At 43.5% G+C, this 72,089-nt stretch overlaps 1 protein-coding gene across 1 annotated transcript; it reads left to right on the top strand.

The window, feature by feature from the left end:
• Positions 1–11,977: 11,977 nt before the first annotated feature.
• On the top strand, positions 11,978–57,012 carry LOC116967619 (NXPE family member 3-like). The gene is made up of 4 exons (XM_033014225.1): positions 11,978–12,761; positions 47,153–47,226; positions 51,459–51,668; positions 56,439–57,012. Exons 1-4 carry the CDS (start codon positions 12,064–12,066, stop codon positions 56,990–56,992), a joined length of 1,536 nt encoding a protein of 511 aa, XP_032870116.1. The 5' UTR covers positions 11,978–12,063; the 3' UTR covers positions 56,993–57,012.
• Positions 57,013–72,089: the final 15,077 nt, after the last annotated feature.

Consider the following 72,089-nt stretch of genomic DNA (forward strand, 5'->3'; position numbering starts at 1 on the left):
TATTCTTACCCGAGTCCTGTGCACAGAAATTGCTCGAATGATTGATCCCTTTCACCGGATTCCCTCTTGTTTCCAGAGTCTCGTGTCCGAATATCACTCGCTCAAACCGCTGACGGCAAGCAAGGAGATCAGAGACTGCTGAAATCAGCAGGGTGCACCTTCCCTTCCTTTCATGTCTCCGTCAAGCGGCCGGAGTGGCGATCCCGGACGAGCCCCCAACTTGTGAGATATATTGTTTGTGCTCACAATCACTGCTCAGAGACTAAATCGTGGAAACAAGAAATGCTTTATTTGCGAGTCTGCAGAATCGGGTGCCTCTCCAAGTTGAGACACACCGAGCAAAGGAAAAACTTATTTTATACAATTCAGTATACAGTCTTTATTGATCGGACGCCTCCCCTTCTGACCCCTTCCAATCAGGGTACCGAGGTTCACAATCTTCCAACCCTCCCCTCCGTGCGTCATCAATCATTCCCTCTCCTCCCACATCATACGTCGCATGTACATTTAAATTAGGTTCTTTGTCATGAGGGGCGTACAGTTAATATTCATTTAACTTATTAAGCATGCGCATTATCTGTTGGCCTAACCTACTTAATTGCCTTTGACCTAAAGAATAGCTTCTGTGTTGTCAGCTACATTCCTTACCTCATCTTGTTATTCTACAATGTTATCAACAGCTCTGAAGGTCTGACTGTTTGTTCGAATCACAAGGTCGGTGACTTCAATTACTCGGCCCCTCACAATGATGGTGGATTAATCATCTTATCCCTCACAGGTGCATGAGAAGTTTTACCCAAGGATTCTCTCGAATTTCTACAGATGCGCCATAGAAAGTATATTGATGGGATACACCTCTTCCTGGAATGGCAACTGCTCTGCTGTTGACTACCTGAAACTGCAGAGAGTGGTGAACGCAGCCCAGTCCACCACAGGTTCATCATTCCTTCCATCCAGTTCATATACAGTGTGTTGCACCAGGAAGGCTGGAAGTATCCTCAAGGATGCCTACCATCCTAGCAGACTGCCACTCCCCAGACCAAGAATACCTCACACTGAAATGCCATTCCTACTACCTGCCATAGAAATGTATGTTGACTATCCTGTTCGTAGTCTACATTCCACCCCCTGCTGATGCTAAGCTTGCACTTGAGGAACTGCACACCATCGCCATTAGTCTTGAAGCAAAGTGCCCTGAGGCCTTGTTCATAATAGCTGAGGAATTCAATCTGGCCAAACTCAAGAGCTTGACTTCAAAATGATATCAGCACATCTCCTGTCCAACCAGAGATCTAAACGCCTTCAACCACTGCTGCAGAACCAGCAAAGACTCCACCCCCCAACCACAAATCTGACTTTGAAGTTGAAGGACCAAGTACAGGAAATCATGCAATGCCGGTCTGAGGAAACATAGAAACATAGAAAATAGGTGCAGGAGTAGGCCATTCGGCCCTTCGAGCCTGCACTGCCATTCAATATGATCATGGCTGATCATCCAACTCAGTATCCTGTACCTGCCTTCTCTCCATACCCCCTGATCCCTTTAGCTACAAGGGCCACATCTAACTCCCTCTTAAATATAGCCAATGAACTGGCCTCAACTACCTTCTGTGGCAGGGAGTTCCACAGATTCACCACTCTCTGTGTGAAAAATGTTTTTCTCATCTCCGTCCTAAAGGATTTCCCCTTTATCCTTAAACTGTGACCTCTTGTCCTGGACTTCCCCATCATCGGGAACAATCTTCCTGCATCTAGCCTGTCCAACCTCTTAAGAATTTTGTAAGTTTCTATAAGATCCCCCCTCAATCTTCTAAATTTTTAGCGAGTACAAGCCGAGTCTATCCTGTCTTTCTTCATATGAAAGTCCTGACATCCCAGGAATCAGTCTGGTGAACCTTCTCTGTACTCCCTCTATGGCAAACAAGTGAGATCCTAGGCGACTGCTTTGAGTTGATGGACTAATCCTTATTCAAGGAGTTTGTCGCTAACCAAAATGAGTGTGTGCCACACCTGTCACAGACTTTTGTCTGTGCCCCAACCGGAAACCATGGATGAACCGCGAGGAAAACGTTGAAATCCAATTCTGAAGTCAAATGGGTCAAACTATCCCAAAAGGTACAAGAAATCTATCCAACAGTTTTGCAAAGACATTAAGGATGCCAAAAGGGAATTCCAGACCATGCTGGATCCCTGGGCAATAACACACGTAGATTGTGGCGAGGCTTACATGTTATAAAAGGCTACAAAGTGAAGTCAGATTGCATCGCTGGTAAATATGGGCCCCTCCCCAATGAGCTCAATTCTAGGCCCGCTTTGATCAGAAGGTCGGTAGAAGAATGTCACCCACCCCATCAGTCTCGGGTGTGGCTGAACCAATAGTTACTGTGGCTGACGTAAGATCGGCCTGAGAGTGATTCAGCTGAAAGCCACTGGCCTGGATGGAGTCTCCAGTCACGTTGTTAGGGCCTCCCCATGGACCAGCTTCCACTACTTTCACTACTCCATTTTGAAATCCCCACCTGCTTTTACAAGAGATACAAAGAATTTATTAGCCAAGTATGGAAGAACATACAAGGAATTTGATTTGTCAGTCAGTCATACCAAAAAAGTAGCAAGACACACAACTACATAAAATTCACTGATGGAAGCCAATAACATATTATCTTCTTCCCTCCTTTTTTCCCGCGGTCGGGGGAGTCGAACCATCCGCAGTCGGGTCGATTGAAGCTCCTGCAGCCAGCGTTAGAAGCTCCCACGTCGGAGCGATCAAAGCTTTTAGAAGACCACTATCATCGTGGGGCCAAAGCAAAGCAAGGTAGTGTGCCTCAATAACTATCATCCAGTGGCTTTGACATCCACCATCATGAAGTGCTCAGAGATGTTGGTGGTAACACACATTAACACCAGCCACCAGCCTTGATTCACTGCAGTTTGTTTACACAGCAGCACAGTAGACACCATCTCCCTGTCTCACAACTCATCTCCAGAACACCTGGACAACATACACACCTATGCCAAACTCTCATTTATCACCTATAGATCCGCCTTCACCACCATAATCCCACCTAAACTGGTTACTGTGGCAGTTGTAAGATCGGCCTTCCTGAGAGTGATTCGGCAGAATGCCACTGGCCCGTGTCCTCATCTCCAAAATCTCGACCAAAGACTCAGCATACTTCCCTGCTCCTGGATCCTCGACCTTCTGATCCATAGACCACAATAAGTGAGGATAGTCAACACATACTCCACAATAATCATCAACACTGGTGCCCCTCAAGGATGTCATCTCAGTCCCTTACTGTACTCTCCATACACTCACGACTACCGTGGGGAAAATCTACTCTAATTCCAACTGCAAGTTTGCAGATGACACCACTGTGGTGGGTTGTATCATGCACAATGAAGAGACAGAATATGGAAAGGAGATAGAGAGCTTAGTTAGAGGATGGAGGACAATATCCATCCCCTCAATGTCAGCGAGACAAAGAAAATATTTATCAACCGTACAAGGCGCGGTGAAGTAGATGCCCCAACCAGCATCAATGATGCCAAAGTGGAAATGGTTGTGAGCTTCAAATTCCTTAATGTAAATATTATCAAAAAGCTGTCGTGGACCAACCTCATTGAAGCGACAACCGAGTAGCCACATTAATACCTCTGCTTCCTCAATAGACTGAGACAATTCAGCATTCTCCAATGGCTCTTACAAACTTCCACAGATGCACCAATGAAACTGTCGGAGGGTTGCATCACAGCTTGGTTTGGAACAGCTCTGCCCAAGACCACAAAAAATTGCAAAGTGTTGTGGAAGAAGCTCAGACTATCACACAGACCAGTCTCCCCACCATTGACAGTTCACTATACCTCAGGAAAGTAGTCAACATAATCAAGGACCCTTGCCCCGCTCCCTGTTTGCTTGAAAGCGCGCACCATCAGACTCACAAATAGCCTCTTCCCCACTGTTATTAGGCTTCTGAATGGTCCATTCATTAGCTAGATTACAGTTCCAATTCTTCAACCTACGCCAATCTGGAGAATACAATTTTCTCTGGAACATGTGTTAGATGAGATTGGAGAAGCCAATTTCTCTTTGCCCTACTTATTGTACTTGAGTTTAGCTCGATTGTACTGATGAGTGTATTTTCTGATTTGATTGAATAGCATCCAAATAAAGCTTGTCACTGTACCTCTGTCCAAGTGACAATCATTATCCTGAAATATTTGTGTTTCTTTACTGCATTCTGGGACAAGAGACAGGAGCTTGAAAGCCTATCGTGCAGACTGAAAAACAGCTTCATCCCCTGAACCAACCATCTATTTCACACTCCCTTCCAGGGGTGCTGACATTTTTACCCTTAACACTACCTGATACAGTTATTCCACGATTGCACTTTGATTGTCTTTGCTCTACTTCAAAGAATACAACAATGTTTTCCCCAATCTGCTGCTTTGCATTTGGTGTTGTATTTATAGGTGTATCTATCATTGCCATATACTGCTTGCTGTGTAAACTTCATCTGAACAAGGAAATGAATTGCAACCTATATAAATATATAACCATAAACTAATCTGAATTTGACTCATTTATTTTTTTCACATAAAATGGCATAACCTCTGTACTCTCTTACACAACTAGATATATTGTAACTTTTAACTGTATCATTCAGTCTGGCGCTGATCCCAAGTCACTTGAAAGAGTTTGTGGCCATCTTTAAGGGTGAACAATCCATTGTGCAGCCCCTTTCAAGATGTTCTTTGGGAAAGAAACTTTCATAATTGGTTTCTACTTTTTTTCATTCCAATGAAGAGTCCTTGACCTGAAAAGTCAATTTTGTTTCACTCCCTGATCACCTTAAACTTTCTTTGGTTTAAAGAGATTCAGCATAATATATTGAGAAAGCACCTCGACTGATGGTGTGGCAATTCCAACACCGGAGGTTGCAGAGGGTGTTGACCTCATCCCGGTTAATCAGGGGAACAACACATCTCTCCACAGAAAGCATCTATATGAATCACCTCAAGTATATGCCATCTATCATCGTCCATGCCCACTCCTTACTGCTTCTGCCAGGCTGAAGACTCACACAATCAGCTTCAGACCAGCTGCTTTCCTACAACTTTCAGGTGTTTGAAGCAACCCGCATAACCCTAATCCTATAACCATATAACAATTACAGCACGGAAACAGGCCATCTCGAGCCTTCTAGTCCGTGCCGAACACTTATTTTCTTCTTGTCCCATCTACCTGCACTCAGACCATAACCCTCCATTCCTTTCCCATCCATATACCTATCCAATTTATCTTAAATGATAAAATTGAACCTGCCTCCACCACTTCCACTGGACGCTCATTCCACACTGCTACCACTCTCCGAGTAAAGAATTTCCCCCTCATGTTACCCCTAATCTTCTGTCCCTTAATTCTCAAATCATGTCCTCTTGTTTGAATCTTCCCTACTCTCAATGGGAAAAGCTTGTCCACGTCAACTCTGTCTATCCCTCTCATCTCTATTTTGTTGACATCCTTCCTATAATTGGGCGACCAAAATTGTACACCATACTCCAGAATTGGTCTCACCAATGCCTTGTACAATTTTAACATTACATCCCAAATTTTATACTCAATGCTCTGAGTTATAAAGGCTAGCATACCAAAAGCTTTCTTTACCACCCTACCTAATCCTGACTTGGCTGCGGAACATTTCGGACCACTTCTTGCAATAACATGAATTAGTTTTGCTCATTGTGAACACTGATGTCGTGCTTTTTATATATTTTATTATTGATCTTGCCTTTCACCTCTTGAGGGGGAAGTCAGAAATTTTATCATAGAAGTTCAAGACACAGTTTTATTCCGTGCTGTTCATGATGTCAATGGCCAAACAAAATAACTTTTACTGAATACATTCATTTCTATAAAAATGAGTGTAAAGTTTATTTCGTCTGAAGAAGGGTCTGATTACTAGTTGCGCACGGAACAGGAGTGCGTGTCGAATTGTAATGGGTGTGCCATTATACAAGGACAAATGTACAGAAGGACAGCAAAACTGGGAGGAGTCGACTTTTCAATCAATGTTTGAAGCATTCATTCTTGCCAAATGTGACCAGGTAATACCAACAGCAATCTGTCTCCTGCAGATAATTTGAAAGCTTCTCGACATCAATGAAAAGAAAATAATTGCAAATCGCAGGTAATTCAACGCCGTCGCGAACTCGTTTATGTTATTATGTTTTAGAATCAAATAAACTGTTCGTGCCTGAGAAAACACCCTCGCGATAAAAGCTGATACAAGGGACCGCAGATGCTGGTTGACAAAGAAAAAGACACGAAGTGCTGGAGTAGCTCAGCGGGTCATGCAGCATCTCTAGAGAACATGGATAGGCGATGATTCTGGTCGGGACCCTTCTTTTGACTGATTGTGGCGTGGAGGGCTTTTTTTGAGGGGTAGATATTGGTGCCCCTAGAAACAGTATCAAACCAACCACCACCACAACCTCTCCAACCACCACAATCAGTCTGAAGAAGGGACTCGACGACAAACTCCGTCTTATCGATGTTCTCCAGAGATGCCGCCAGATAAAAGCTGCAGCTTTGAATTCTCGGAAGTAAACTGGTTGACGGAGTGCTGATTCATAGAACTATTATTTCATGTGTCTTCGACGGGGCAGATCATAGATTGACTTTCACGATGAATGGCGTAACGCTCAATCAATATCACAGGTTGATCAATAAATCCGATGACGGGCGGAAAATTGCGGATGATGCGTGCGGATGTTTTACCCGGGGTCTTCATGGGTTCAGGGACCAGACTATTAGATTATATTGACATTGGAACCAAGTGCTAAAGTTGACAGCTTCAGCAGAACTCATGTAACGCGACGGCCGGGTGCCCATTTTCTAACAGAACACTGTACTTAACGTAGTGAAGAGACAATTGCATACGAAACGTAACTAACTTCATACCAAAGAAATTCCTCCAGTCCTTTGCCACTGTTTTACTCCCATTGTCGTTTTGTAAAGTAAACGTGTGAAGCCACGGGCGGAAACTATCGAGCTCTTAATTGTTTTCTAGTTGTAGATGTACACGGGATTGCGGGGGCCTCCAACATGGACAAACAAACTACAAAAAAAACCACTCGTGTCGGACGATTCCTGATTGTGGCGTTGCTGGCACTGGCATTGGTGTTTCTAAACTTGCGGCATATAAAGGTGCGTAGAAAAATAAAACTAACGCTCATGCCACCACGCATTAAAGCATTAAATTGATAACTGTGTGAAATAGAAAGATTAAACGAGAACTTACTGTTTGAAGTTTGATTTTGAAGTGCCAGATGGGCATCAGCTTGGGGTGGGATGTACACGGCGTGAATTCTCTCAGTGGTAGAAGGGACGGCACTTCACCGCCAGATGTTTGAGGTGTGGAGAGCAGGAGTTGGATAGGACTGCCACGTCTGAGCACCACTCAGAGTTGACGATGAGGCAGATACCCCCTCCTCTCCCGTTCCCTGATGCCATACGGTCCATATGGTGGATGGAGAACCCTTCAGGCTGGACCGCTGAGTCTGGGGAGCTGGGGGTGAGCCATGTCTGTGTGAAACAGAACACAGAGCATTCCCTCAGCTCCCTTTGGTAAAGCAGCCTTGCCCTTAATGCCTCCACTTTATTTTCATGGGACTGTACATTTGTCAGTAGGATAGTAGGGAGAGGGGGCCGAAGTCCCCTGCGCTTCAGTCTGACCTGAAATCATGCCCGTCCGCCACGTTTCCGGACACAATTTAGCAATGTTACAAAATGTTGAGATTTAAAAAATCAAGTCTGCAATGTATCCCATCAGATAAAGCATAAAAAGAAGTTTAATTTGACACCTAACTCACTTTCATATCTTCAGTATTAAAAAGGTTATGGCCATGTTCATACTTGGAAATTAGCATCTTGTTCCCTATTGCTTTTGCATTGACTTAACACAAAAGCTGTGATCGAGGACAGTCAAAAGCCCATAACTTTCTTAAAAATTAAGAGAACTGAATGAAATGTTCAGTTATTATAGATTGAAGCATTCTGAAACAAATATAAAACATCTTACTTGGATGACCTGAAATTAAAGCATATAATTAATTAATTACCTAATTGTAGCTAATTACAAAATTGATCATTGTGACGGAAATAGTAATAAACACCCAGAATGTGATATTCTCAAGATTAGAACTTTAATATTAATGTATTATATGCTGTATGTCTGTAACAGATAGGTAAATAAATTACATTTCTAGCAATTGACCAAGTCTTTATGGAGAAGATCAGTTGCTAGCTGGTACATTGGCATATCATAATCAGTAGCATCATCATAGTCCTCAGACTGTAACTCTGTACACTTTGTTTTTCCTCAACTTTTCAATTTTGGCATTGTAAGCTACAAGTTTTTGCTCTTCAAACCACGCATGACATGCCTTTCTGCCCACTACTTTCCCATTAAGAATGTCCTGTAGATTCCATTTCTTAAGAAAAGGATATATTTTTTAAATAGCCTAAGTATACAAATAACAAACTAATCCCATTCACACAAGAATTCATAATATAACATGATTTTTAAATCTCACTGTCATGAATTTATATGCCAGATGGAAGGAATTTGACGTTTAATTCCCATAAATTAATGTAGAAACATCCACTCAATATAATCAACATTTTTTTGCACAATACACGTGACTAAAACTGATATTTAGTATTAAAATATTGACTATGGGTAGACGATAACACAAAATATAGACGATTTAGATGCTCTTATGACATGATTGTCCAAAAATAAAGAGCATTTAAATCATCTTGCGAGTGGGTTTTTCTGGAACGCGATCGATTGGAACGTTGCATTTGCGGTGAATTTGAACCCCATATCGGCAAGAAAAACACTGCCAGTTCATATGGGGCCCAAATCACATTTTTGCAACTTAAAATTTGATTAATACCATCCCAGGAAGCAAGATAATATGTAAAATAGATGACTTACCTGGAGTTTTGTCCCGTTCATGCGATCCGTCACGTTGTAGGTGCTGGGGCGTTAGAAGTCGCCTTTTATTTTAATCAAATCATTAAATTCTCGCGATTAACAAAAAAAAAAAACGGGAACGCAAGTCTGATCGAATTTTCTTCATCAGCTAGCAGCCCGAGAAAGTCCGCCTCCGACAGGCAGGAGAAAACTGCATTTTAATCCCGCCCCCCACCCCCTCCCCCCTTCAAAGGCGGCAAAGTCGCACACACGGCCAGTGGCAGAACTGCAGCCCCGTTGAAGGTAAGTTTTGTAACATCGCTACACAATGGAAGCCTCTCCGTTGTGTCCAGGTACTGTGCTTACTGTACCTGGTGTTTCTGTGAAACTGCGCTGGAACGGGGATTCCCTTCCAGACAGCAGCTCCAGCTCCGTTGCGATCAGGGATTTCCTCACAGTTGGCAGCTCCAGCTCGGTTGTTCCTGGGTGTTCCTGCCCGTCGGCTCCGGAGGTCTTCCCGCTGTTTCCACGTACGGTGCTTGTGATCCTTAGTTGGGTCGGGTGTTCTCCAGCGATCGAGGGATCGTTTACAGTCGGGGGCTGCCGCAGCTGCGGGAGATCGCGACATCACTAGTGCCGTCAAGTACACAAGCAGCTTGTCCGTTACGGCACTGATTTCTGCCGTTTCTCTGATCCAGGTGAGTTGAGTGAAGCTATAAATAATTATCTTCTGTTGAGCTGCTGACAAAATGTCGCCACGGGCAGGCGCCATCGTTTACGGGCACCTTTCAGAATGACAGGCAGTGACTAGTGGGGTACCGCAAGGCTCAGTGCTGGGACCACAACTATTTACAATATATACTAGACCAAGTGCAGACCCGTTGGGCCTGTTCCCCCAACGTGCGTTTGTGTGGGGGGGGGGGAGGAGAGGGAGGAGTGGGGGATGGAGAGGAGGGGGAGGAGGAGATGAGAGGAGGAGAAGGGGAGAGGGAGAGGAGAGGGAAGGGGGAGAGGAGGGAGGGGGAGCGGAGAGGGAGGGGGGAGAGGAGAGGGGGGGAGAGGAGAGGGAGGGGGGGCGAGAGGAGAGGGAGGGGGGGCGAGAGGAGTGGGAGGGGAGAGGGAAGGGGGGAGGAGAGGGGGAGAGGAGAGGGCTGGGAAGAGGAGAGGGGGGAAGAGGAGAGGGAGAGGAGAGGGGTGGGAAGAGGAGATGGAGGGGGGAGAGGAGATGGAGGAGGGGGGAGAGGAGATGGAGGAGGGGGGAGAGGAGATGGAGGAGGGGGAGAGGAGAGGAAGTGGGGAGAGGAGATGGAGGGGGGGAGAGGAGAGGTGGGGGGCGGGAGAGAGTGCCTTTTTACTTCAACCCAAACCACCATTTGCAGGCAGTGCTTTTTTACCTCTAACCATATTTTCATTTTCAAACCAAATTAAGGGTACTCACAATGCTGTAGACATTTGTCAGTGTCATTCAAAACTCTGATTGAGGCACACCACTTGCAGAGACTGATTGAGGCACACCACTGATTGAGGTTTTATAGTCCCTCCCCCTCCCTCCAGCGGGGGCAGCAGAGAGAATGGGGAATGTTGTAAAAACATTAATATCTCTGTCAATTTTAATCGGCGGGAAAAATCCTCGGCACACATGTGGCGGAGGGGGGCTCTAAGCGAGGTGGCCAAAAGTGACGGCAGTAGGTGGCGGCGTACTCTCAGAAACCGCAGCACAGAAAGCCAAAACCGGTCAAGAACAGAGTTTTAGTAATATAGATTAATGTTTTGGATGAAGGGATTAAAAGTAACATTAGCAAATTTGCAGTTGACAAAAAGCTGTGTGGCAGTGTGAACTGTGAGGAGGATGCTATGATGATGCAGGGTGACTTGGACAGGTTGGGTGAGTGGACAGATGCATGACAGATGCAGTTTAATGTGGATAAATGTGAGGTTATCCACTTTGGTGGCAAAAACAGGGAGGCAGATTATTATCTAAATGGTGTCAAGTTGGGAAAAGGGGAAGTACAACGGGATCTGGGGGCCCTTGTTCATCTCTCACTGGAAGTAAGCATGCAGATACAGCAGGCAGAGGAGAAAACGAAATGCATGTTGGCCTTCATAACAAGAGGAGTTGAGTATAGGAGCAAAGAGGTCCTCCTGCAGTTCTACAGGGCCCTAGTGAGACAAGACCTGGAGTATTGTGTGCAGTTTTAATCTCCAAAATTGAGGAAGGACATTCTTGCTACTGAGCGAGTGCAGCGTAGGTTCACAAGGTTAATTCCCGGGATGGCAGGACTGTCATATGTTGATAGATTGGAGCGGCTGGGCATGTATACTCTGGAACTTAGAAGGATGAGCGGGTATCTTATTGAAACATAAGATAATATGGGTTTGGTCATATTAGAGGCAGGAAACATGTTCCCAATGTTGGGGGAGTCCAGAACCAGGGGCCATAGTTTAAGAATAAGTGGTAAGCCATTTAGAACGGAGATGAGAAAAAACTTTTTCACACAGAGAGATGTTAGTGTGTGGAATTCTCTGCCACAGAGGCGGTGGAGGATGGTTCTCTGGAAGTTTTCAAGAGAGAGTTAGATAGAGCTCTTAGGGAGTTTAAGAGATATTTAAATTAAGGGATATGGAGAGAAGGCAGGAACGGGGTACTGATTGTGGATGATTAGCCATGGTCACATTGAATGGCGGTGCTGGCTGGAGGGGCCGAATGGCCTACTCCTGCACCTATTGTCTATCTTTTTTTGTTTGTTTATGATTTAATCGATTGAGTACTGTTGCAAACCTGTTATGCTGCTGCTGCCAGTAAAAATGTCATTGTTCCGTTCTAATACATATGACAAGAAAACACTCTTGAATCTTGAATAATAATATTCTAATCACGTTGTAAAAATTCTGTGATTGAAACTAAAATCTGAATTTTTTAGTCTTGATGATTATAAATGCTGTAGAAAAATTTGAAAAAAAAATTCATTGAATTTGCTGTTTTCCATAGTTTGTGCAATTTTCAATTTCCGGAGCAAAGTCAGTGTGGATCAGATACCCAGCTCCGAAGAATCATTCCACACTACAGCAGGAAGTAAAAATGCCGAAGACTGAATGGATCCACAAGCTGATGCAGTATGGCTATCAGACTCATAGTTTCACCCTTGAAGAAAGAACAGAGGGGACAGTACTGATGAAAATGATTGAATGGCCAAAGACTCCTGATACCAGTGTGCCCTTTAGGAAAAGCAGCGACCCATTGCATACTTGCTTTATCATTTTAAATCCTGAGAAGACTTTCCACGTTGGAGATCAATTGCAGGTGATGCTGCGAATGTTTGACTTTGACGGAAATCCAAAACAATATGGAGGTGGCTATCTGCAAGCACGGATTCACACCCCAGAGTTAAAGGCTGGTTCAGCAGGGACAGTTATAGATAACCAAAATGGATATTATTACATTAATTTTACTTTATCCTGGCCAGGAAAAGTCCAAGTGTCAGTTTCCCTAATTCATCCCAGTGAAGGGATCAAAGTACTAAAACGGCTGCGTGAAGAACGACCAGATCGAATTTATATGAAAAGCACTTTCAAGGCTGGAGCAATTTCAAAGACTACTGTTTGCCATCTGTTTTTAACTCCAACCAAACCACTATGTAACTTTACTGATCTCAGGACAGGTGAGCCTTGGTTCTGTTACAAACCAGAAAATCTTCCATGTTCTACTCGAATCAATCATGCTGGACGTGGATATTTGAGAGATGTTTTAATTGGAGAAGAGAGGCTGTTTATCCAAAGGTATTCCACCTACATTTTATCTTTTATATTTTGATATTTCCATTTAGTATTTTCTGTTTTAATTTCAGATATCTAGCATCTGCAGCTTTTTGCTTTTAAGTTACAATTCATTTTGGTTCTTTATTTATTGTTCTTATTGATTTATAGTATTTATTAACTTATTTAAAAACATTTAGGTAGTCCAGTTTCCTCTCGTATCCCAAGTACACGTTGGTTGGTAGGTCAGTTGCTTATTATTAAAGCTGCCTTAAAACACATAAAGGTGGATAAATCCCTGGAGCCTGACCGAGTGTATCCTAGAACATTGTGGGATGGGAGGAAATAAATTGCAGGGGTTCGGGCAGAGATATTTAATTAATCGTTAACCATAGGTAAGGTATCGGAAGACAGAAGGGTGGCTAAAGTTGTGCCTTTATTTAAGAAGAGGATAGGCTAGGGAACTATAGCCTGGAGAGCCCAACATCAGTGATGGGAAAGTTACTGAAGGGAATTCTGAGAGATTAGATCCAGCAGCATTCGGAAAGTCAAGGACTGATATATGGATAGCCAGCATGGCTTTATGCATGGGAAATCGCATCTCCTAAATTTGATTGAGTTTTTTTCAAGAGGTGGCAGAGGATTGCCAAGGGCAGTTTAGTAGACATTGACTGCAGGGTACTTAGTGAGGTCTTTGATGAGTTCCCACATGGTAGGCTGGTCTTGAAGGTTAGATCACATCGGATCCAGGGTGAGCTGGCAAAATTGAATACAAAATTGGCTTGGTGGTAGAAGTCAGAGAGTGATAGTGGAGAGTTGTTGATCAAATTAGCGGCCTGTGACCAGCGGTATGCCACAGGCATCTGTTGTTTCTCAACTATATGATTTGGTTGAACGTGTAGGTGGCTTGGTTACTAAGATTATGGATGAGACCAACATTTTTGGTATAGTGAAGTGAAGAAGGTTATCTAAGATTACAACAGGATCTGTATTAGCTTGGGCTAGGGACTGACAGATGGAATTTAAGTCGGACAAGTGCGAAGTATCTCACCCTGGAAAAAAGATTCTGATAATCTGGCCTATCATTATCTCTCATAAATTAACATAATTCTATCTTTTTCTTGCATATGGCGTGCACAGCCTAAAGTTGTAAGACAACTTGTCCTGTTTGATCTGTTTGTGCACGCCGGATTGATTGCATTAGTTGAAACAGGGTGGACCACGTGAAGGTTGCAATCTCCCGCCCCGACATAATTCTCTCAGGTAGCCCGTCAGCTTCTGACATTCCAGAGAAAACAATCCAAGTTTGTCCAACCTCTTCTTATAACCAATTGTCTTTAGAATTAAATGATACTGTTTTTATTTATGCTACCAATGTGATGATATTATAATGAATGCTTCATGGGTTCAGGTAAAATGTATTTTTATTTTGTCTGTTTATCGTTTTTCTCTACTCTCTATTTGGAGGGTACTTTTTAGATGCAGAGGTTCTGATCCATCCTGACAACATTGGTCTTATAACACATTTGTTACCTTGCACAACCATCTTGTAATTTGTCTTTAATTTTCTAAATGGTTCCTCAGTTGAACCCCCACTACCTTGGTCCACTCCTTGAAGTATTATAGGGTGGTATTTCATTTTCCAGCACAAAGTTAAGTAAGACTATCCATATGGAACTGGTTCCTTCTCCCTAGGTGTTTACAGAAATTAATAGTAAGATTAAATGAGAACTTACCAGTTTGAAGTTTGATCTTTATTTTATGAGGAGTTACGTCGAGGGATTACGTGAAGACCCCGCCAGCACGCATGCGCGTTTTCGTCAAAGCAGCGGTGTGAAATCACAGTAATAGTATGTGAAAGAAACATAGTAAGATAAGAATAACTAGGATAACAGTTGACCTTTATGATAGAGGATGGGTGTAGAGGGCACGTATTCCCTCGACGTAACTCCTCATAAAATAAAGATCAAACTTCAAACTGGTAAGTTCTCGTTTAATATTACTATTTTACTTCGGAGTCACGTAAGTGACTACGTGAAGATTTTACAGATCTGTTATTTCATGCCGTGGAACAAATCCATGCTTCACTCACTGCCGAAGTCATCCAAGGGAGGAAGTATGTTATCGTATTCAGACATGAATCAAATTCAAACAATAACAATTTATATTAACAAAATTAATGCTCCCTTGGGCTAAATATATTACAGAATTCAAAATTGATTCTGCAACACCACAGGTTTGGTTATTGGCTTATTACAAAAGAGTTGGAAGGTCTTTTCTCTGGACCATCCTGCTGTTGCCAGGATATGGTCCATAGGCACTTCCATATCTCTAGCTGCCGATGTTGCTGCTGCCCTTGAGGAATGAGATTAAAAAATGTCAGTATCCAACCCAGCAGCTCCCAAAACCTGTCTGACCCATCTAGAGATGGTCTGTTCTGATACCCGGCCATGAGGCTGTTTATAGTTGACCCATAGCACCAATTCACTGCCTCTTAATAATTTTAGTAGTGTTAAGGTATAGTAGAAGGTGAATGATACACACAGTCGGGTGTCAGATGGGTATGCCTGGAATTCCAATTCTGTCCTGATGTTCCTGGTCTATTTTGTTTAACCAGCTCCAAGATGCGAAGTTTATCTTTTCTGTAGATATCATCATATTGTCCAGTCTCAGTTTATGTAGAGACTGGACCCTTTGAGCTGAGACCAGTGCCATCAGCATAACTGTTTTTAATGTGAGCTTATCCATGGACAGGGACATTGCTGGTGACCAACCCCTTAGCAATGTTAGTACAACACTGATGTCCCAGATCTGGGAGTACCTCGCTCCAGGAGGGTTAGTGTTGTAAATAACCCTCATAAATTTGGCAACTAGAGGGTGAGATCCCATGGAGAGTTGGCGTGGTGCCTGCCACCAGTAAGCTGACTGGGCACTCCTAGCGCAATTGATAGCGCTGCAGCTCAGTCCTTCATCAATATGAAGGCTGGACAGGAATTCCAGGACATTGGTGATTGTAGCTGTATTAAACGCTACACCAGTCCTTGAGCAATACGACTCCCATATTCTAATGCTGGAGAGGTACTGCTTTTTTTGTTGACTCTCGATAGGCCGCCGTGATCATGTTCATGGTCCTGTCCGTCAGCCCAGATCTAGCATGATGGACATATATGGTTCAGAGACCATGTCAAGGACCATAGGGAACCATGGCTGTGTAGGCCAGTCGGGTACTTCCAAGACACCTGATGCTGAGTCCACATGTATTTTGCGTAGGACCCGACTGATGAGGCAGTAGGGGGGAAAAGCATAGAAAACAATTTTCCCCAATTCAGCGAGAAAGTGTCCATTGCTGCTGCCCCAGGTCTGGTTCCCAAGCGACATATGTTGGTAACTGGTGATTGAGTCTAGATGCAAATAGATCGATATCTGGTGTATCATATCATATTGTAATATCAGCAAATATTTTGTGGTCCAACTGTCATTAAATTTTCATGACCTGGTGTGTGCCACTGTATTGAGCTTACCTGGTAGGTAAGTTGCTGATAGCCAAATATGTATGTTAACACACCATTGCCAGATTGTATTGGCCAGATTGACCCATGATATCGGTTTTATTCCACCCCTATGATTAATATCTGCCACCACTGTGGTGTTATCAATTTGTAGGCGGACATGCAGATGGTGCATTGTGAACAGTAGGCTTTTAGCCCATGAAACGCACCCAACATCTCTAAATAATTTATACCCAGTGGTTTTAGTAATGATGATTCCTGATGTTCCATCTACCACCAGTTCTGGATATAGTGTTAGTAGCTCCTCAGCCATGAGCGCTGACCTCCGTCTGTAATGTGAATGATCGGTTACTAATAATGTCGGGGCTGGAACTATGCCAAATATTTCCCTTCCACCATTGTAACTCCGAAATTGCTTTGGCTGGTAACTGCATAGGTCGATCAAAGTGACCTGCATGGTGTTTTAGCGCTTGCACCTTTGCCCTTTTTAAACTTTGATAATGCAAAGGTCCAAACTGAGTAGCAGGAAATGCTGCTACTAGTTTCCCAATTACTCTTGCCACCTGTCGAATAGATGGTTTATTTGCAACAATTAATTTTGTTGCAGGCTTCCACCAAGTCTGCTGCTTTACTCTTTGGCAATGTTACAGACATGTGGATAATGTTAATTGTGAATCCCAGATAGTCCATAGTTGTGGATGGCGTCAATGTAGATTTATCTGGATGGATGATGAACCCCAGAGTTTCAATCAAATGTTTGGTAGCTAAAACTGCTGATTTAGCTAGTTCCAGGGTTTTCCCCATAATTAATATATCATCAAGATATGCCCTGACAATATGTTTTGTTTCCTAAGTATTGCCAAGGCCGGTTTTAATATCTTGGTGAACAGTCTTGGGGCTGAAGTTTAAAACATTAGGTACCGCTATATACTGCCATAGTTGCCCCATCCAGTTAAATTTTTGGTATCGACGATGATCCCTATGTATGGGCACTGAATAGCATGCATCTTTTAGATCAATGCATGCCATGAAGTATCCCTCTGAAACTAATTGTTTGCAGTAACAATGTTTCCACAGTGGTAATAAACCTCCATGCTTCCCAAAACAAATGTCACGTTCCCCCCTGTTAGTACAGGTCCTACACCTTTTGTGTTCTGGAAGGAACCAGATCCACCTACCTCCATGGTTGCCGGTGGTATGTTCACTTCTTCAGCTTCTGCCTCTTCTGCAGATGAGGCACTGGAGTGCGGGGTTAGCACATTTTCCATGAGGGTCTCTCTGGGCCTTGGCCTAAAAAGGATCTGAAAAGGATCTAAAAAGGATCTAAAAAGACTGCTCTTAGGGAGCGGCAGTGAGTGAGCGGCCTTGTGAGGGAAGTGCCCTGTGAGAAAAGTGTGAGTCTTTGGCTCGAGAGTCTTCGGAGAGGAGGCTGAGGAGAGGAGACCACGCAATACGCTTGAGACGTAGAGACGAAAGAAGGAGATGTCAGGCAAGCTGATTCAGTGCGATGCTTGCAGTATGTGGGAGGTCAAGGACACCGCTGGTGCCTCTGGCTGCTACAAATGCGAAAAGTGCATCCAGGTAGAGCTCCTGAAGGGCCGTGTTGGGGAACTGGAGAAGCAAGTGGATGACCTCCGGTTCGTCCGAGAAACTGAGTCGTTCCTCGACAAGTCTTACAGTACGATTGTTACACCTAAGGTACTGGAAGAGAGAAGGTGGGAGACAGTGAGAACGGGAGGGAAGCATGGAATGCCAACGTCCCCGGGTGTTGTACCTCTTGTGAACAGGTTCACTCACTTAGAAGCTGTCGGGACAGAAGAGGTGTTTACACTGGGCGGCGGACTGGCTTGTGATGCGAATAGGGCTGCTGAGCCAAAACCAAAAAGGCCTAAGGCAGGGAACGCCATTGTAGTAGGAGACTCCATTGTGAGAGGTACGGACAGGGGTTTCTGCGGCAACAGACGGGATGCGAGGATGGTGTGCTGCCTTCCTGGTGCCAGGATCCAGGATGTCACGGACAGAGTGCAGAAAATCCTCAAGGGCGAAGGTGAACATCCGGAAGTGGTAGTGCATGTCGGCACAAACGATGTCGGAAAGAAGGGGATGAATATTCTGCAGCGTGACTTTAGAGAGCTCGGAAAAATGCTGAAAAGCAGGACCTCCAGGGTTGTTATCTCCGGTTTGCTTCCAGTTCCTCGTGTTGGCGAGAGCAGGAACAGGGAGATACGGGACCTGAACGTGTGGCTGAGGAACTGGTGCACGGGGCAGGGATTTAGATTCTTAGATCACTGGGATCTGTTTTGGGGTAAGGGGGAACTGTACAAAAGGGACGGATTGCATCTTAACAGGTGTGGGACCAGCATTCTGGCAGGCAGGTTTGCCACTGCTACACGGGTGGTTTTAAACTGAATAAGGGGGGTGGGGTGTCGAATGGGCTAGTGGAGGATGGAGTTAAAGGGAAAGGGTTTCTTAAATGTGTGAGCGTAGAGACAGAGGGGTGTAAAATGAGGGTAGAAGCAATAGGTAGCAAGGTGATAAGTAAAAGTGGCAGGCCGGAAAATCCAGGGCAAAAATCAAAAAGGGCCACATTTCAACAAAATTGTATAAGGGGTAAGAGTGTTGTAAAAACAAGCCTGAAGGCTTTGTGTCTCAATGCAAGGAGCATTGGTAATAAGGTGGATGAGTTGAATGTGCAGATAGCTATTAATGACTATGATATAGCTGGGATCACGGAGACATGGCTCCAGGGTGACCAAGGCTGGGAGCTGAACATCCAGGGATATTCAATATTCAGGAGGGATAGAGAGAAAGGAAAAGGAGGTGGGGTAGCGTTGCTGATTAGAGAGGAGATTAACGCAATGGAAAGGAAGGACATTAGTTTGCAGGATGTGGAATCGGTATGGGTAGAGCTGCGAAACACTAAGGGGCAGAAAACGCTGGTGGGTGTTGTGTACAGGCCACCTAACAGTAGTAGTGAAGTTGGAGATGGTATCAAACAGGAAATTAGAAATGCGTGCGACAAAGGCAAAACTGTTATAATGGGTGACTTCAATCTACATATAGATTGGGTGAATCAAATTGGCAGGGGTGCTGAGGAAGAGGATTTTTTGGAATGTATGCGGGATAGTTATCTAAATCAACATGTAGAGGAACCAACGAGAGAGCAGGCTATTTTAGACTGGGTATTGAGTAATGAGGAAGGGTTAGTTAGCAGTCTTGTTGTACGTGCCCCCTTGGGCAAGAGTGACCATAATATGGTTCAGTTCTTCATTAGGATGGAGAGTGACATTGTTAATTCAGAAACAATGGTTCTGAACTTAAAGAAAGGTAACTTTGAGGGTATGAGACGTGAATTGGCCAAGATTGACTGGCAATTAATTCTAAAAGGGTTGACGGTGGATATGCAATGGAAGACATTTAAAGACTGCATGGATGAACTACAAAAATTGTTCATCCCAGTTTGGCAAAATAGTAAATCAGGGAAGGTAGTGCATCCGTGGATAACAAGGGAAATCAGGGATAGTATCAAAGCGAAGGATGATGCGTACAAATTAGCCAGAAAAAGCAGCATACCGGAGGGCTGGGAGAAATTCAGAGACCAGCAGAGGAGGACAAAGGGCTTAATTAGGAAAGGAAAAATAGATTATGAAAGAAAACTGGCAGGGAACATAAAAACTGACTGCAAAAGTTTTTATAGATATGTGAAAAGAAAGAGATTAGTTAAAACAAATGTAGGTCCCTTGCAGTCAGAAACGGGTGAGTTGATCATGGGGAACAAGGATATGGCGGACCAATTGAATAACTACTTTGGTTCTGTCTTCACTAAGGAAGACATAAATAATCTGCCGGAAATAGCAGGGGGCCGCGGGTCAAAGGAGTTGGAGGAATTGAGTGAAATCCAGGTTAGCCGGGAAGTGGTGTTGGGTAAATTAAATGGATTAAAGGCCGATAAATCCCCAGGGCCAGATAGGCTGCATCCCAGAGTACTTAAGGAAGTAGCTCCAGAAATAGTGGATGCGTTAGTAATAATCTTTCAAAACTCTTTAGATTCTGGAGTAGTTCCTGAGGATTGGCGGGTAGCAAACGTAACACCACTTTTTAAGAAGGGAGGGAGAGAGAAAACGGGGAATTACAGACCAGTTAGTCTAACATCGGTAGTGGGGAAACTGCTAGAGTCAGTTATTAAAGATGGGATAGCAGCACATTTGGAAAGTGGTGAAATCATTGGACAAAGTCAGCATGGATTTACAAAAGGTAAATCATGTCTGACGAATCTTATAGAATTTTTCGAGGATGTAACTAGTAGCGTGGATAGGGGAGAACCAGTGGATGTGGTGTATCTGGACTTCCAGAAGGCTTTCGACAAGGTCCCACATAAGAGATTAGTTTACAAACTTAAAGCACACGGCATTGGGGGTTCAGTATTGATGTGGATAGAGAACTGGCTGGCAAACAGGAAGCAAAGAGTAGGAGTAAACGGGTCCTTTTCACAATGGCAGGCAGTGACTAGTGGGGTACTGCAAGGCTCAGTGCTGGGACCCCAGCTATTTACAATATATATTAATGATCTGGATGAGGGAATTGAAGGCAATATCTCCAAGTTTGCGGATGACACTAAGCTGGGGGGCAGTGTTAGCTGTGAGGAGGATGCTAGGAGACTGCAAGGTGACTTGGATAGGCTGGGTGAGTGGGCAAATGTTTGGCAGATGCAGTATAATGTGGATAAATGTGAGGTTATCCATTTTGGTGGCAAAAACATGAAAGCAGACTATTATCTAAATGGTGGCCGACTAGGAAAAGGGGAGATGCAGCGAGACCTGGGTGTCATGGTACACCAGTCATTGAAAGTGGGCATGCAGGTGCAGCAGGCAGTGAAGAAAGCGAATGGTATGTTAGCTTTCATAGCAAAAGGATTTGAGTAGAGGAGCAGGGAGGTTCTACTGCAGTTGTACAGGGTCTTGGTGAGACCACACCTGGGGCATTGCGTACAGTTTTGGTCTCCAAATCTGAGGAAGGACATTATTGCCATAGAGGGAGTGCAGAGAAGGTTCACCAGACTGATTCCTGGGATGTCAGGACTGTCTTATGAAGAAAGACTGGATAGACTTGGTTTATACTCTCTAGAATTTAGGAGATTGAGAGGGGATCTTATAGAAACTTACAAAATTCTTAAGGGGTTGGACAGGCTAGATGCAGGAACATTGCTCCCGATGTTGGGGAAGTCCAGGACAAGGGGTCACAGCTTAAGGATAAGGGGGAAATCCTTTAAAACCGAGATGAGAAGAACTTTTTTCACACAGAGAGTAGTGAATCTCTGGAACTCCCTGCCACAGAAGGTAGTCGAGGCCAGTTCATTGGCTATATTTAAGAGGGAGTTAGATGTGGCCCTTGTGGCTAAGGGGATCAGAGGGTATGGAGAGAAGGCAGGTACGGGATACTGAGTTGGATGATCAGCCATGATCATATTGAATGGCGGTGCAGGCTCGAAGGGCCGAATGGCCTACTCCTGCACCTAATTTCTATGTTTCTATGTTTCTATCTTTGTGGTTGCTGCACGGACTTCATGCTTTCACCAGCGTCCTGGTGTTGATGCCTGCTCGTGGATGCATAGGGGTGCTGCCGTCTGAAGTGTGTGGTCTGCCCGTTGCTGATGACGCCCTCATGAGCCCAACAGCTTTAAACTCTTCGTCGAGCTCTTTTACTTGTTTAGACAAGTCCCCCCCCCCCCCCCCCCCCCCCCCCCCCCCCCCCCCGCCCCCCAAACAGCAGTATCTGTGGTTGTGTTGCAGCTGTTTTGCTCAACCCTACAAATTTGGGGTTTAGTGTAGGTTTTATTGCGCTCTTTCGCAAGCAATTGATTTCATACTGGCTATTGTGGAGCAATGCCAGTGTATCCTGCTGAGTGTCCGTCATCTCTGTACCATCGACTGAACGAGCAAACAATGTTATGCCCGCTGTCAGACGTTTTAGAATCTTCTGTAGTTTGACCTCCTGGGTTCTTATGCCAGTCCCACTGTACCCCCAGATCACATTGTTTACTGCAGGCACTTTTAACGAAGTTCACAGGAGGCATATACTTCTCCGTAGTTTCGTTAACTACCTGTTCCTGCAGAGGATGGAAGTACAGGTAGTCGATGCTGGCCACCAGCATGGTCTGCAATGGTACTCCTGATTGCGGTGGTCCGCAAATTTGGTGACCACTCCCAGTAGCTCCTTAGGATCCTGCACCCCCAGCACACTGCCGTTTTCTTCAGCTACGTCCCCTTCTTCAGGACCAGCCCAGCCCTGGCCCGCAATGCTCTCCTCTGTCGAGGGAGATGCATTGGATAGCCCTGGATAAGGTGCTGTTATGGGAGTGCGAAGACTCCCATAGTGAGCTTGCTCCCTCTCCCGGAGCAAGTCACGTTGGAGCATTTGCTCCATCAACCGCTTCATGCGGGAGAGGCGGCACCTCTGCTGCACTTGAGGAGTGCGTCCTCCCGGCCGGACTCGTCTGAGTATATCGGCCGGATCGACACCTGCTGGCCTTTGCCTCCAGCCCGCTGCGCTGGTTCGGGCTGTACAGCTCATGGTGCTGGGCTCAGCTGTGCAGAGTTGACGTCTGTGACTGTGGATCGTAGCAACCGCTCCAGACGGTCACTTCCACTGCTCTCGGGCAGCGCATCCTGCTGGTCGGACTTGTCTAAGTCTATCGGCCGGATCGACTCCTGTTGAGCTTTGCCTCCAGCCCGCTGCGCTGGTTCGGGCTGTACAGCTCGCGGTGCTGGACTCAGCTGTGCAGAGTTGACGTCTGACTGTGGACCGCAGAGAGTGTGGTCCATGTGCCGCTGGTCGCCCCCAGCTGTCAGAACGTTCACAGTCCCCCGCAGCCATACGAGACGCGACCCATTTTTCTTCCCCTTGTCCATAGTGCTACAACACAAAGCACAACAAGGGGAAGAGATACGACCTTAGAATAAAATGTCTTACCTGTTGGTCCGTTTTTTCAAATTTGCCGCGGGAGAGCTCTTCCCCCGCCCGTCGCTGGTGAGACGATATGTAGCGCATGCGTGCTGGCGGGATCTTCACGTAGTCACTCACATGACTCTGAAGTAAAATATGTAGCCTGCATTTGCCCCACAGTGACACACAAGCCATGGATCTATCCGATGTGTTCACAAACAGAAGCAATCCATGGAGAGCGATGTCCGAACAAGGCCACATTGTTGCACCAAAACTTTTCATAGTCTTTCTCACCACAATGTAGCACCTTATCACCACCAGACATCCAGTTGGAATGCAGCAAATCTAGTCTTTGCAGGGATGAGTTTATACTGGCAAACCCTTTTGACTGTTAATCACAGCCTTACTTTATTAACTTTGTTGTCTGATCCCTTTGTCAAAGCAAGGCAAGGCAAGTTTATTTGTATAGCACCTTTCAACAACAAGGTAATTCAAAGTGCTTTACATAAAACATTAAAAGCATTGGAAAGAAACACATATAAAATGACATTTAGATGTAAAACGATTATTAGATTATTCAGATAAAACATTGGGAAACAAAGGGAAACTTAGACACACTGCTAACCTAACAAGCCTAATACCTATTACCTCCAAACCAAAACCAACCATAAAGCCTATCAATAATACCATCAGGATGGGTCTGCTTAATGTTAGGTCTCTTAATAACAAATCATTTTTAGTCAACGATTTTATTACCACCTCTAAACTGGATTTTATGTTTTTAACTGAAACATGGCTAGAACAAAATAACAGTGCAACCATTCTGATCGAGACAGCTCCTCCCAACTATAACTTTTTTGATGTATGTAGATCTGGAAAAAGAGGTGGAGGGGTTGCTGCTATATGTAAAAATGTATTTCAGGGGAAACAGATGTCACTTGGTGATTTTCCATCATTCGAATACCTTTGTGTTGTATTGAAATGTTCCCCCAGAGTTCTCCTATTAATTATTTACAGGCCACCTAAATATTATGCAAATTTTTTCGATGACTTTACAGCATTATTGTCTAGCATCTCCGCTGACTTTGACTGTCTAGTTATAACCGGTGATTTTTATTTTCATACTGATGATTTTAATGACAAGGGTGCAAAATAATGTTTTACTATTTTAGACACATTTGAACTGTCTCAACATGTGAAAGAGGCTACTCATTGTAATGGGCACACCCTGGACTTGATTATCACAAAGGGTCTCAATGTTTCTGATATTTTCATGACTGATCCTCCATTGTCTGACCACTTCTGTGTTTTCTTTAATATATCTTTTATTCCCTACATACAGACAAAATCAAATACTGTCAAAAAACGGTATATAAATGAACATTCTAATGTACTCTTTAAAAATGCCATCTCCTTCTTACCACCTCTAAACCCATGTTCTGCTGATGATCTTGTAGATAACTTTAATTCCAAAATTGTGAAAGTTATAGATGTCATTGCACCTGTTACGGTTAAAATGATTTCTGGTAAGCAAAAGGCACCCTGGAGAAAAGCTGCTTTTGTAACAGCCCAGAAAAGAGAATGCCGGAAAGCTGAACACATCTGGCGGAAAACAAAACTTCATATTCACCATGACATCAATAAAGAGAGCCTCCGTGCCTACAATTTAGACTTAAAAAGTGCCAGAGAAACATTTTTCTCCAATATCATTAACAACAACACTAATAAGGCAAAAACCCTATTTGCAACTGTTGACAGACTGACCAATCCCCCAACACAATTACCACCTGAACTCCATTCCACGCAGAAATGCAATGAGTTTGCATTCTTTTATACTGATAAAATTGAAGGCATCAGACGTGCCATCAATATCTCCGCTTCAAACAAAAATGTTGGATCACCACCCTGTTTAGGCAAAAGTAACGTGGCAATGATGACATGTTTTAATGACATAGACTCTAAAACTCTTGTGGAAACGGTGACACAACTAAGGCCATCCACCTGCTGCCTTGATGCTTTACCTACCAACTTCTTTAAGAATGTTTTTGACTGCCTAGCAATAGACATACTGCAAATAGTTAACAGCTTTCTTCAATCAGGCAATTTCCCAAAAGCCTTGAAAACTGCAGTTATTAAACCTCTTTTAAAAAAGCGGAGCCTAGATGCCTCTATTATTAACAACTATAGACCAATATCAAACCTATCTTTCATAAGTAAAATCATTGAGAAAGTTGTCCTCCAGCAACTTAATCACTTCCTGGCTTCAACTGGCTGCTACGACAACTTCCAGTCAGGATTTCGACCTCTTCATAGCACCGAGACCATCCTTATTAAAGTTGTAAACGACATCCGTCTTAACACAGACTCTGGCAAAGTTTCAATATTAATGCTATTAGACCTCAGTGCTGCATTCGACACTGTTGATCACTCAGTACTTTTGGACAGGTTGGAAAAATGGGTGGGGATTTCAGGCACAGTCTTAAGTTGGTTCAGGTCATATCTACAAGATGGGAACTATTTTGTTTCCATTGGCGACTTTGTATCAGAACCAACCAATGTGACGTGTGGAGTCCCGCAAGGTTCGATCTTAGGGCCCTCTTTATTCAACATCTACATGCTCCCACTAGGGCAAATCATGCGAAATAATAATATTGACCACCACTGCTATGCCGATGACACTCAAATATATGTAGAGCTATCACCAAATGACTATCGCCCCATAGATCTGCTGTGCCAGTGCATTGAGCAAGTCAAAGACTGGATGTGCCAAAATTTCCTCCAACTAAATAAGGACAAAACGGAGATAATTGTTTTTGGTGCTAAAAAAGAAAGGCTTAAAGTAACCCAACACCTACACTCTCTGTCCCTGAAAACTTCAAACAAAGCCAGAAACCTTGGGGTCATTATGGATTCAGATTTACATTTCGACAATCACATCAAATCAGTAACAAAATCGGCCTACTATCACCTCAAAAACGTAGCAAGATTAAGAGGACTCATGTCAGCTCAAGACTTAGAAAAACTTGTACATGCCTTTATTAATAGTAGGCTAGATTATTGTAACGGTCTCCTTGCAGGTCTTCCAAAAAAAAACTGTCAGGCAGCTACAGCTTGTTCAGAACGCTGTTGCTAGAGTTCTAACAAGGACCAAAAAATTTGAACACATTACACCAATTCTTAAATCCTTACATTGGCTCCCTGTATGTCAGAGAATTGATTTCAAAATCCTGCTGCTCACCTATAAATCACTACATGGTTTAGGACCAAAGTATATCACTGACATGCTTCCACTATATAAGCCTTCTAGATCTTTCTAAGATCTTCTGAGACCAATCTGTTAGTGATTCCCAGAGTAAATACAAAACATGGGAAAGCAGGATTTAGTTACTGTGCAACAAATAGCTGGAATAAACTTCCTGAAGATTTAAGACTTGTCTCAACTTTGACCACTTTAAAAACAAGACTGATAACTTTTATGTTTACTTTAGCTTTCAGCTAAATCTTAACTACATTGCACTTTTAACTTTTGCACTTTTTATAATGCATTTTTAATTTTTCTTTTCTTTTAATTCTTCTATTTTATTTCATTTTATTATTTCATTTTATTGTATGACATGTTTTTATGTGAAGCACTTTGAGTCTGCCTCGTGTATGAAATGTGCTATTTAAATAAAGTTGCCTTGCCTTGCATTGCCTAAAATAATTACAAAATTAAAAGCAATCAAATAAAATATTTAAAATAGAATAAAACCAGGAATAGAAGTTACAGTGCAGTATAGGTAATTAATAAATTGTATTGTTTACTGAAAGGCAGCGGCAAACAGAAAAGTCTTCAGTCTAGATTTAAAAGAGCTGAGAGTTGCAGCAGACCTGCAGTTTTCTGAAAGTTTGTTCCAGATATGTGGTGCATAAAAACTAAATGCTGCCTCTCCATGTTTAGTTCTGACTCTGGGGACACAGAGCAGACCTGTCCCAGACGATCTGAGAGGTCTGGGTGGTTCGTAGCTAAGCAGAAGATCAGAAATGTATTTTGGCCCTAAACCATTCAGTGCTTTGTAAACCAACAGTAGTATTTTGAAATCAATTCTTTGACAGACAGGAAGCCAGTGTAAAGACCTCAGAACTGGAGTAATGTGATCTACCTTTTTGGTCTTAGTGAGGACTCGAGCAGCAGTGTTCTGAATTAACTGCAGCTGTCTGATCGACTTTTTAGGGAGACCTGTAAAGACACTGTTACAGTAGTCGAGCCTGCTGAAGATAAATGCATGGACAAGTTTTTCCAAATCCTGCTGAGACATAAGTCTTTTAATCCTTGATATATTCTTTAGGTGATAGTAGGCTGACTTTATGACTGTTTTTATGTGGCTGTTGGAGTTCAGGTCTGAGTCCATGACTACTCCTAAGTTTCTGGCTTGGTTTGTTGTTTTTTAGCATTACCATTTGAAGCTGGGTGCTAACTTTTAATCGTTCTTCCTTGGCTCCAAAAACAATTATTTCAGTTTTATTTTTGTTTAATTGGAGAAAATTCTGGTTCATCCAATCGTTGATTTGCTCAATGCATCTACTCAGTGCTTGTATTGGACTATAGTCTCCTGGTGATATTGTTATGTAGATTTGTGTGTCGTCTGCGTAACTATGATAACATATTTTGATGTTTTTCATGATCTGAGCCAGTGGAAGCATGTAGATGTTAAACAGAAGAGGCCCCAGAATGGAGCCCTGGGGAACTCCACATGTAATTTTTGCACGTTCAGATGTGTAATTACCTATAGACACAAAGTAGTCCCTGTCCTTCAAGTAGGATTCAAACCATTTTAATGCTATGCCCGAAAGTCCCACCCAGTTTTCCAGACGGTCTAGTAATTATCGACTGTTATGATCGACTGTGTCGAATGCAGCACTGAGATCTAGTAATAGTAAGACTGAAATTTTGCCATTGTCTGTGTTTAAGTGAATGTCATTGAAGACCTTAACAAGAGCCGTCTCGGTGCTATGGTGTGGTCTAAATCCTGACTGGAAGACATCAAAACAGCTGTTCATTAACATGAAATTGTTCAGCTGCTTAAAAACAGCTTTTTCAATGATTTTACTGAGAAATGGGAGGTTTAATATTGGTCTGTAATTGTTCAGTAGTGAAGTGTCTAAGTTGTTCTTTTTTAAGAGAGGCTTGATAACAGCAGTTTTCAGGGCCTGTGGGAAGACACCTGAGAGAAGGGACGTGTTTACAATCTGTAGAAGGTCTGAGGTCATGCAGTTTGATACACCTTTGAAAAGGCCTGTTGGTAGAATATCGAGGCAGCAGGAGGAGGATTTCAAATGTTGTATAATGTCCTCCAAGGTTTTATGGTTAATAACATAAAATAGTAAGATTAAACGAGAATTTACCAGTTTGAAGTTTGATCTGTATTTTGTGAGGAGTTACGATGAGGGATTACGTGAAGAACCCGCTCAGTGCGCAGGCGCGGCATACTTCCAAGCAGCGGTGTGGAATCACAGATAGACACAGTTATTTGAAGTAACATAGTAAAGACAAGGAGACATCAGTTTATTAGTTTTATCCATATAATGAGGGTGGGAGCGGAGGGCACGTAATCCCTCATCGTAACTCCTCATAAAATACAGATCAAACTTCAAACTGGTAAATTCTCGTTTAATCTTACTATTTTACTTCGGAGTCACGTGAGTGACTACGTGAAGATTTCAAAGCTCTGTGATTTCAAACCGTGTAACAGTTTATTTCACTCACTGCCGAAGTTCTTGAGGGAGGAAGTGTTATCGTAATCAACCAATGAATCTGTTTCCAAGAAACAAAAGGTATTTATTAACAATAACAAAAAATTAAATTGCTCCCCCGGGCTTAAATTAAATATTTGCAGCTTGTAATATTCTGTCTGCAAATAAATCATACTTCATCAACGGCTTATTATAAAAAGTTCTGAATGTCGTTTCCCTCGACCATCCTGCTGTATTGAGAATATGGTCAACCGGTACGTCCATTCTCTTGGCCGCTGATGTAGATGCTGCCCTAGTGGAATGAGATTTAAACGTATTAGTGTCTATTCCGGCAGCCTTCAGTACCTGTTTGAGCCATCGTGAAATGGTTTGGCTCGTTACCCGGCCATGAGGTTTTTTGTGGCTGACCCATAAGGCTTTTTCACTCCCTCTGATATCGTGGGTTGTGTCTATGTATTGTTGTAGATGGGTCACGACACACAACCGTGGCGCTGGTGGGTAGGCCTGGAATACCACCAGTGGATTAGCTGTTCCTGGCCTGCTTTGTTTCACAAGGGGGCTTGGTATTATAAATGCCCTTCATCACATCAGTCTTGCCACCAGTGGATGGGATCCCATTGCCTGTGGTCCTGCTGGTTTTAGATAAGCAGAAAGGGCACTTCGTGCTGTGTTGATGGCACTGTAACTGATCCCCTCATCATGGTGTAGATGGTCCAGGAACTCCTGTACGTTGGTGGCTGTGGTAGTTTCATATGTTGTCCCTGTTTCCTGGCAGTACTTCTCCCATTTTGTTATGGTGGTTAAATACTGCCTCCTGGTGGATGTTCGCAGGGATGCCGACATGGTGGTGATGGTTCGTTCGGACAATCCCAGTTCCAGGTGAGGTCTATTCAAAACCTGCAACCCAGGAGTTTAATTTTTTCATGGCATGGGTGGCTTATGCCTGATACTGGGTTAGTTAATAATCCTGGGTCACTGGGGAAGACCATAGGTGATTCAACCACCATGTCATGTAGAACTGGGAACCATGGCTGTGTATGCCAGTCGGGCACCATCAACATTCCAGAAGCAGAGTCCATCTGTATTTTGCGAAGTACCCGACTGATGAGGCAGAAGGGAGGGAAAGCATAGAAGAAGAAATTTCCCCAATCCAGAGTGAAGGCATCTACCGCTGCTGCCTCTGGGTCTGGTTCCCAAGCGACATACATAGGTAACTGGTGATTTAGTCTTGATGCAAATAAATCGATATCTGGCGTTCCATATTGCTTAATAACTTTAGCAAATGCTTTAGGGTTTAACATCCATTCGATGTTATCATTAAATTTGCGTGACCTGATGTCTGCCACTATGTTTAGCTTACCTGGTAAATAAGTAGCTGATAGCCAAATATGTCTTTCGACACACCATTGCCAAATCACGTTGACCAATTTGTTGCATGATAATCATTTTATGCCGCCCATATGGTTAATATAAGCCACCACCGTAGTATTGTCAATTTGTAACCGAACATGCAAGTGCTGCATATTAGATACATATGCTTTTAAACCATAAAAGGTCCCCAACATCTCTAGATAGTTGATGCCCAGTGTAAGTGTTGTGGTTTTCCGATGCTCAAATGAATTCAGATCACGTGGAGAATTCTTCAAGAAGTTTAAACTTTATTTGCAAATAAAGGCTACTACTTTTCCACACATCAAATCACGTGGAGCTTTCTCCCGCACTCTCCTCAAGACAAAGGATCGTTGCTTCTTATACCATTTTCAAATCAGCATGCCCCACCCCTGTTACATTTCCATATCCAATAATTTGCTAACATTCCCTTATTTCCAGCCAATCACTCGCTTCCTCTTATGCCCTTCTTACCAGTACTTTTCCACAATAACCACAGTCATAAGTCACATGACTCCCCTTTATGGCCCCTTGCTAGCCTCGTGGCTTCTTCCTTTCTTTGCCATGTGCGTGTAACTCCTTTGTTCAGATTTCATTCCAACAAAGTGAAACTCACAAAAAATAGATACTTCCCAGAACCCACTTCTCAAAATACTAAAGATAAAGTGATTACACAATTTGTATATACAAGACATTGCTCCAATTAAACCTATACATCTTGGGAAATAATGTAACTTCTCAAACTACAGATTCAAACACAAAGATCTAATGTAAAATAAAAATACCATATATATTTCCCTAATTAAAGGACAATATATATATCACAGATGATCTTCTTTATAAATCATATTTAAACTAACATTATCTTACGTTACACACTTTAAAATAGGAATTCACTCTCTTTGCAAACCCACATCTCCTATAGCCAGGATCATAAAACTGTCCCAGGTGACAAACGATAATTGTCTCTTGGCTATCTTACACTTCCCTCCCCCTCCTTGTAGGGATCCCCCTTCTCTGGGGAGAGACATTCCATGGGGCCTCTTTACTACCTTGGATTCACACTGACAACATTATTCAAAGATTGGTACATTTCTAGACCACCATCTCTTTCTTAAAACCTTAATTCCCTTAGTTTGTATAAACAAAAGAAAGCCAACATACAAAGATCACATACCCCCCACTCCAGGAACTTCTACTCATCTTATCTGTTTCCCTCTTATCTCAACATAAGTATAATTTAAACATAGCTCACAGATCCTGAGATGCCTTGCTAGAGATGCCTTGCTACAATTGCCAGTCGTAAATGCTGAGCCCTTTGTTTCACAGAATGTCTCCTGTGAAAAAGCATGTGGTCTATGACTGACCAAATGACCTGTAACCTGAGAACGGCCACACTTCTTAAACTACTTTCAAATACAGATTATATAAGATACATTTAATACAGAAAATAATATCTACTATATATCCCCCCTTTGAGACTACTTAAGTCTCATAGAAAAAGAACACCATAAGCTCCACATCTTGGTTGTCAAATTAAACTACGACCAATTTCAGGGACCTTAAATTTGTAATGCTGAGTTTTATAGTGTTCTTTCTCTAAAAACCTGGATACCTGAGCCAAAAACCCACCCCCCTTTCTACTAGGGTGGGGAAAAAGACCCAGTTCTCCACACAATCTATAGTTCAACATCTCTGGCATGTTCTGCACATCATCGTAGTATTCTATCCTCCGTGTCTGCTTCTTAGAGGAAACCTTTATCCTGGATCAACGAAAGCTGCTTGGCAGTGGCTCTAACTAGAAAAAACTTAACACAGGGTAAGACACAACATAGCACCACAATAACCCCCAGCAATGCAACTCCAATTTTCACCCCTATCTTAATCAGCCATGATCCCCAACTGCCTAATTTCCCCCAGCCAATTAAACACATCATTTCCAAAACCCACACTCTGCTCGTTCTCTTTCTTCAAAATTCTCAATCTATCCATTGCTTTAGTGAAAAACCCCTCTGGGCTAGTATTATTAGGTATGAAGGTGAAGCATTGTTCCCCAAACCAAAACACATACACCCCCTTATTCTGACCTTATTTACACCATTCTTAGAGTCACTAATGTCTCCAAAAACCTCACTTATTATCTTATTAAAGCTCTGCTCTTCCCTCACTTCTTTGTCCTCCTGTTCACTTACCTCAGGGCTATTATCGAGTCATATCTGTGGGACAGCCCTCATGTACAGATTGAGATGGTATCAGGTAGATCAATCTTCCACCTGAACAGCGGTGGGTGATCCGGAAAGCTCATGCATACACCTTGTCTTCAGGTTTAAAGGATCCTTCCTCCTGGTTCACCTTCAACTGCTTTTGCGTTGTCTGTGCATAAATAGACTTGTGCATCATAATTAACTGTTGCATACACTGCTTAAATTTTACCTCTAACTGTTCCAAACTCGGTCCCTTATTGGGACTTCTCCATTGACTCACCTGCATGGGTCAGCCAGTAAGCATCTCATGTGGTGTTATGTGGGTTATTTGGTTAGTTTGCATGCGACAACTCATCAGTGCCAATGGCAGGGCATCGATCGAATTCAACTTTGTAGTTACACAAATCTTAATCTTAGCCTTCAATGTACCATTTATTCTTTCCACCATGCCATGTGTACAGATGATACACATACCCAAATCTTTGTTTTACTCTAAAGACTGTAGCACCAGCTTGACTACTCACTGAATGAAAACCAATACGTTATCATTATGATTTCTGTAGGCCCACCAAACCTTGAGTACCTCATTCATCAGAAACATTATTACAGTCCTTGCATCTAAATCTTTGGACAGTACTGCCTCTACACACCTGCTCAATCACTACTAGCATATACCTTTTTCCTCTTACCTTCTTTATTATGTCCACATAGTCTATCACCAGGTGCCTAAATGGCCCTTCAGGCACAGGAATGTGACCTATAGGCATTGTTATTCCCTTTCTGACATTGTCATAATCTTGTTTAGATCACATACCTCATATTGGGATGAAACGTGGTCCACCGACACCTTCAAGTAAAGTGACCAAAACCAATACTTTTTACCCTCCTTATAACTTCCCCCCTTGTGCAATAATCTAACCCATGTATTTCTGTCATAAGAATGGTCAGCAATGGTGTAGGTACTATCAATAATCCTTCAGTATCCACATGCCCTTTAAGTTCTGCTTGGATTACCTTACCTTGCATTTGAATTATGTCCTCTGTGGGGTCCAGATCCAAACTTACCTCAGGCGTAGTAATACCTGAACATCCTCCAGATGTTGTTCTGGCTGCATTATCTGCACCTTGATTTCCCTTTCTAATCATGCTCTTAAAACCCTAATTTCTGCCAACTGAGCTGAGCAAGTTTACAGGCAAACTTCCAATTTAATTACCTTAAATTCTAATTCATCCTGTCGCACCACTGCAAACCTTGCAGACTTGCTATTATGATCCCTTTAACCAGAAACATCCACAAACAAGACCATTGTCATCTTCATTCAACGACTCTGACTGTAAAACATTCCTTAGACTTGTGTGTCCTACTTCCTTCATTATTTTTCTTAATCACTTCACAATTTTAACAGACTCTCCAATCTAGTCTAAACTATATTCTGCCATTCCCAAAATCATCACCATCTGTCCTACTGTCTGAGGGTTAGGAGCTTTAATTATTGCTTCAATTTGATCCTGTGCTACAGCTTTCACTTCTTTGGATACTACGTGCTGAATATTCTACCTGCTACTGACAAAACAGCCACCTCTTCCTGGATACTTTATGACCTCCTGTGCCAGCTTTTCCAAGAAATTAAAATGTCTCACTCACATTGCTTCTTACTTGTGGAACAAACCATTAAATCATCCACATACTGTTTCAAATACTTTCTCAGGGTACACCATATAATCATATAACAATTACAGTACGGAAACAGACCATCTCAGCCCCTCTAGTCCATGCCAAACACTCACTCCCACCTAGTCCCAACTACCCGCACTCAGACCATAACCCTCCATTCTTTTCCCGTCCATACACCTATCCAATCCATTTTAAATGATAAAATCAAACCTGCCTCCACCACTTCCATTGGAAGCTCATTCCACACAGCTACCACTCTCTGAGTAAATGAGTCCCCCCTCATTCTACCCCATAAATTTCTGTCTCTTAATTCTCAAATCATGTCCTCTTGTTTGAAACTTCCCTACTATCAATGGAAACGCTTATCCACCTTAGGCTGTCTATCCCTCTCATCATTTTAAAGACCTTTATCAAGTTCCCCTTTAACCTTCTGCGTTCCAACGAATAAACCTAACTTATTCAACCTTTCTCTGTAACTTAGTTGCTGCAACCCAGGCAACATTCTAGTAATTCTCCTCTGTACTCTCTCTATTTTGTTCACAGCTTTTCTATAATTTGGCGACCAAAATTGTACGCTTTTCTCCAGAATCGGCCTCACCAATGCCTTGTACAATTTTAACATTACATCCCAACTTCTATACTCAATGTACTGATTTAATAAGGCCAGCACACCAAAAGCCTTCTTTGCCACCCTATCTATGTGAGATTCCATCTTCAGGGAACTATGCACAGTTATTCCCAGATCCCTCTGTTCAACTGCATTTCTCAATTCACTACCATTTACCATGTACGTCCTATTTTGATTTTGTCCTGCCAAGATGTAGCACCTCACACTTATCAGCATTAAACTCCATCTGCCATCTCTTAGCCCACTCTTCCAACTGGCCCAAATCTCTCTGTAGACTTTGAAAATCTACTTCATTATCCATAACACCACCTATCTTAGTATCATCAGCATTTTTACTAATTCAATTTCCCACACCATCATCCAGATCATTGATACATATTATAAACAACTGTGGACCCAACACAGATCCCTGAGGCACCCCACTAATCACCCGCCTCCAACCTGACAAACAATAATCCACCATTACTCTCTAGCATCTCTGGTGCACCTTCCAAATCTACCTTTAACATCTGATTAAAAACATGAGGCAAGTATTTAAATCCCTGCGGCATCCTAGCCATGTGGATTGAACATTTCTTCTTAATGCTCCTATCATAGCTATGTTCACCACTATCTTAATATAATTATTATTTCCTGATTACCATACCTGTTCACATCCCCAACATACCTTATCCATTACCTGCCATCTACTAGCCTTCCTTGACCTCCTCCTTGAGACCCCTCCCTCCCTTAGGGACCCCAGTCCTGTCAGGGCTCATGTCCAGATTTATTTCACTCCTAATAGGGCATTTGAGGAAACGCTCTCCCAAATATGTTAATTATTGGCATGGGATTCTCTGGCCCCTGTTTGGCTCTGTCATAGGACTGACTGTGTGTCGGTGCATCACTTATTTCAGTTTTTCCAGGCAAGTCTGTTGTTATTGACAACATTGTCTTTCCTTTATCATGCTCTTTCTTTTCAGCTCTTCATGTTACAGTTGCAACACTTTTCTCTGCAACTCTTCCTGCAAGTCTGCAAGTCTTGTTTCTCGTTTCTCCTTGGATCTCGTCCCCTTCTCATCGATCTAATCCGCTCATGCCTTAGGATTCTTTCCTTACCTAGGCAAGCCGGCACTCTTCTCAACAGGTGGTCTCTGTATAGTCTTATATACATTCTGTACAAAATACTACTTAGCTTAACTATTTTCTACTTACCCTATTGCGCGGACTTCTCGAGCAAACCTCCACGTCTCCTAGACAATTTAGTGCCAGATTCTTGGGTCGGAGAGACCTTCTGACTATGTAGGCACTTCTGTGTCCTCAATGGCTTTCCATGTACAACAGGTTATTTTCCAAATAAAGCGGAAAACCGCCAAATTTTTTGTTTTGGGTGGCCACCCTGTTTCCTGTTGTCTTAGAAAGCCAATGAGGGGCTTGGAAGCACCCTAAACTTTTTGTCTTTAATCGATAGTCTCTTACCGACCCTGCTCGCTGCGCCAATTATGTTGTGGTTTTCCGATGCTCAAATGAATTCAGATCACGTGGAGAATTCTTCAAGAAGTTCAAACTTTATTTGCAAATAAAGGCTACTACTTTTCCACACATCAAATCACGTGGAGCTTTCTCCCGCGCTCTCCTCAAGACAAAGGATCGTTGCTTCTTATACCATTTTCAAATCAGCATGCCCCACCCCTGTTACATTTCCATATCCAATAATTTGCTAACATTCCCTTATTTCCAGCCAATCACTCGCTTCCTCTTATGCCCTTCTTACCAGTACTTTTCCACAATAACCACAGTCATAAGTCACACGACTCCCCTTTATGGCCCCTTGCTAGCCTCGTGGCTTCTTCCTTTCTTTGCCATGTGCGTGTAACTCCTTTGTTCAGATTTCATTCCAACAAAGTGAAACTCACAAAAAATAGATACTTCCCAGAACCCACTTCTCAAAATACTAAAGATAAAGTGATTACACAATTTGTATATACAAGACATTGCTCCAATTAAACCTATACATCTTGGGAAATAATGTAACTTCTCAAACTACAGATCCAAACACAAAGATCTAATGTAAAATAAAAATACCATATATATTTCCCTAATTAAAGAACAATATATATATCCCAGATGATCTTCTTTATAAATCATATTTAAACTAACATTATCTTACGTTATACACTTTAAAATAGGAATTCACTCTCTTTGCAAACCCACATCACCTAATGCCAGGATCATAAAATTGTCCCAGGTGACAAACGATAATTATCTCTTGGCTATCTTACACTTCCTTCCCCCTCCTTGTAGGGATCCCCCTTCTCTGGGGAGAGACATTCCATGGGGCCTCTTTACGACCTTGGATTCACACTGACAACATTATTCAAAGATTGGTACATTTCTAGACCACCATCTCTTTCTTAAAACCTTAATTCCCTTAGTTTGTATAAACAAAAGAAAGCCAACATACAAAGATCACATACCCCCCACTCCAGGAACTTCTACTCATCTTATCTGTTTCCCTCTTATCTCAACATAAGTATAATTTAAACATAGCTCACAGATCCTGAGATGCCTTGCTAGAGATGCCTTGCTACAATTGCCAGTCGTAAATGCTGAGCCCTTTGTTTCACAGAATGTCTCCTGTGAAAAAGCATGTGGTCTATGACTGACCAAATGACCTGTAACCTGAGAACGGCCACACTTCTTATACTACTTTCAAATACAGATTATATAAGATACATTTAATACAGAAAATAATATCTACTATATAAGTAGTAATGCTGACTCTGGGTTAGTCCATCTACCACCTGTGCTGGATATGGAGTTAGTTGCTCCCCAGCCTTGAGCACTGGCACCTGTTTGAATAACTAAAGTAGGGTTAGTGATGATGATAGAGCTGAAACTATGCCAAACATTTTCTGCCCACCACTGTAGCTCTGATATTGCTTCAGTGGGTAATTTCATGACTCGATCGTAATGACCTGAATGTCGTTTTAGTGCCTGTACCTTTGCTCTTTGTAAATTTTGATAATGCAAAGGTCCGAATTGTGTAGCCGGAAATGCTGCTACCATTTTCCCAATCGCTCTTGCTACTTGTTGAATAGTTGGTCGTTTGTTGACCATTACATTTTTGCATGATTGTGCTAATGCAACCATTTTCCCCTTTGGCAAGGTAACAGTCATATGGACTGAGTTAATTGTGAAGCCCAAGTAGTCCATGATAGTAGATGGCTTCAACTTAGATTTATCTGGATGTAGGACGAACCCCAGAGTTTCGAGGAGCTGTTTTGTAGCTGATACTGCTGCCACAGCTAATTCCTTCGTTTTTCCTACTATCAGAATATCATCCAGATATGCCATGACAATATGTTTTTGTTTCCTTAGTATTGCCATGGCTACTTTCAATATTTTTGTGAATAATCTTGGTGCTAAAGTTAGACCATTGGGCAATGCTTTGTACTGCCACAGCTGCCCCAACCAGATAAATTTTAGGTATCTGCAATGATCCTTCTGTATGGGTATTAGATAGTAAGCATCTTTAAGATCAATGCTTGCCATAAAGTATCCTTTGGAAATCAGTTGTTTGGCAGTAACATCTGTTTCCATTTTGAAATGTATATACTTAACAAACTTATTTAGTGTTGTTAAGTCAATGATGATGCGACATTCACCATCTTTTTTAGTTTTAGTGAATATATTTGATACAAATTCCAAAGGTTCATGTTTGGTCTTTTCGATGACCCCCTTTGCGATAAGCCTTACCAGTTCAGCCAGTCCCTCACGTTTCTTTTTGTTGGAGGGAGAAAATACCCTTTGGGGCCAATGTTGAACTGGCGGCATTTTTTCTGATATAAATTGAATTTGGTATCCACTAATGCTGTTGAGTATATACTTGTCACTCGTGACAGTACCCCATGCTTCTTTAAACAAGTGTAATCGCCCCCCTGTTAGTAAAGCACCCTTGTTCTCTATATGCTGGCAGGAACCAGACCCACCTACCTCCATGGTTATTGGCGTCTCCTTTGTTTCCTCTTGTAGGCTCTGGTTGCCTGACGTGCTGGCGATGTTGGGGGGTGGCGCATTTTCCATGGGCTCCGCTCTGGGCCCTGATCTAAAAAAGACCTTTGGGGGTAGTGATATGCGGTCCCCGAGCATTCACCAGTCCCATATTGAGGACGTCGACTGGTGGATGCCGTGGGGTGCTGCCGCTTGGGTATTATAGGCCTTAGTTTGCTCATCCCGGGGCCTGCCCTCATGAGGCCGAAAGTTTTCGCTGCCTCCTCTATGTCCCTCAGTTTCTTGTTGAGGTCTTTCCCAAAAAGCAGAGCGTCCGTTTCTGCAGCTGGGGCTTTGCACAACCCCGCGAATTTGGGATTGAGGGCAGGTCTTATGATATCCCGTCGGAGATTATTGATCTCAAATTGTGTATTACACATCAGTGCCAGCACATCCTGCTGGCAGGGATCCATCTCCGTGTTTTCCATGGAACGGGCAAAGGCTGTGATGGCCGACGTCAGGAGCTTTAGGATCCGCTGTAGCTTTAATTCTTGGTTTCGAATATGTGACCCCACGTGCCCCCAGATCTGGCTGTTCACACTCTTCACTTTGAGGGCCTCACAGTTGTCTGGTGCGGTATAGAGTTCTAGAGCCTCAGTGAGCACCTTGTCCTGCAAGGGTTTGTTTGAGAGGTGATTGATGCTGGCCACCATCTTTGGTTCCAGCGGTCTTCCTGCACGTGGGGTTGCTACATAGCGGTCCACCACACCCAGCAGCTCTTCCTGATCCTGCACCCCTTGCATACTCCCGAACTCGTCCGCCAGCCCCTGCTTCAGACCAGCCCAGCCCTGGTCACCAATGCTAGCCTCCAGTAATGAGGGAGCAGAGGGCAGTGCACAAGACACTGTGGAGGAGGTGCCTGACCTTCCTCCGCGAGAACGCTCTTTCTGCGTATCCCGCTGGAGCATCTGCTCCAGGAGCTGTTGAATACAGCTCAGGCGGCTGTCTCTCCTCTGTTTGGGTGGAGACATTTCCCCCTCCGACGAATCGGAAATGACCGGCCGATTAGTTTTTTCTGGTAGATTTTCTCCCTGTCCGCCGTTCAGGCATTAGCGGGACTGGGCTTGGCTCGGTCTCGGGGATAGCGGTGCGCTCTACGAGCGGTCCTGCCGCCTGTTGCTGCCCCACCAAGATTGAACGCTCCTCTGGTGGAGTAGAGCGGGGGGGCAGTTCTCTTCGAGAGTCTTTTTCTGAGTGTACTCATTCTGTAAGACACTCCACGAACTCTCCTCTACCGTTAGATTTTTCCAGTACTTCACTATACTTACCAACGGTCCTGTTTTTAAACTGCAGCTGGAGAGCCTGACTCCAGCTGCCGCCGCTGTTGCACTGCTGGCGTAATGCCGCGCCTGCGCACTGAGCGGGTTCTTCACGTAGTCACTCACGTGACTCCGAAGTAAAATTGTGTCATGGTATTTGAATTGATTATACGTGGACACATGGACAACACATGTTTGAGTTGCAGGGAAGGTATACTGAGCACTGCTTGAGGCTGACTTGCAGAGTTTACGCTAACTCATCCAGCTTACCCTAACTAACAAGTTCTCTGCAACTCCTTTTTGTTGTTAAGACATCTGCGTTGTAATGATGAGATGATCACTTGACATGTCCATCCAAGGATGCTGACTGCAATGTTGGGGCTCAATTGATGTGGTGACAAAGAAGGCACTGACACAACTCAATCTTTATTAATATTCATATCAGTTTTAAATGAGTTAAACTGTTATAAAGACAGCTAGATCTAGCTCTTAGGGCTAAAGGAATCAAGGGATATGGGGAAAAAGCAGCAAAGGGGTACTGATTTTAGATGGTTAGCCATGATCATATTGAATGGTGGTGCTGGCTCGAAGGACCGAATGGCCTACTCCTGCACCTATTTTCTATGTTTTCTATGTTTTATATTTCTAAATTTACAGGCATTTAACTAAACCATTCAAGCTTTGTAACTCTTAATCACCTAATTTACTGATATAGCTTTTCCTATTTTGCTGCCCAATAATTGAAACAACACTTGGACTTGGATTCCAGATGTAAGATGAACTGGTTGGGATTACTTCAATGGGTTGTAATCTTCTCTGAGTTAAGATGTCAGGGTTTGCCTTCTGTGTCAGTTGTCCTCGAGTAATATCACTCCTGGTGTACTTGATGTTTCTTTGATGTTTTCACATCAATCTTCTAGAATGCTGGGGGTCCTCAAATCCCAAATGAGACAATTGGAAATTGGAGCTTGGACTTGATTGCTCCTGACAATATTCTCACATGGGTATCATAACTAAGTCTTCCTACATTGCTATTTCATCGTTTTAACCTGTACATCTGGTTATTCCTTATTGCCATAGTGATAAAGCCCCATTTCCTAAGTTTGATGCCTTCGTTATTATCGGATTTTCTTGCCTTAATACAACTAAATGGTCACTGTTGTGTTTTCACTTCAATTGCCTCTGAGCCTGGAAACCCTGTGAGAATGATGAGAAGATAGACTGGTACTTGCTTCTGCTTTTCCTTCTATCATGAAGATCTGATTACAGTCTGTCCCACATAGTTTAATCGCCATCGATGGCCTTTTGAAACAGTTCCTGATTCTCTATTCTGTATCAATATTCTTCCAGTTAAATTGTTGTTAATTATTTTTGTCTTCTCGGTAAACTTTATAGACCATGTGCTGAGCATGCGTGAAGTAATCAAATGGAAAATAATGTCCAGTCTATGTTTCACGTTTAAGACCCTGCAATAGTTTCAATCTGAGACGACTATCACTTTAGCTCCACAGATGCTGCTTGACCTGCTGAGTTCTTCCAGCAGTTTATTTTTTTGTTCCAAATTCCAGCATCTACCATCGCTTGTGACTACCCTCTGTTCTGGAATGATTATTTTCAACAATTGTCTCACAATAACTTGCTTTGTAGAAGTTTGGTTGCTAGCCATGTGGCTACAATAGAGACATGCAGCTGTTCATACTTAACTACATTAAATTCCATTAGCAAGCCCTGGGCACATTTGCTCAGCTGATCAAGACCCTGCCGTAGTTCTTGATAATCATCTTCATTGTTTATGAAACTACCTATTTTAATATCATTTGCAAACTCGCTTATCCCTTGTACATTCTCATCCAAATCTCAAGCAGATGACAAACAGCAATGGACCCCATACTGATCCCTGAGGCACACCACTATTCACAGACCACCAGTCCAAAAAGCAACCTTTTACCACCATCTACTTCCTATCACGAAGCCAATTTTGTTTCCGGTTAGCTATCTCTCACTAGATCCCGAGCGGTCTACTCTTCCAGCGCAGATGACCATTGGTTAACCTGCTACAGAGGCCTTGATAAAGTCTATATAGTCTACATCTACAACCCTGGCCTCATTAACATTCATAGTTGCTTCTTCAAAAATCAAATCAAATTCAGTTGTTTCCATGGAACAGGAGACTGAGGGGTGATTTATTTGAGGTGGATTAAATTATGAAGACCCTGGAGGAGGAAATAGAAAGAGACTCTTTTCCTAGCAGACCATAAAAATGTAAATGAGTTACTGGAACAATGACTGGATGTGAGAAGTTTTGTCACCCACATGTGCATGAAAAGCTATGACCTGCCAGGCTTCGGACCTTGTTCTAGAAAACGGGTTTTGCTTGAATTGTGAATAATCTCTGATTTTACTTCGGAGTCACGTGAGTGATTGAATGAATGAATGAATGAATGAATGAATCTCTTTATTGTCATTGCACATGGTACAACAAAATTTAAAAGCCAATCCCACGGTGCGATTCACAAGAGCAATTTTAAATATAAAAGAAAAGGTAAAAATATATACATATTAAAAAAAAATTACAGATAAATAACAATAGTAGCTGAGGTAGAACCATTCAGTTGAATGTGAGTGTTATTTCTTATTTTGCATTGTTAAGTTCACGTATGGCTATGGGGTAGAAGCTGTCTCTGAGTCTGTCTGTGTGAGTTTTGAAAGACCGGTACCGTCTGCCAGAGGGCAGCAGGTGGAACAGGTTGTGTACAGGGTGGGAAGGGTCCTTCAGGATGTTGGCTGCCCTGCTAAGGCAGCGAGAGCTGAAGATGTCCTTCAGGGAAGGCAGTGGGCAGCCAGTGATTTTTTGTGCAGTGTTGATGACCCTTTGAAGAATATGGCTCCAAGGAAATACTCGCAAATGAAGGGGTTACTGCCGGAAGAGTTGGTTCCAGCCTTTGGCAGAAAACCAGGACGGGGCCAGAGTTCCCCTCACGCTACAAGTGCAGGCAGTGAACAGCGCTATCAGGGGTGACATTGGAGGCATGAAATCCAGGAAATGAAACCAGCCACCGAATCTTCTCTTCAGGTAAGATTTATCCAACAGGTATACCTGGATGAGGAAGCAAAAGCTGTCGGGCTGATCAAGGTACCAACGACGAACAAAGCTTCACCGTTTCGGCGACAACACACTCCACGCCTCATCGGCAGTAAGCAGATCACTGAAGCTGGTGGCAGCTTGAAAGCTGGGCAGAGGTCTTTCAGGCCAAGGTCCAAGCAGGTCTCAGGAAATATGGAATCCACACACCCCACCAGTCCTACTCTCCAATCAAGGACGGGAATAGAACCCACATCAGGGGCCTTTGTGCTTACCATAAGACCACTGGTAACCATGGAGGTAGGTGGGTCTGGTTCTTCAGAAACATGGGGTATGTGGACCATTTACAAGTTGGTAATATTTACACTTGTTTTTTGTACAAATGACAATGATAACATGAGATTCAGATCCGTTTATAAACTAAATGATAACATGTGATTGGTTTATTTTGCACAGTATACAAGGGTTCCAAGCATTGCTTGGAATTGGGGCCAGAGTTGTCTTTCGAGGCAGGCTCAGTATTAAGTCCAGGATTGCCTTCCGAGACAAGCTCGGAAATATGGCCAGAGTTGTCTTTCGAGGCAGGTTCATAATTATGGCCGGAGTTGTCTTTCGAGGCAGGCTCAGTATTATGGCCTGAGTTGTCTTTCGAGGCAGGCTCAGTATTATGGCCTGAGTTGTCTTTCGAGGCAGGCTCAGTATTATGGCCTGAATTACCTCTCGAGACAGGCTCGGGAATCTAGTCAGAGTTGTCGTTCGAGGCAGGCACGGAATTATGGCAGGCGTGGCCTGTTCGTTGTGAACAATGGTGGATGTCGGTTCATCCTTTATTTAACTTGCATGTGCAACATAGACTTTTCAGAATATAGAATGTCATTACTGTTAAACAACTGATTTCCATTCTCAGGGATCACCGGAGACATTTGAAATGTATCTGGATGGGACAATGATAACAGTTAAAGGGTTGCAAAATGTGCTAACTTCAGCTCCCAGGTTATTTACCAAATTACTAAACTGGTGCTTGGACTGCCAAAAGCTCAAAAACACTTGTTCTGGCTTATCTTGATGATATTCTAAACACTGTGTTTTGCTAAAATCAACTGTTTCAGCCGCAAACTATAATTGAGAAATTGAGGTTCCTCATCCATCCAGTTAAATTTAAGTTGATACCAACTGGCATTATTGATTATTGGGATTTGCCTTTAATTATTAATTTTTCTGTGACTCCGCCCTGGGGCAAAAGATTGGGAACAATAGAAGCATGTAACAACCGTATTGTTATTAAGCAGCCTTCTATTCATCAAGTGCAATTGGCAATATAGCAGCTGTGTTTCAGCTGTGCAAATGGGGCCTTTGCATTATCAGAACTTACAACGTGCAAAGTAGTAACTTCTCAGGTGCCATGTAGGTCATTGTCACAATTGTGGACGAACAGTATTCAGCATTGCTCCAGTAGGTTTTGGTCACTAAATCTTCAGTTATATTACAAACTGATGCTAGTGCTCAAAGATTGAAAATTATGAATGTCATTTCTAGTCACAGAGGCAGATGGGATTTGCATGAGTTACCAATTCCCCAGTTATTGGTGTCAACTACCTAAAGACACTCTGCGCATTATATGGGTTAAAGGATTATTGTGCGAATATGCATAATTTGCATGCTCAATTCCAAGTTGATACACTGTGGTGGTAGCATATGTCAGTCACATGGGTGCAATCCAGTCAAAGTATCCTGTCACATTTACCTAACCTCATTTGACGCTGGTGTATCATCACGTAAAATCAATGACAACACAGAATGGATGTTGGATCACTAAATATTTTATGAAATTATGGCTCAATGGAACACCGAATATCGATATGTTTGTATCCAGGCTCATTCACCGGTTGCAAAAATATGTGGTTCACAGTGGCAAGAGATGCATTCTTGCTACATGGGGAAGGAATGTTCTTTTATGTCTTTTCTCCATTTTGCCTCATCAGTCGGTTATTGCAATAAATTCAGCAAGCTCCCGCTTCAGGGTTTTTCGTACTGTCTGACTGGCCTATGCAGCCATGGTTCCCGCTTATGTTGGGAATATAATAGAACCTTATATGGTTATTCTAAACATAAAACTTTGCTGGTTCAGCCTGTGACTCGGGAAACCAGCCCCTGCATGATAAAATCAATTAATGGACTTGCAGACTCTGAGAAGACTGCTCCTGCGGCTCGGATTGTCAGACCGATCCATGTGTGTGCTCACTGCAGAGTGCAGGGATAGCACCAAAAAATCAGTACATTTCCCCTTCAGGAAATGGGAAGCGTTTTGTTTAAATACTATGTTACATATAATATGGCACGGATTACTGACGTCTTGGAGTTCATTTCAAATCGGTCTTTGACAATAAATTGTTAAAAAGCCATTAACTTAGCCCAACGTGCCTTCTCATCATATTTGCTGCAAGCGAGCGGGACCCACTCTGTCATGTCTCACCCTCTGATATCCAGTTTATAAAGGATATCTTTAACACAAGTTCTCCCAGGCCCAAGCACACGGAGGTATGGGATATTGACATTGTGTTAACACTACTTCACCAGGGGGCTCCAGCTACATCCTTATCTTTGGCCCGGCTCTCATGAGGTAGCTATCCTCTGGGCGCTGGTCTCAGCACAACGGGTCCAGTCACAACATAAATTGTGACTGGACAGGATGGTTACACCTTCAAATAATATAATATTTTACGTTTATGATTTAGTTAAGTAGAGCAACTCAGGGGTGTCGGGTCTCAAACTAGTTCTCATGGCATACTCCATGGACCTTCGGTTATGTGTGGTCATACATTTACAACAATATGTCAATGTCAACTAGAGCCTTAGAGGCTCTGATACTAGCAATGTTTGTTAGTTACAAAAAAACATAAGAAGGTATCAGTTCAGACCATCTCCAGGTGGTTAAAATTGGGTTTTGGCTTATGCAGGAGTAGGTACTAATATTTTCTAATCTCACTCCACCAGGGCTGCTACAACATCAGCAGTAAGGGTTATGTACGATCTGCTGGACCACATCCAAGTGACTGCAGGATGGTCTAACGAACGAGTTTTCCAAACATTTTATAATATCCCTTAGCCAGACTTTGCCAACTCTATTTTAGGTTCTATTTTATAGTTCCTCCCGGATGAGAGGGGTTACTATTATTATTATTATTATTATTATTTGTTCATTAAATAGCATCAGCATGTTTTAAATCCATGTCATGTCTGTATCCGTTATCAATGTTTCCCTTATCTGTGGTCAACTGATGCAGTTGTGTTTGGGTGGACTTTTCCACAGCATGAAATCACAGAGCTTTGAAATCTTCACGGAATCACTCACGTGACTCCGAAGTAAAATAGTAAGATTAAACGAGAACTTACCAGTTTAAAGTTTGATGTTCATTTTATGAGGAGTTACGATGAGCGATTACGTGCCCTCCGCTCCCAACCCTCGTATCATAAAGGTCATCTGGTAATTCTAGGTTTCTTTAATCTTACTGTCACTTCAACTACTGTTATCTGTGATTTCACACCGCTGTTTTGGAGATTGACGCGCATGCCCACTGGTGGGCTTCTTCACGTAATCCCTCATCATAACTCCTCATAAAATAAAGATCAGACTTCAAACTGGTAAGTTCTAGTTTAATCTTACTATTATCCTCTAACCTGATGTTTTAGTTGTTAGTCACAGAGTGTGATATTTTAAGAAAATTAATTGTTACCAGTAGAAATGTAATTTTAACGTAGATCAATTTGGATTTAAATGGATTTGTTAAATTACAGGTTCTATACTATTCAGAAGATGACATTTGAAGCTAAAATTGTGGAAGCTACGTTAATTACGATGTGCTAGGTTGGATAAGTAGATTATTTGATGACTTTCTTGGACTGTCCTTTGTATGCATGTTATATTGACACAGTGACTTAATGAATGGTATTAACATTTGCAGTAAAGTCAACCTCAACATGCCCATATTACCCTGTGCCATGGGTTATATAATCGTAGAGCCGTCACCTCAACCAAGTAAGATCATTTTCAATCATGTCTAAAAAAATTATAGTCTAGTGTATTAGAGGAAATAATAATAGAATAGTGAAGCAGTTCCTCGCTATAAATATGCAGACCTTACAAACAAAATATAACTTTACAGCACATGTAGTTCTTTCTTGAATTTGAAGAACATTTAAGTTATAATTTATTCAGCAAAATGTATTATTTTCCAGGGCTAGTATTGATTCAATATTATGCACCTGTCACTTCTCAACCAATACAATCCATTTATCCTTATAGGAGATATGGTTGCCAATTGTATTTTTATAATTTTAATAGATGGTTGAAAATATAATCTAAGATTTTTCTGGGACTGAAACCTCTTTCCTGGTGTGGACCATCAGTAGTGGAGGCAGATCATCACCCAACATACATCTAGTCTCCTTCTTTTCGTGTCTTTGAAGCTGATTGGCTATATGACAGTTTCCCATTCCTTTACACAGTCCTTTGCGTTTTTATTGAACACTGCAAGATCCTTTGAGCTGCACTGGTTGGGTAGTAGGGGGCAGACAAGGCAGTGCTGCATTGTATGGTCCTCTTCTCCACATTCACAGGTGGTTTGGCCAGTTTCATAGCCCCATCTGGCCATGGCAGCTTTTGATCGCCCTGTTCCTGTTCTCAGGCGGTTGAGCGTCTTCCACTGCCCCATGGTGCTTCTGAGCCCGGAGGGAGGGCTTCAGAAGGAGGGATACCCATGTCAGTAGAAGGGGGGTCGTCCTCAAGCCTTTTTGTCCATAGTTGGAGTCTGGTTTCTTCCCGTGATGTTATTAGGGGCTGGACATGGCTGAGAAAGCTTCTCCTGGACTTCAGCCGTTGGGCCGGGGGTACACGTCCGTAGAGGAGGTGGCGTTCATCACTGGTGGCCTTGGTCATCTCTACTCGGCTGGCGACTTCCATACATCTAGTCAGTGCAGCTCTTCCATTGAGTTCACGGAGCCAGATCTCAACAGCAACTCTACCAATAAATGAAGGTGTTAACTTTTTGAACAGAAAAGGTATGGGCTTGAAGTACTATTGGTTAACCTGCTACTAATCACTTGGGTGATATGAAATTTTAAAGTAGCAATTCTGTGACCTCCTGGCAGTTCATTCCAGATGTGAAAAATATGCCTCTGAGATCTTTCTTGCCCTATGCTCTCTAACTTTAGAATCCTCTAAGTTGGGATAAATACTGGGTGTTCACTTTATTGCCGCCTCTCATAATTTGATATACTTTATTAAAGTAACTCCATCTGCACTATTTCACAAGGTTCTACTATTTACTGTACAAGTCCAACCCTGGTTGACAGACCAAAATGCAATGTATCACACTTATCACAGTTAAATCCCATTGGCCAGTCCTTAGCTCACCTCCCCAACTGATCTATTCTGTTATGTACTTCAAGATTACTGTGAGGTTTGAGAGAGCATAGGACAAGAAGGATCTCAGGCATCATTTTCACTCTGGAATGAGCTGCCAGATAAGGCTACAGAAGAAGATACAATTGCTACTTAATAAGATAGAAATTGATAGGAAAGGTTTTGACAGTTATATGCTAAATGTGGGCAAATGGGACCAGCTCAGAATCCTAGAATGCTCAACACGGACAAAGTAGTCCGAAGAATCTGTTTCCATGCTCTATAGCTCTGTGATTCAGTAGAATATGGAGAAAATGAGCTCTGTTGTGTAAGTATTACTCACTGTCCACCATATCAGCAATTTAGGTATAAATTTACTAACAATGTTAACAAACAGCAGTGGACCCACACTGACCCCGGCCATACACAACTGGCCACAGGCCTTCAATCAGAAAAACAACCTCCACAACTACCCTTTGTTCTCCAAACCAATTTTGAATCCAATGTCTAGCCTACCTTGGAATCCATATGGTCTGATCTTGCAAACAAGCTTACCAATGTGTGATCTTGTTAAAGGCTTTGCTAAAGTCCATAAAGAGAACATTCACTGCCCTGACCTCATCAGTCGCTTGTTGACCGAGAAAAACCTGACAGATTCATGAGACACGATTTTCCGCAACCAAAGCCTTAGTGACTATTCTCACCAATTCTGTCCCCTAGAATCCCTTCCAACAACTCTCCCACCACTGGCAGCTGGCTCGCTTACCTGTAGTTCCCCAATCTGTCCTGGAGCCTTTCCCAAATAATGGTGCAACATTAGCTACCCTCCCAGCTTTCAGAAATTAATTTCTGGCTAATGGATCTTAACAAAGGAACCATCCACCCAGCTGGCCTGCTGCCAACCTAATTGACACAACATTGTTCATGTACTGCTCAGATTAGTTTACTTTGTACATTCTGTCCATGGAAATTATACCTAACCACTCAAAAATATATTAATAGCAAAAGGGACAATGTTTCTCTTTAGATATGTTAAGGGAAAAAGAGTAGCAAAGTCAAATATGGGTCCCTTGAAGGCAGACACGGGTGAAATGATTATGGGCACCAAGGAAATGGCAAAATACTTTGGATCTGTGTCCACTAAGGAAGACACAAACAATCTCCCACATGTACTGGAGGACAGAGGGTCTAAGGGGGTAGAGGAACTGAAATAAATTTTCATTTGGCGAGAAATAGTATTGGGTATGCTAATGGGACTGAAGGATAATAAATCCCCTGGGCCTGATGGTCTGCATCCCAGGGTCCTCAGGGAGGTGGCTCTAGAAATAGTAGATGCATTGGTGATCATTTTCCAATGTTTAATGTATTCAGGATTAGTTCCTGTGGATTGGAGGATAGCTAATGTTATCCCACTTATCAAGAAAGGAGAGAGAGAGAAAACGGGGAATTACAGACGAGTTAGCCTGACTTCAGTGGTGGAAAAGATGCTGGAGTCAATTATTAAAGAGGTAATAATGGGGCATTTGGATAGCAGTAAGTCAACATGGATTTATGAAATGGAAATCATGCTTGACTAATCTTCTGAAATTTTTTGAGGATGTGACAAGTAAAATGGATGAAGGGGTGCCAGTGGATGTAGTGTATGTAGACTTTCAGAAAGCCTTTGATAAGGTCCCGCACGGGAGACTGGTGACTGGTGGTAAAATTAGAGCACATGGTATTGGGGGTAGGGTGTTGACATGGATAGAAAATTGGTTGGTAGACTGGAAGTAAAGAGTAGGAGTGAACGGGTCCTTTTCTGAATGGCAGGCAGTGGCGAGTGGAGTGCTGCAAGGCTCAGTGTTGAGGCCGCAACTGTTTACCATATATATTAATGATTTGGATGAGGGAATTAGGAGCACCACTAGCAAGTTTGAGGATGACACAAAGCTGGGTGGCAGTGTGAACTGTGAAGAGGATGTTAGGAGGTTGCAGGGTGACCTGGACAGGTGGAGTGAGTGGGCAGATGCGTGGCAGATGCAGTATAATATAGATAAATGTGAGGTTATCCACTTTGGCGGCAAAAACAAGGGGGAAGATTATTATCTCAATGGGGTTAGGTTAGGTAAGGGGGAGGTGCAGCGAGACCTGGGCGTCCTTGTACACCAGTCACTGAAAGTTGGCTTACAGGTACAGCAGGCAGTGAAGAAAGCGAATGGAATGGTGGCCTTCATAACAAGAGGATTTCAGTGTAGGAGTAAAGAGGGTTCTCTGCAGTTGTATAGGGCTCTGGTGAGACCACATCTGGAGTATTGTGTACAGTTTTGGTCTCCTAATTTGAGGAAGGACATCCTTGTGATTGAGGCAGTGCAGCATAGTTTCACGAGATTGATCCCTGGGATGGCGGGACTGTCATACGAGGAAAGATTGAAAAGACTAGGCTTGTATTCACTGGAGTTTAGAAGGATGAGGGGGATCTTATAGAAACATGTAAAATTATAAAAGGACTGGACAAGCTAGATGCAGGAAAAATGTTCCCAATATTGGGCGAGTCCAAAACCAGGGGCCACAGTCTTAGAATAAAGGGGAAGTCATTTAAGACTGGGGTGAGAAAAAACTTTTTCTCCCAGAGAGTTGTGAATTTATGGAATTCCCTGCCACAGAGGGCAGTGGAGGGCAAGTCACTGGATGGATTTAAGAGAGAGTTAAATAGAGCTCTAGGGGCTAGTGGAGTCAAGGGATATGGGGAGAAGGCAGGCACGGGTTATTAATAGGGGATGATCAGCCATGATCACAATGAATGGCGGTGCTGGCTCTAATGGCCGAATGGCCTCCTCCTGCACCTATTTTCTATGTTTCCATGTTTCTATATTTCGCCTTATATTCAGCCACAGTTCTTGATGAATGCGTCCGGGGAAAACCAATGTCTACACCATCTGGCTTTTATTATAAGGACCAGTGGATGCCACTGACCTGCAATATTCGTCGTTTCAACACTCCTGCAAAAGTTACCGAGTGCCTTCGAAGGAAAAAAGTTCATCTGTTTGGAGATTCCACTATGCGTCAGTGGTTTGAATACTTGACTGCATTTGTTCCAGGTTAGTGTGATTTATCACTCTATACAGATTTGTCTGGCTTGTTTGCCTATCCGTTTTATATCCAAATACAAAACTGAAATAAGGAAAAGAGTTAAATGAGAAAGGAAATTAGAAATTTCAGCAATTGTCTGAGTAGCCAGTCTTAAATGTGGTGCTAAAAGAGTGCAAGTGGATCAGTTAAATGAACCAAAGTAATTGTAGACAATCATCTTACTGAAATAGTGTGGAGCAGGGCGGAGATGGATGTAGAAGTGATTTAGAGAAGTGAAATGCCAAGGACCCTAACGCTATGGTGTAGAAAGTTATATGACCTCAGGAGCATAGTCAAGGTCAGATGGACAATAGGTGCAGGAGGAGGCCATTCGGTCCTTCGAGTCAGTACCGCCATTCAATGTGATCATGGCTGATCATCCACAATCAGTACCCCGTTCCTGCCTTCTCCCCATATCCCCTGACTCCACTATCTTTAAGAGCTCTCTCTTGAAAGTATCCAGAGAACCGGCCTCCACCGCCCTCTGAGGCAGAGAATTCCAGTCACAAGTATTTCCTCATCTCCATTCTAAATGCTTTATCCCTTATTCTTAAACTGTGGCCCTTGGTTCAGGACTCCCCCAACATCGGGAACATGTTTCCTGCCTCTTGCGTGTCCAAACCCTTAATAATCTTCCATGTTTCAATAAGGTACCCTCTCATCCTTCTAAATTCCAGAGTATACACGCCCAGCCGCTTCATTCCCCCAGCATATAACAGCCCCGCCATATTAACCTTGTGATAGTGTATCCTCACCTAATTCCTAATCACATCATTCCTAATTCTTCAGTTCACATCCCACTTGATCCTCAACCTATAACTTCTTTTAATTTACAATGGTATAGATGGTTTCCCAGTACAAACCTCCTTTTTCTCTTCGTGGACAGCTAAGAAGTCAAGGCTATCCAAGGCTAGACAGCTGAGATGGATTCACACCGCCACTTGAACTTTCATTCACTGTCACCAGTTTAAATACCGTAGATGTGTGCGTTAGATGTGGTATTTGCATCTAGCAAGTCAACAGGCATACAGTATGTAGTTTGCAGCCAGACAGGGAGAAATGGTAGGCAGGAGACACCTTACTGCAGAGGACTTTACTGAAGACAACAGTGGGGCAGCTTGTAGAAGTGCAGAAGAAGATAGACACAAAGTGCTGGCATAACTCAGTGGGCCAGGCAGCATATCTGGTGAAAAGGGTGAGTGGCATACTGAGTGGGGGATCCTTCTTCAGACTGAGAGTAGGGGTAGGTGTTATGAAGACCTGGAGCCAAGAAAAGACCAGGACCGATCAGGGCTGGCCACAAATGACCCTCAGACAGGGCGGTACCCTGGTAGGCCCATATTTGGCTAGGGAAGGTGTGATCTCAAGAGGGAAGCAATGTGGAGACTGGGGAACTGGTTAAATGACTAGGTTGAGGAATCAGGGGAGAGGGGAGTGGAGTGAAGTATAAGTATAAGTTACTTAAAATTACGAATCATCATTCATACCACTGGGATGTAAGCTATCCAAGTGAAATATGAGGTGCAGTACATCCAATTTGCGAGTGGCCTCACTCTGGCAATGGAGGAGGCCCAGGATGGAAAGGTCAGTGTGGGAATGGGAGGGGTGTTGAAATGGTTGGCAATCAGGATATCCTGTCGTCTCAGTGGATCGAGCGTAAGTATTCAGCAAAATAAGTCTACGTTTCGTCAAGTATAATACGTATGTTAAGTCGCCAAGTCTACATTTGCTTTCACTGATGTACATTTGAGCCCACATTGGGAACGCCAGATGTAATAGGTGGGGTTAGAAGAAGTACATGTGAACCTCTGTCTCGGATGGTAGGACTGTCGGGGTCCCTGGACAAAGCCAAGGTTGGAGATGCAAGGACATTTGAGGAGATATATATCGGCTATAGGCAGTCGGGATCAAGCAAATCCCTCAGTGAGTATAAGAAGCGCAGGAGTATACTGAAATCAATCAGAAAGGCAAAAAGAGGACATGATCTGGCAATCAAGATAAAGGCAAATCCAAGAAATTCTACAGGTGTATTAAGAGGAAAAGGGAGGCTAGAGAGAAAATATTACAATCCATAATATGGTTGAGTTCTTCATTAGGATGGAGAGTGACATTGTTAATTCAGAAACAATGGTTCTGAACTTAAAGAAAGGTAACTTTGAGGGTATGAGACGTGAATTGGCCAAGATTGACTGGCAATTAATTCTAAAATGGTTGACGGTGGATATGCAATGGAAGACATTTAAAGACTGCATGGATGAACTACAAAAATTGTTCATCCCAGTTTGGCAAAAGAATAAATCAGGGAAGGTAGTGCATCCGTGGATAACAAGGGAAATCAGGGATAGTATCAAAGCGAAGGATGATGCGTACAAATTAGCCAGAAAATGCAGCATACCGGAGGACTGGGAGAAATTCAGAGACCAGCAGAGGAGGACAAAGGGCTTAATTAGGAAAGGAAAAATAGATTATGAAAGAAAACTGGCAGGGAACATAAAAACTGACTGCAAAAGTTTTTATAGATATGTGAAAAGAAAGAGATTAGTTAAAACAAATGTAGGTCCCTTGCAGTCAGAAACGGGTGAGTTGATCATGGGGAACAAGGATATGGCGGACCAATTGAATAACTACTTTGGTTCCGTCTTCACTAAGGAAGACATAAATAATCTGCCGGAAATAGCAGGGGACCGCGGGTCAAAGGAGTTGGAGGAATTGAGTGAAATCCAGGTTAGCCGGGAAGTGGTGTTGGGTAAATTAAATGGATTAAAGGCCGATAAATCCCCAGGGCCAGATAGGCTGCATCCCAGAGTACTTAAGGAAGTAGCTCCAGAAATAGTGGATGCATTAGTAATAATCTTTCAAAACTCTTTAGATTCTGGAGTAGTTCCTGAGGATTGGCGGGTAGCAAACGTAACCCCACTTTTTAAGAAGGGAGGGAGAGAGAAAACGGGGAATTACAGACCAGTTAGTCTAACATCGGTAGTGGGGAAACTGCTAGAGTCAGTTATTAAAGATGGGATAGCAGCACATTTGGAAAGTGGTGAAATCATTGGACAAAGTCAGCATGGATTTACAAAAGGTAAATCATGTCTGACGAATCTTATAGAATTTTTCGAGGATGTAACTAGTAGCGTGGATAGGGGAGAACCAGTGGATGTGGTGTATCTGGACTTCCAGAAGGCTTTCGACAAGGTCCCACATAAGAGATTAGTTTACAAATTTAAGGCACACGGCATTGGGGGTTCAGTATTGATGTGGATAGAGAACTGGCTGGCAAACAGGAAGCAAAGGGTAGGAGTAAACGGGTCCTTTTCACAATGACAGGCAGTGACTAGTGGGGTACCGCAAGGCTCAGTGCTGGGACCCCAGCTATTTACAATATATATTAATGATCTGGATTAGGGAATTGAAGGCAATATCTCCAAGTTTGCGGATGACACTAAGCTGGGGGGCAGTGTTAGCTGTGAGGAGGATGCTAGGAGACTGCAAGGTGACTTGGATAGGCTGGGTGAGTGGGCAAATGTTTGGCAGATGCAGTATAATGTGGATAAATGTGAGGTTATCCATTTTGGTGGCAAAAACAGGAAAGCAGACTATTATCTAAATGGTGGCCGACTAGGAAAAGGGGAGATGCAGCGAGACCTGGGTGTCATGGTACACCAGTCATTGAAAGTGGGCATGCAGGTGCAGCAGGCAGTGAAGAAAGCGAATGGTATGTTAGCTTTCATAGCAAAAGGATTTGAGTATAGGAGCAGGGAGGTTCTACTGCAGTTGTACAGGGTCTTGGTGAGACCACACCTGGAGTATTGCGTACAGTTTTGGTCTCCAAATCTGAGGAAGGACATTATTGCCATAGAGGGAGTGCAGAGAAGGTTCACCAGACTGATTCCTGGGATGTCAGGACTGTCTTATGAAGAAAGACTGGATAGACTTGGTTTATACTCTCTAGAATTTAGGAGATTGAGAGGGGATCTTATAGAAACGTACAAAATTCTTAAGGGGTTGGACAGGCTAGATGCAGGAAGATTGCTCCCGATGTTGGGGGAGTCCAGGACAAGGGGTCACAGCTTAAGGATAAGGGGGAAATCCTTTAAAACCGAGATGAGAAGAACTTTTTTCACACAGAGAGTGGTGATTCTCTGGAACTCCCTGCCACAGAGGGTAGTCGAGGCCAGTTCATTGGCTATATTTAAGAGGGAGTTAGTGCCTCAAGAGTTGAGGTAGGTATTATATGAAAATGTCTAATCAGTTTTTTTACTGAGGAGAAGGTCATGGAAGCTAAGGAATTGGGACATAGATGTTAATGTCTTGGACCATATATGATTTATCAAAGAGAATGTATTGATGGTTTTAAAGCACTTAAAGGTGGATAATTCCCAATAGCCTGACCAAGTACATCCTCTATGGAGCCTAGGTGGAATATAGATGCCTCTGGTGTAATGGCACTGTTAGATGGGGAACATAAAGATGGTTGCATCACTTTGAGTTTGGTACTTCAAACGCTCAAGAACGAAGGAGGATGCAGTAAGTGGTGGACATTGTTTAGCCCATTACAGATACTGTCCTCCCCACCATCCCCACTGTGAAAATTATCTCCCTTTGTTCAACCTTTACCTTGGGTGGCAGGTAAATTGACTTTGGTATTGTTGTTTGGATTAAAGTGCCTATCCCAGTTTCTTCAATATTAACAATGCCAATATTGTGACTTACCAATTTAAGTGTTCAGGTATTTTTCTGTTTAGGTATTAGAAGGTTTGACCTTGGTACTCCAATATTGACTGGCCCTCTGTGTGCCTTCGACATGCAAAACAACATCATGCTGGAATATTTTACTCATGGCCCGCCAATCCAATTCGGCACAATTTTAAGGCAGCATCTGTACTACATTTCAAATAAACTGAATGAAATTGAAGGAGGGAAAGACACAGTTATTAGCATTGCTATATGTGCCCATTTCAGCACTTTCCCCGCAGAATGGTACATCAGAAGGCTGCAGCATATTCGAAGATCGATCCTACAGCTGCTCAGCAGGAATCCAGATACGGTGGTCGTTATAAAGACTGCAAATGTACGGGCCCTTACACAGGATGTAATTCTTAACTACAGTGACTGGTTCACTTTTCAACTTGATTTACTGATGAGAAGGATGTTTGCCGGCATCAACGTAGCATTTGTGGATGCATGGGAAATGACCATAGCCCACTACCTGCCCCATAACATGCACCCTCTGCGAATCATAATAAAGAATGAAATAGATGTATTTCTTTCACACGTGTGCCCTTCCAATAAGAAGTAACAACATCTGCTTCCCATGCATCACCACAATTACATTACAAATCCTAGATCTATCTGTCTAAAACGGAATGTCATTTTAAATATTTGAAAGTTTTGATTTCTAAGTTTTGAATTCATCTTTGTCACTATCTTTTGATTTAATTCTATTATTTTAATTAGTTATAATTCTTAACTATTACCTGACATTAATAATGTTAGCTTTGATATTAAATCTTTGTTTGTGTGGAATAAATTTGTAGGGAAATTAAAGGAAAACCAGGCTAAGTGGGACTCGTTGGGTCCCCCAACGCAAACCGTTCCCCAATGGGGGGGGCGGGGGTATGGGGGGAGTGCAGGGGACGGGGAAGTGGGGGAGGGGATGGGTGTAGGGGAGGGGGGGCGTGTGGGAGAGGGGGTATGGGGGAGAGAGGGGGGTTGTGGGGGAGTGGGGGAGGGGGGCGTGTGGGGGAGGGAGCACGTGCGAAAGAGGGGGGTGGGGGGAGGCGGATTGTGGGGGAGGCTGGGTGTGGGGACGGGGGTGTTAGGGGGGGTCTATGGGGGAGGGGGGTGTGTGGGAGGAGGGGGTTGTGGGGAGGGGTGTGTGTGGTGGAGGGAGGTGTGGGGGAGGGGAGGTGTGGGGGTAGGGTGTGTGTGGTGGGAGAGGGTGGGGGGGGGTGTATGGGGGGGTGTGGGGTAGGAGGGGGAAGCAGTCAACATGATCTAAGACCTTTCCCACCCAAGCCATTCATTCTTATCCTCACTCGGGCAGAAGACACAGAAGGTTGAACGCGCTCACCACCATTCTCAGGAACAGCTTCTTCTCCTTTGGTATCAGGAAAAACCTTCCATAGGCTGGGGAATTGTCTAATACCCCTATATCTCATAGCAAACATTGAACCTTGTCTCCGAAACGGGTGAACTACAATGCTGAAAACTATAATCTGCACTCTGGATTTTTCCCTTCACTTTACCTATTGTACTTGAGTTTGGCTTGATGGTATTGATATGTCATATTATCTGATTTAATTGGACAGCATGTAAAATAAAGCTTTGCACTGTACCTTGGTACATGTGACAATAATGAACCTCACCTGACCTGATGGCATACTTTGCAAGTCTGTAATGGTACAGTATGTGAAGTAACATGGATGATGGCCATTTAGTAACAGTCAAGGTCTTGGTCACTGGGTAGGTTGTAGAGGAGGGGGGCGTGTGGGGGAGAGGGAGGCATGGGGGAGGGGAGGGAGATTGTGGGGGTGGGGGACGTGTGGGGGAGGGAGCACGTGCGAGAGAGGGGGGTGGGGGAGGCTGGGTGCGGGGAGGGGGGGTGTTGGGGGGGTCTATGGGGGAGGGGGGTGTGGGGTAGGGGCGTGTGGGGGGGGTGATGTGGGGGAGCGTTTATGTGGGGGAGGTTTGATGTGGGGGAGGGGTGATGTGGGGAGGGAGGTGTGGGGGAGGGAGGTGTGAGGAAGGAGGTGGGGAGGGGAGGTGTGGGGGTAGGGGGTGTGTGTGGTGGGAGAGGGTGGGGGGGAGGTGTATGGGGGGGGGTGTGGGGTAGGTGGGGTGTGTGGGGGAAGGGGTGTGTGGGGGAGGAAGGGGAAGCAGTCAAGATGATCTAAGACCTCTCCCACCCAAGTCAAGATGGTCTAAGACCTTTCCCACCCAAGTCAAGATGATCTAAGGCCTTTCCCACCCAAGTCAAGATGATCTAAGACCTTTCCCACCCAAGTCAAGATGATCTAAGACCTTTCCCACCCAAGTCAAGATGGTCTAAGACCTTTCCCACCCAAGTCAAGATGATCTAAGACCTTTCCCACCCAAGTCAAGATGATCTAAGACCTTTCCCACCCAAGTCAACATGATCTAAGACCTTTCCCACCCAAGTCAACATGATCTAAGACCTTTCCCACCCAAGCCATTCATTCTTATCCTCACTCGGGCAGAAGACACAGAAGGTTGAATGCGCTCACCACCATTCTCAGGAACAGCTTCTTCTCCTTTGGTATCAGGAAAAACCTTCCATAGGCTGGGGAACTGTCTAATTCCCCTCTACCTCATAGCAAACATTGAACCTTGTCTCTGGAACGGGTGAACTACAATGCTGAAAACTATAATCTGCACTCTGGATTTTTCCCTTCACTTTACCTATTGTACTTGAGTTTGGCTTGATGGTATTGATATGTAATACTATCTGATTTAATTGGACAGCATGTAAAATAAAGCTTTGCAATGTACCTTGGTACATGTGACAATAATGAACCTCACCTGACCTGATGGCATACTTTGCAAGTCTGTAATGGTACAGTATGTGAAGTAACATGGATGATGGCCATTTAGTATCAGTCAAGTTCTTGGTCACTGGGTAGTGTTGAATGTTGTTCCTACTGTGGTGTACTGCTTAATGACTGCACTCTATCCCAGTGCCATAAAGAGTTTCTCCAGGCCTCTGAGTATTTCTTCTGTATTTCCTCAAAATGACACACGTCTCATTGAAATCACCTTTTAATGTGTAATCTCCAGTCGTACCCAGACGTGACCCTGATGAGTCTTTCATCCCATTTATTTCAGATGTAGAATTAAATTGTAGCTCATAAGGAGCGGGACAGCACGATGCCAACGAATAAACATTTAACAGGGTGGTTCTCAAAGTGGCAGCTGCATCCCTGGCAGGGAGGATACAAGTGGGAGTAAAAGAAGAGGGGGAGTTGTTTTATTGATTGAGAAGAACATCAAGGCAGTTGGCCAAAGCGACATTACCGTGAGGCTTTCTGCGTGGATATGAGAAATAAGAAGAGAATGATCACCTTGCTGGGAGTTGTACTTTTGACACCCGAATAGTCAACAGGAATTAGAGGGAAAAATGTGCAGGGGAGATGGCATGGTTAGTACGTTTGCAGATGACACTAAAACAGGTGGTTTAGAGTACTTGAAATAAATCCATATGGTCGTGTGGAGTATTTTCAAACTCTAACCAGAGATGAGGTCTGGATTGCTGGAACAGTGACAACTGCATTATCTTGGTAGTTGGCAGCTATTCCACCAGCTGGCTAGCTTGGTGAGCTGGAGATACATGGGAGGTCACAAACTTTTGGTTTGTACGCGCAACATGTGCAGATGTTCTTGGAAACAAAAATGTCACTGGGATCCTGGGAGGAGACGCAAGCTAGAGCTATATGGCCAAATGTGATCAGTGAAAAACAAGACTATCACAATCAGTAAGACTGGTGAGTCTATCAATACCACAGACAAAGGGCAAGGCCTTTTTATAAGAATCTTGCAAAACCTTTGAAGTGAGATTTAATCGAGAAATTAAACAAGAACTTACCAGTTTGATCTTTATTTTATAAGGTTGCGATGAGGGATTATGTGAAGAAGCCCGCTAGACCGTATGCGTGTCAATCTTCAAAGTAGCTGGATAGTTGCTGACCTAAACTGTAGAGAGATTGACGGCTAGAACTACCGAATGATCTTTATCAGAATAGGGTTGGGAGTGGAGGGCACATAATCCCTCATCGCAACTTCTCATAAAATAAAGATCAAACTTCAAACTGGTAAGTTCTCATTTAATCACTCTATTTTATTTCGAAGTCCCGTGAGTGACTACGTGAAGATTTCAAAGCTCTGTGGTTTTATACTGTGACATAATCTGTGTGTGAAACACCAAACAGGTAAACCATTAATGGCAGGAAAACATGAGGTATTAATATCACAACACTAACTTGCGTACATGGCCATTGCTCTAAACATGCCTGTAGTTCCAATGAACTGTTGAGTTAGACAATAACTTATGCAACAATGTGCATAATTCTATCTGGAAACATCCAGACATATTCCACCAAATTTTATAATTTATTAAGCTGCATTATGTAAACCTCATGCTGCATGATGAAAGGGAACCCATTGTATTGGCTGCTAATGAGCCATCAGCAATATCTTGAGAGTATTGAAAGAAAAGAACTATCTTTCATATCATATGCACTAGCAACTTAGTGCACGTATACTTAATGACATCCCTGATCTCTGCTCTGGTGGGTATGCTGTCAACCGCAAATGCACACAATCCTGCTCATTTGCTTATGAGATGATTTCTATAACAAGCTACCCTAATGTCAGTATGATGTGGAGACTAAGCCAGAGATTGAGCAAGGATGTGCACTTAATGCTGAGATCAGCTGCTGAAAGCATAATCATCTTAAGATACTGGTCCCATTAGGAAAAATTTTGAGGCATATTTGCATAACAAGTTATAATTGATATGCATCGCACATTACAATGAGTGTGGGCTATTAGAGTGGTTAAATGAAAGACACCCTGCATAACGTTGGAGAATAGTGGGTGAAGAACTAATTATTTATGTCCCATTTATGGTATTACCAAAATGATAAAACAGCACAAGCAATGTCAATTGTGCTGTACCATAAAGTTTCTCTAGGTTCAAACTGGAAACCACGCAAACCTCTGTTACTTCCGTATAGAATTGACTCACATGTTGTTCACAAGCTTCCCATACAATCGCCTTGGAGGGCATCTGCCACAAACGGTGCCTCAGGAAGGCCATCGGCATTCACAAAGACACCTCACACCCTTGTAATGGAGTGTTCGAACTATTTCCGGCAGATGTTACAAGGCCTTCTATGCCCGCGCCTCCAGACTCAGGAACAGCTTCTTTCCCAGAGCTATAGCTGCTCTGAACTGGCCCCGCTGAGTGCCCCCCACCCCCCACCCCACGGACTGTCTCCCTCGGATGGTCGCGTCGCGTAGACACATCTGCACTTTAGTCGGTTTTGACTATTTTACTGTTGTAATGTTCTTTGTTCAAACCATGTTCTCGGGGGATCTAAACCTAAATTTTAGTAGTTACTTAAGTTATGATGTCGGATGGAAGCTGCATACCCAAACCTCATTGCACTTATGTGCAATGACAATAAAATATATTATTATTATTATTATTAACTGTGCCTATGTGTATAGATATGACAGAGTATGCAACTACAAGATCGATTCTCTGAGTTAGTTAAATTGCAGACACCCAATCATCCATCTTGTACTGGGTAAGTGAACCCACAATTTGATTAGCTTAATGCTAACCCGATTAGGCCTGCACCATATTTCTGCAATCTTGAGAAATATATCCCTCTAGTCCTAGGTCAGACCACACATCCTCGGATGAGTTGTCACTGAATGTACTTGGAACCGCTGTTCCTCCGTTGATCCTACGGACGGAATCTTTGTGGGGCTCGCCTACCCACGGAAGATGCATATCTAGCTATTCATACATATTGCTGATTTTATATAATAGTAAGATTAAACGAGAACTTACCAGTTCAAAGTTTGATCTGTATTTTAATGAAGAGTTACGGTGAGGGGTTACGTGAAGAACCCGTCCAGCACGCATGCGCGACATACTTCAAAGCAGCGGTGTGGAATCACAGAAGACACAATAATTGAAATAAACATAGTAAAGAAAAGGAGAACTTAAATATCAGTTGATCTCTATAATTGAGGGTGGGAGCGGAGGGCACGTAATCCCTCATCGTAACTCCTCATAAAATACAGATCAAACTTCGAACTGGTAAGTTCTCGTTTAATCTTACCATTTCACTTCGGAGTCACGTGGGTGGCTACGTGAAGATTTTAAAGCTTTGTGATTTCAAACCATGTAACAGTTCATACTTCACTCGCTGTCGAAGTCATTCGAGGGAGGAAGTATGTTATCGAAATCAACCATGATCTGTTTGTAAAAACAATAATGGTGTTATTTAAACAATAACAATAACCATATTGTCCAATCTTAGTAGATGGAAGGACTGGACTCTTTGTGCTGAGACAAGTGCCATTAGCATGATCGTCTTCAGGGTTAGCTGTTCCAGGGTGAGGGACCTGGCTGGTGACCATCCCCTAAGGTATGTCAGGACCACACTGTCATCCCAGATTTGGGTGTACCTAGGTCTGGGGGAACAGAGTTGAATATGACTCTCATGAGTTTGATCACCAGCGGTTGGGACCCTATGGCCTGTTGTCCTGGTGCCTGAGTTAAGTAGGCTGACAGAGCACTTCTGGCTGTGTTAATGGTGTTGTAGCCGAGTCCTTCATTGTGGTGAAGGCCTGCCAGGAACTCCAGTACATTGGTTATTGTAGTAGTTCAATATGTAGTTCCTGTATTCAAACAGTATCTTTCCCACTTCTTGATGTTCGACAAGTATTGTTTCCTTGTGGACATGCGGTGGGATGCTGCCATCGTGTTGATAGTGCTGTCTGACAATCCCAGGCCCAGCAATGGCCTTTTCAAAATCTGCAAACCCAGTATTTTGATTTTATCGTGGCATGAGTGGCTTATGCCTGATACCGGGTGAGTTAATAAGTCTGGTCTACTGGGAAAGTCATTGAGGGTTCGATGACCATGTCGAGGACCACTGGGAACCATGGCTGTGTAGGCCAGTCGGGTACTATCAAAATACCTGAAGCAGTCCATCTGTATTTTGCATAGTACCCGACTAATGAGGTTGTAGTACCTGATTGATGAGGTAGAAAGAGGGGAGAAAACATGGAGATTAGATCCCCCCCCCCCTCCCACCCAGTTCAGCGAGAATGTATCCATTGCTGCTGCCTGCAAGGTCTGGTTCCCATGTGACATACGTCGGTACGTGGTGATTCAATCGGAATACAAAGAAATCGATATCTGGTGTTCCATATTGCTTTGTAATTTCAGCAAATACTTTGGTTTAATATGTCTGCCACAGTATTTAGCTCACCAGGTAGGTAAGTTGCTGACAGTCAAATATGTTTGACGACATGCCATTACCAAATTGTAAATCAAATTTGTCACATTATATCGATTTTATTCCGCCCATGTGGTTTAGTATATGCCACCACTGTGATATTGTCAATTTATAAACGAACATGCAAAATGGTGCAGTATTGAACAATATGCCTTTAACCCATAGAACGCACCCAACATTTCCACTGGGTTTTATGTCCAGTGTCTGTAGTGATGATGACTCCAAATTAGTCCATTTACCACCCGTTCTGGATATGGGTTATTTTGTTTAAACACTAGCACCTTAGCTCTAATGGAACGGTCCAAGTTAAGTAGCTGGTAATGCTGCTGCTAATTTCCCAATTACTCTTGCCACTTTGTCGAATGGTTGGTTGATTGTTAACCATTAATTTGTTAGGTTTGTGTTAATTACGATGACTCTCCTTTTGGCAACGTTATAAACAAGTGGATTGAGTTATTGAATACCAGATAATTCATAGTTGTGGATGGTGTCAACGTAGATTTCTCTGGATAGTGTGACAGAGCCCAGGCTAAAGAAGTTTATAGTAGCTAATGCTGCTGATTTAGTTATTTCCATGGTTTTTGTCTGTCGTTAAATATCATCGCGATATGCCATGACAATATGTTTCCTTAATAGTGTCAGGGCTGCTTTGAATATCTTGGAAAAGAGTTTTGGCTCATATTTAGCCCATTAGTCAATAATTCATACTGCCATAGTTACCCCATCCAGGTAAATTTTAGGTATCTCCGAAGATCTTTGTAATTGGGTACTGAATAGTATGCATCTTTTAAGTTGATGCCTACCATAAAGTAACATAAGGAAATCCACGTTTGGCAGTTACAAAGTTTTCCATTGAAGTGTGTATACCTGATTCTTCTTCTTCTTATCGAGTCCACACACAAGATTAGAAGTTGTTCAGTCGGAGCTGGACACACTTCTCGGCATCTGCATACAATGGTGTCTGTCTTGTTGCTTCTTGTGCTTCTTGTGCGTGGTGGTGGAAAGATTGGTGGAAACAGGACCGCGACATGAACACTCTTTCCTTGACCCCTGTATACCTGGTGAAAATATTCAAGTGGTTAAGTCAATTGATGGTGCGACATTCACCATCTTTTGGGTTTTTTGGTAAATTTAATACGATTCCAAAGGTTCATATTTAGACTTCTTTATGACCCTTTTGTATGTCTCCAGTTCAGCTTGTCCCTCATGTTTCCTTTTTAGTGGGAGGGAAAAACCCCTTTGGGGTGCATGCTGAACTGGTGGCAAGTTTTCTTAATTCAATTGTTGTCCTTGAATGCTACCAAGTGTGATAGTTCTTCATGCTTCCAAATCCAGGTGCGGTCCCCCCCTGTTAGCACAAACCATCTTTTATGTGATGGTATGAACCATACTCACCTACATCCACTGTTGTTTAGTAGTGTTCTCATTTCTTCGGTTTCTGGTTCCTTGTCTGTCGGGATGGTGATGTTGGGGGGTGGCGCATTTTCCATGGGGCCCGCTCTGGGCCCTGGCCTGAAAAGGCTTGCGGGGACTGGCATGCGGGCCCCGAGCTTTCACCAGTACCATAAAGTAGACGCCTACTGGTGGATGTGTGGAGGTACTGCTGTCTGGTTTTGTGTGGTTTGCTCATTCCAGGTCCAGCCCTCATGATTCCAAATATCTTGGACACTTCGTCCAATTTTTAGGCTTGATTTGGTAACTTTGCCAGATAGCAGGATTTGTGGTTGTGAGGTCGGCGTTCTCACAGTCCTGTGAATTTTTTAGGTTGAGGGCAGGTTCTATGACATCCTTCGAGAGGTTGCGGATCGCATACTGTGTCGAACAGTAGGGTCAGGTGTTTTGCCATACTACCCTGCCCCTCTGGAATAAGCATGCGAAAATGATAGCCGGCGTCAGGGGTATAAATATTGCAAATTAAGATTTTGGGTTTAAAAGCCCTGCTCAATGTACCCCCAACAATGGGAGGCACTTCGAGCAGATATAATTTTGTGGAGGCGTGATAAAATCCAGCGCCTAATGACTACCTGCCTTGGAGAGGTTTTTAGAAAAGACAGGTATAAGCTGGCCGCCAGCTTAGGCTGTAACGGCCATCTCGCTCGTGGTGTAGCCACGTAGTGGTATCTCACACCCAGCAGCTCTTCCTGGTCCTGTACCTCAAGCATACTCCCGATGTTGTTCAGCCAGTGACCCCTCTTCTTGACCAGCCCAGCCCTGGTCACCATCGATCTCCTCTGATGAGGGAGATGGCCAGTGCTGTTAGTGCACTGGAGCGGGAGTGTTTGTGCTCCCTTGGCGAGCTTGCCCCAGCTCCCGAGGCAAGCCTCGCTGGAGTTTTTTGCTCCATGACCTTTGTCTAAGGCTTGGAGACAGACACTTTCTCGCTTTCGCGGTAGAAGTGCCGGCTCTGAATGAGCCGCGCTGTCCGTCTTCCGTGTGTCTGTCTCCAGCCCGATGATTGGTTTCCATCTTTGCTCAAGCAGCTGCCTGTTCTCGGGCGGCGAGTCTCCTTGTCGGAGTTGCAGGGATTACCGGCCGGTTTGATGTTGATTTCCCTCCAGTCCGCTGCTGTTGGTCAGGCAGCTCTAGCGGACTGGGTTTCGGCTCGGTACCCGTGTCTGTGGACCGCAGCGTGTGCGGTCCAGGTGCCGCCTCTCGCCCCCTCCACTGATGGGATGCTCCTTCCCTGGAGTCGAACGGGGCTGTTTTCCTCTGTGCTGCATTGCTCTTTCCATTTTTCCCCTGGAGCACAAAGAAGAGCAAGTTTGGCAATTCGAACCTGTGGGTAAATTCAGCTTGTAGCGGAAGCGCCCGGACTCCCGTTCGTCGCTGTTGCACTGCGCTCAAGACGCGCATGCGTGATGGACGGGTTCTTCACGTAGTCACTCACGTGACTCCGAACTAAAATCAGCAGCTATTGACTAGGTACACAAAATTGCTGGAGGAACTCAGCGGGTGCAGCAGCATCTATGGAGCGAAGGAAATAGGCGACGTTTCGGGCCGAAACCCTTCTTCAGACTCATTGACTAGAGCTGACCCACATTTCACTTAGATGTGAGAAAACTAGTTCCCTGTCAACTCTTGACTAAGAGCCATGATGAATACGTAGCGTTTCCCTTCAGAGTGGAGATTAGCATAATGCAAAGCTGAATCAAGAATTACCTCGCAGACCTTTGACTGAGACCACATGTCTAAATCTCCAGAGTGCACAACACAATCTGTTCAACGCACCACTCAATCAGGAATACTGGTATTGAGAACGTATGGATTATTATGTATACATTGTTGATTCACAACATGAACCTGCAGGTCAGTTAAAGTTATGATATATGCCAGACGAGCTTTCTGCTGGTTACTACCTGCCCCAGAGAAAATGGCAATGAAGATTCCAATGAACCAGTAACTCTTCTATTGACCAGTCTGATAACCTTTCATAGATGATGAAGCAGAGCTTCTCTGGTCACTATGACTCATATAACCAGCCAGTTTCATGATGGTCTACCCCGATCCAGGGTAACCAAACTGTTCCTACTTGGAACTTACAGGGGTTACTGTGTAAGGCACTTTGTTAATGTCTCTACATCAACCTGATCTTATCCCAGAGACAGTAAAACAACTAGACAACCCATGCTGGTAGTAAACCCAAGCTGGGCCGACAGACTGCTCCATTTCGGAGTTTACAGAGGTTAATAATGAGACCTACATGCCAGCGTCTCTAACCCCAGGTTGCTTACCTTTGCTGGAGCTTCAGCGAAGTTACATCTGCAGACTCTGTCCAGCATGCTTGTCTTTTCTGTTAGATAGCTGATGCTGCTGGCCAACTTTTCTTGTAGTGGCTAGTCCATCCCCGAGGGAGCAGCAATTTAAGAGTCAAGAGCCCACAGCTGTTCCTCGTGCGATTGTCATGCATGCATGGGATCCCAGCACATAATCATGTTCGGGCTCATGTTTGGAGTTAGTCCGTATTGACCATTGACACTCTCTTAGAGTGGGAGTAAAAGTTGCACCGTGAACGAGGTGTTGCCATATCCGTATGCCTCGAACTCTCTGTGCATGCTTCTATAATACCGTGCATATTATGCGACGCCATCTCCGATAGTCTTTCGGGTAGGAGGAAAATGCGAACCTTGAAACCAGTACAGCTGCAGGCATATGACTTGAACTGCCTGTGTAAGCTTCCATAGTACGGGCATAATATATATGGCTCCATCTTCATACTTCATACATCCGAATGGGAGGACTTATGCAAACCTGAACCAGGAGCTGCCTCAGGCATATGTGGATATACTATAACACCATCTCCACCACTCCATTCATTTGAGTGGGAAGAAATTTGCAACCCTGAACCAGGAACCATTCCTTGTGTTATAATTCCAGGCGTTGCTTCAGGCATATGTGCATATACTTTAGCACCATCTCCACCACTCCATTCATTTGAGTGGGAAGAAATTTGCAACCCTGAACCAGAAGCTACTGCCTGACATGCCTTCATAAGATGGAGCATTCTTTGTGTTTATAATTTGATTCATCAGATGTGCGTAATTGAGACAACCCTCAATCATGTCCGATATCGATGCCCAAGACTTGGCTGTGACTTTGCCCCGACTTGGGGTTGTCAGGCTGCTCCCTTCAGCAGCCGAACCGGGACTAGCTGTGCAGATCGATGCTCTGTTGGTATCATCATTTACCAAACAGGCTGCACGTGGTAGTGACTCTGAGCCCTGCTCCCTTCCGGTGCCAACGGAGTATTACAGGGAAGGACTGGAGCGCCTCTGGCCCCCATACGCCAGACAGAGTGGGAGAAATGTTGCAACCCTGCCAGGTGCTTGTCATAGGCAATGTCGTTTACATGACTGAACGAACCCTATCCCTATTAAATCAGGGATTTGATCACTTTATTGATATGCATAAAGTTGTCGTCTATTGGAAAGGAATCTTCCACAGTCCCCTCTAATGAGCGGAAATTACCATGATGTCACCAGGTGTAGCTCCCACAGGTGACTGATAGGCCCAGCTGAAACAAGGCTTCCCACGCTAAGGGCTCTGGACTGCCACGGCAATTCCACTACACCTTTTTATTGGTGGAAACATGGAAACATATAAAAATAGGTGCAGGAGTAGGCCATTCGGCCCTTCGAGCCTGCACCGCCATTCAATATGATCATGGCTGATCATCCAACTCAGTATCCTGTACCTGCCTTCTCTCCACACCCCCTTATCCCTTTAGCCACAAGGGCCACATCCAACTCCCTCTTAAATATAGCCAATGAACTGGCCTCAACTACCTTCTGTGGCAGAGAATCCCAGAGATTCACCACTCTCTGTGTAAAAAATGTTTTTCTCATCTCGGTCCTAAAAGATTTCCCCCTCATCCTTAAACTGTGACCCCTTGTGCTGTACTTCCCCAACATCGGGAACAATCTTCCTGCATCTAACTTGTCCAACCCCTTAAGAATTTTGTAAGTTTCTATAAGATCCCCCCTCAATCTTCTAAATTCTAGCGAGTACAAACCGAGTCAATCCAATCTTTCTTCATATGAAAGTCCTGACATCCCAGGAATCAGTGTAAGTGATAATAAATGTTCCTTGTAATTTTTCTCTTTTAAAACAAAAACTAAATTGGCATGATACTACATATTTCTGATATTGCCAAGGATAACCCTGAACTGACATTATAAACCAAAGAATACCAGCACAATGGTACAGCTGGTAGAGCCGATGCCAGAGACCTGGGTTCACAGCATCAGAGACCAGGCTTTGCTCCTGACCACAAATAGATCTGTGTGGAGTGAGCTCATAGAATGATATCGATTATGATAGTCACAAACGTAACCCTGTGGCAACTGTTATATATGCCAACTCTATTATAGTTGTCCAATTAAAAGATTACACTATATGTGGCTATAGCAAAGCTGTAGCAGCAACTCTGTTTTTTTTTAGCATAGCTGCAGCAGCAACGGTATTTTTTTAATTCACCTGCTGCTGGAAATCTCCTGCAGTAACAGTCCCGCAATTTATGAATGTAAGTTCCTGAATTTGTAACTCTGGCTGCCTGCTCCCAAATGGAGCTGTGATGTCGGCAGCCTCTATATTTAGGGCCGTCTGCTGAAGACTATAACGGCCACAGCCGTAAACCCAGCTTTTAACGAGCCTATCGGTCTCGGAACCGGGTCGTCCCCTGCCGTGCAGACTAACGGCAAACAGCCGCATGAAGCCCTATAACTTCAGCGGCTTGCTCACGTTGGAGACTGTGGCGAAAATATAACCTACGCTAGCTCCAGTGGAGCGGCTACTTTTTTGGGGGCCCGCTATAGAACGGCCAGAAGAAAACTGACTTACCTGCTGATCAGTGCGGGAACTGCTCTGACTAGCGCCATGCGCTAGACGTATTGACGCGCATGCGGTCTGGCGGGTGTCTTCACGTAGTCACTCACGTGACTTTGAAATAAAATACGATACCCTCAGAGATTTGCATGAGTTTCACATCTGACATTCACTAGCAGAACTTAAAGCAATGGTTAGTGAATCGAAGGTCATGCTGAAAACTGGTTAAAGGGTGCAACTTCATATTGTTTTCCTTTTTTGGGTTCTGAGGAATCAGTTAAGGTTTAGTTTTTTAGAGTTTAGAGATACAGTGTGGAAGCAGGCCCTTCAGCCCACTTAGTCCGCGCCTTGCTCCAATGCAATAATGTTTTAAAAGCAATTATGCTGAGAACAGAAGATCATTCTTAACAGAATAGATTCATAGATTCGTGGACTTGGCAACCTCTTTACCGAATATTTACGCCTCCAAGGTTTAATGGATTTCCCGTTTGCTCTACATTACAACTCTCTTTCCCATTCCCACACTAACCTTTCTTTCCAGGCCTCTTCCACTGCTAGAGTGAGGCCACATGCAAACTGGAGAAACAACACCTCATATTCCGTCTGGGCAGGTCGAAAACCAACGGTATGAATATTAAATTCACCAAATTGAGGTAACTAACCCACAGAGCCCCCTTCCCCTTCCCCGTTTCCCCCCTCCCCACACTACCCACACTCCTTCCCTTGAACCCTGGCTATCCTTGTTTCTCCCCTCTCCCTGTCCATTTCTTTGCATCCCTTCTGGCTACACAATTCAAAATGTTTCTATCCCCAAGTTTCACAATTCAAAACCATTCATCACTTTAGAGCTCACATTTGTCTTCATTCTGACCTTTGTCCAACAATTTACCTATCAAAGAAAACCATCATCTGTGATAGACAAATCCCCTGAGCCTGAAGATATATATCCAAGGACACTGTGGGAAGCTAGAGCGGAAATTACAGGAGCCCTCTCGGAGATTTCTGAGTCATTGTTAAATACAGGCGAGGTGCCATAGGACTGGAGAGTGGCAAATGTTGTGCCTCTATTCAAGAAGGGTTGCAGGGAAAATGCTGGTTTTGTACATGGGAGGTCGTGTCTCACAAATCTGATTGAGTTTAGAAACATAGAAAATAGGTGGAGGAGTAGGCCATTAGGCCCTTCAAGCCAGCACCGCCATTCAATACGATCATGGCTGATCATCTTGAATCAGTACCCCGTTCCTGCTTTCTCCACATATCCCTTGATGCCATTTTTTGAAGATGTGACCAAAAAGGTTAATGAGCGCAGAGCTGTGGATGTTGTATACATGGACTTCAGCAAAACATTCGACACGGTTCCGCATGGTAGGCTGCTCTGGAAGATTAGATCCCATGGGATTCAAGGAGAGATGGCAGAATGGATAGAAAATTGGCTTCATGGAAGGAAGCAGAGGATGATGGCGGAAGGTTGCTTCATGGACAGGAGGCCATACTGTGACGAGCGGTGTGCCTCAGGGTTTGATGCTGGGCCCATTACTGTTTGTCATCTATAGCAGTGATTTGAATGAGAACGTACAAGGCATGGTTAGCAAGTTTGCACATGATACAAAAGTAGGTGGTATTGTGGATAATGAAGAAGGATGGCAAACATTGCCACAGGAACTTGATCAATTCAGCTGGTTGGCTGAGGAATGGTTGATGGAATTTAATGCAGAGAAATGTGAGGTGTTACACTTTGTTCAGAAACTGCCTGTGGTTATTATCAGACTCATATCATCCATTCTGGAACATTATAGTATTAATGTTTAGTTTAGAGATATAGCGCGGGAACAGGCCCTTTGCCCACTGAGTCCGCACAGACCAGTGATCCCCGCAAATTAACACTATCCTACACATAATCGGCACAATTTATTATTTTACCAAGCCAATTAACCTTTATACCTTTGGAGTGTGGGAGGAAACTGAAGATCCCGGAGAAAACCCACAGGGAGAACGTGCAAAATTCTGTACAGACTGCAC

Source organism: Amblyraja radiata, chromosome 40 (genome assembly GCF_010909765.2).
Source record: "Amblyraja radiata isolate CabotCenter1 chromosome 40, sAmbRad1.1.pri, whole genome shotgun sequence".
NCBI lineage: Eukaryota > Metazoa > Chordata > Chondrichthyes > Rajiformes > Rajidae > Amblyraja > Amblyraja radiata.

What these genes read in the sequence shown, in the direction of transcription:
- LOC116967619 (XM_033014225.1), top strand. Translation starts at nt 12,064, where the DNA reads ATGCCGAAGACTGAATGGATCCACAAGCTGATGCAGTATGGCTATCAG. An exon ending in GAGAGGCTGTTTATCCAAAG is followed by an intron (nt 12,762 to 47,152) that starts GTATTCCACCTA and finishes TAACATTTGCAG; the next exon opens with TAAAGTCAACCTCAACATGC. An exon ending in AGAGCCGTCACCTCAACCAA is followed by an intron (nt 47,227 to 51,458) that starts GTAAGATCATTT and finishes CCTTATATTCAG; the next exon opens with CCACAGTTCTTGATGAATGC.